The sequence below is a fragment of the Pinus tabuliformis genome, chromosome 5_2, assembly GCF_031772625.1.
Source record: "Pinus tabuliformis cultivar Carrire ecotype Pingquan chromosome 5_2, CPIR1, whole genome shotgun sequence".
Classification (NCBI taxonomy): domain Eukaryota; kingdom Viridiplantae; phylum Streptophyta; class Pinopsida; order Pinales; family Pinaceae; genus Pinus; species Pinus tabuliformis.
The window spans coordinates 685,419,395-685,491,483 of record NC_142306.1 but is presented as its reverse complement, the minus strand read 5'-3'; the positions used below and the strand labels follow the sequence as shown (position 1 = coordinate 685,491,483).

General features: G+C 38.2%; 1 protein-coding gene across 1 annotated transcript; it reads left to right on the top strand.

Moving 5' to 3' along the window:
• Nucleotides 1-22,677: 22,677 nt before the first annotated feature.
• On the top strand, nucleotides 22,678-60,213 carry LOC149160967 (uncharacterized). The gene is made up of 2 exons (XM_089436852.1): nucleotides 22,678-22,919; nucleotides 59,670-60,213. The coding sequence occupies exons 1-2, from the start codon at nucleotides 22,752-22,754 to the stop codon at nucleotides 59,958-59,960; spliced, it is 459 nt and encodes a 152-aa protein (XP_089292978.1). The 5' UTR covers nucleotides 22,678-22,751; the 3' UTR covers nucleotides 59,961-60,213.
• Nucleotides 60,214-72,089: the final 11,876 nt, after the last annotated feature.

Here is a 72,089-nt window from a genome sequence, read left to right as displayed (position 1 = left end):
AAAAAATATTTTTTTTCTATTTTGTTACAATTTTTTTTTTCAAAATTCTCCTTCATTTGATTGGTTAACAACTTTTACAAAATTTCTCAAAAATGGACGAGGAGACAAACTTTCACCTCTTCTTCAGATGCTCTGTTGCCCAGCACATCTGGTATGTCCTTGCAAATTATTTCTCATTTCAACACCTATGTTTCATCTCTGTGGATGCAGCATTTGCCTGGTGGGGACGCCAAAAATGCCTTCGCCCCATTCTCCCCATTACCATCTGGTCTTTATGGCGTTGGCGAAATCAGCTGATTTTTGAAGATTCCTCTCTCTCTGCAAATTTCGTCCTTCATTCTGTTTCTGCTCTGTTCTCACCGGACAGATGAACGCTCCCCATGGGGCCTGCTCTTTTTGACATTGTGGCACATTCTGCACATTCTGGTAAAGCCAATATGATCAATCTTTCCACAGATTTTAACGGAGGAGTTTTTCCAGATTTCGATCTGTTGTATGGATGCAGAATTGCAAGTTTATCCCCGCTGTTTTTGTCATATATGAGGCTCATTCAGATCTTCAGATCTGCTTGTTAGATCTTCGGGTCTGTAAAGACATTTTGTATGTATTCCTCATTACAATATAAAGATTTTCGTTCTAGAAAAAAACTTTTACAAAATTTCTCAATTTTCACAGATGAAGAGTACATGGTTCACATCACTAATGGGTGGTTTAATTTCAATAAGTATAGGGATCAGATTGGATTAGATTCTTAGTACGGATGCTCATATCTCATGCGCCATCTAGTAAATTGAATTTTCCCATAATCGCGAAAGTATATTAGTGTTAAAAAAATGTTTTGAATATAATTTGAATGTAAAAAATGGAAAACTAATGTTTTTTTGTAGGAAAACAAAAACCTAAGTTATTGATTTAATTCTATGAAACTGAAGCCATAAATGAAAAACGGGTATTGATTGCATTGAAAACTGAAGTTATAAATGCAAACTCAAAAATACTCAAAATATCAAATTGAATAAGAACTAAAGTATTAACTGATTTGAGGATTGCACTTATGCAAGGCAATATATTAATGCGATGGGCGATCCAAATTACATTTGGGCAAAATTTTTAGTTTTTATCACATTTAATATTTTTTATTATTCTTTGCCATGGTAGGATTATAGAAATGGTGGTTATTGGACATAGAATTTTTAATATTTTTTGGTATTATTTTACACAATTAAAAATTTAAGAAAATATTGTAAAATTTTAAATATATAAATAAGATTTAAAATTTTAATTAATTAAAAAACACAAAACAAATTATATATTGTTGAACATACTAGAATGAATATTAAAACATATATTTTATATAATTTCTCATGAAGTTGAATTCAAGACACTTTTAACAATAATTTAAAAAATTTCCTTTCTTTATTTTTGGGTCGCAACAGGCTGCCACAGGAACATTTTCTCTCCCGCAGTAAGCGCAACTTACCTTGTCTGACGATAAGTTCGCAGGGATAGCTAAGTCAATTCATACATAAAATTCATCATTATTATTATTTTAATCTCAGAGGAACTCAACAACTCGCCTTACATGTAGCTACCAGTAAACCTCTAGGGATCTATGGCTTGTCCTCTTCTCGGGTCACGACTAGAGGATTTGAACCTTGGATCTCTTAGTTTCCTCAGAACTCGCGTTACTTCAATCACCAATTAAAATACCTAAAACTAAATTCATTAATTTCTAATATGTGAGAAAAAAATTATATTTATATGTGGATTTAGTAATTCCAACAATTAGTGTGGTGTAATTTTAAACTATATTAATTGATGGGTTGTGTACCATACATCCAGAGCAATTTATTAATCTTTGATTTCGTGACAAAATGACAGTACTCTTTTCTGTGTGCAACACCAAATGGTTTATTGACTACTTCAATGTACCGATATGTATTGGGCATGAATTAATTCATCAAATATATTTACATTCATATAACGTAAAGACACAAATATATATCCATTCATAAAAACATTTATACATAACAACTCATTATATATGTGTGAGAGATAATGATGAAGATCAATGTCTATTAAGACCAATATATATACACTTTTAACACTTGTTAAAATATGTTCTATTTAATTGGTTTACGAGACCACTGTTATGAGGCATTGGGTACATTAGTCCATGTATGCAAGTAAAATTTTTAACATGTGCTTATAGCTCTAACGCCCTCATATATAATTTGTCGTGCAACTATGCTTAACGTACTTTGCTATATATATAAACTTAAGTCTAAATATTAATAATTGTAATGTAACATGAAACAAGCACATAAAAATTTTGACACGTGTTTATAGCTCTAATTTCCCTGTAAATAATTTGTGGTGGAACCATGCTTAACACACATTAATATATAAATAATTATATGCTAAAATTGAATCTTGTCATATCATATCAAAATGGTCACCATAAATATCCTATTAACTTTATTCAAATCCTTATTACATCACTAAAAAAATATTACCATATACTTTTACAAATTAATAATAAAAATAACACATTTAACAATAACATATATTTTAATTTAGCTATCTTTAAACTAAGCGACACGACTAGCTACTATGTAGCACTTGTTTATAAAATATATTGAAAAAAAATTCGGTTTTTTGAAGATCTAATGATCATCTTATTATGAGGTCTACCAAAAATACAATTGACTTATTATATAATTTTGTTTTGCCAAATATAAAGTTGTGTCAAATTTGACAACTTAGGATTAATAAATTAATAAATATATACAAGAATCTATTAGAATTATTTTACCATATAATTAAAGGTTTGGTTGATCTACTTTGTAAAGATGTTTTTTTTCAAAACTTGCATTAAAGGTGGGGTATCATAAAGTTAGAATTAATGAGCACGGTTATTGGAAGGTAACTTTGAATGGTTGGTAATGTTTTTTGGTCTAATTATTCACCAATAACATTTTAGAGAATAATGAATGTTAAGGTGCTTTAATTTATTTGATTAATTAAATTGTTGGTATCAGCACACACCGGTTGCAAAGGTCTACAATTGCGAATTGTTTATGAAACATCCTCCCTTAGCTGTTAGAGAAGATGGTTAGTCCACGAGACTATGTCGATCTACAACCGGAACGAAGGATATTCTCTCGGTTTGGGGTTTGGAGCCAACTCAGCACAACCTGGAGAAGGTTGAACTTCCAACTAAGAATCCAGCTGGCAAGATGGGGGTAACGAGTTTTGAATGGAATGCATGTGGTGGTTTTGGTTTTATGGAGGAGGAAAAACCCAGTTTTACTTCGATTCAATGCGAAGCTCCTGTTAATGGTGTTCAGGATGCATAGGGTCTTACAGCGGATCAAGAGAAATTGACTATGGGAATCCCGACAGAACTTTTGGTGAGTCCAAAAACCCTTTGAATCTTTCCTGAATCTCAATTTTTCACTAGCGACCTTGAAGATATTGTCAAAATTAATGGATTAAGAGAGCATGAGGGCCTTAAATATTGTTTCGTGTTGGAACAATTGCCCTGTGAGCTAGGCTCTTCCCAAAGACTCAACAAAACACAGGCTTGTAGAATTGTTGAGCATCAACGGGGGGTTGAGTTCCTCGAACCTCTTGATTTAGGTAGTAATGGTGCGACAGGAGAGGGTTTAGAGCCAGAGAGTGTTAGGTCCCTATAATACTAGTGATTCCCCCATTACTATTGTCATTGTATCCCTTATTGTTATTATTATGCCCCTATTGTCCCCATATTGTTATTAGTGTGCCCCATAGAAACCCACTATTATTATTGTTGTGCCCTTATGTTATTATTGTTAGGTCGACTTGATTATATTGTGACCCCTTAGACTCCTATATATAGAAGGGAGGTTTACTCATTTGTATCATCCAAGAATTGTTCATTTGTGTAATGTAAAGGAGGTTGCCCCATCGAAGAGGCTGAATTCTAAGGCGTTGATCTATCTTTTCTATCTTTTTGTGAGCTGGTTTCTTAACATTTGGTATTAGAGCTTTGGATTCTAGGGTTTCGCTACTCCAAACAAGTCATCGAGGCATTTTCGCTATAACTTATTTTCTGCAATGTTTCATAAGCTAAAAAAAAACCCATTTGAGCCAAAATCATTCTGAAATTCGGGTCTGAATTTCAGAGCTTGTCTCGCTTTATTTTTGGAGATATGATCTGAGGAAGTTAGGGATTTTGTAGACTCTCGAATTACATTCCAAACAAGTGACCTGGGGAAAATTATCATAACTTTTGTTCTGAGCATCAGATTGAAATTTCTTAAGAAGTTTCAAAAAGAGTACGGTCTGTAGTTTTCTGTATATCAGTTTCAGGCACTAAGGTCAAAACAGTGACACGTGGCACTTCGTACAAGTTCGCTCTACTGAACTAGTCTATAATCAGGACACCATGGGAGATTTGGCATAACTCTTCCTTGGAGAATCCAATCTTGATCAGAATTGTGGGTTTAGAAAGAGGACTCGAAGGGCTACCGTAGGACGCGATTTTAGATATTCGAGATCCGCAGTTACAGAGATACAACAGATTCAATATCGAGCTCTTACAAAGTGAAAAAAAGTGTGTACTTTTTTTCAAATTTTGCATAAGATTGGTTTGAAAAATTAGTTTGAAGGAATTCAAAGGGAATAGTGAAGAATTATTAGCATTAATTGATGCCCCGAAGAAAGAAAATGGAAACACCTAGTAAGAAACTGTTAGGCCCCTATACTACTAGTGTAACCCCTTATTATTATTAGTACAACCCACTTATTATATTGATGTACCCATATAGTGCCCATATTGTTACTATTGTGCCCCATAGAAGCCCACTATTGTTATTATTGTGCCCTTACATTATTATTGTTATGTCGGCTCTGATTATGTTATGAACCCTTAGACTCCTATATATAGAAAGGAGGTCTTTTCATTTGTATCATCGAAGAATTGTTCATTTATGTAATGTAAAGGAGGTTGCCCCCTCGAAGAGGCTGAATTCTAAGGCGTTGATCTATCTTTTCTATCTTGAGCTGATTTCATACCATTTGGTATCAAAGCTTTGGATTCTAGGGTTTCGCTGCTCCAAACAGGTCATCGTGACATTTTCGCTATAACTTTTTTCTGTGACGTTTCAGAAGTTGCAAAAGAAATCCATTTCAGAAGAAATCGCGCTAAACCTCGGGTCCGAATTTCAAAGCTTTTCGTGCTATATTTGCGGAGATATGATCTGAGGAAGTTGGTCTTTTTGCAGACTCCTGAATTACATTCCAAACAGGTGACCTAGGGAAAATAGTCATAACTTTCTCTCTGAGCATTGGATTGAAATTTCGTAAGAAGGTACAGAAAGAGGACGGACTGTAGTTTCTTGTATATCTCTTTCAGAGCTAAAGGTTGAAAAATTGACACGTGGCACTTCATACAATTTCGCTCTTCTGGAAAGGTCTATAATCAGGTCATCTTGGGAGATTGTGCATAACTCTTTTTTGGAGAATCCAATTTGGATCAGACTGGTGGCATTGGAAAGAGGACACAGAGGGCTACTACAGGTAGCAATTTCAGAACTTAAATATCCGCAAGTACAGAGTTACAATCATTTCAATATCGAGGTCCTAAAATCAAGAAAAAGCAAGATGAGGAAGTTTGATGGCAAGAATCCGGTAAATTGGATACTTCAGATGGAGCAATATTTTGATCTACATGGTGTACCACTGTTACAAAAGGTATGTATTACATCTTCATATTTAGAACCGGATCAATTTTTATGGTATAAAGGGCTTTGTTCTCGTAAACAACTTGTTACGTGGTCAATTCTCACGGAGGAAATGATAGCACATTATGAGGATACAAAGAGCAACACCTTCTTTAGAGCAACACCATAACAATTGGAAAGAGTAAAAGGGCTTTGTGACATATTTGAAAGTAAAATTATGGCAACAAGGAAGTCTACCCCTCACAACTTTAAAGATGGATGTGTTGTTTCTCCTAGCCTTCCACAACCTACAAGGGTTACACCACAACAATTGGAAGAAAAAAGAGAAAAATGGCTTTGTTACAATTGTGACAGCAAATGCACTAAAGGTCATAAGTGTGCTGAGAAGAAATTATTTTACATAGAGTATGAAGAGGAGGAAGAAAAGGATCAAGAAACATCAAAAGAAGAGGATATATGCCAGGACCCGACCCCAAAGAAAGAAGAAATGAATCAGAACATATCTTGTAAACTATTGGCAAGAATGACCACTCATCAAACTCTCAAGATAGGAGGACATATCAAGAAGAAAAAGGTGCAAGAAGTGAAATATCACATCAAGAAAGAAGAAATGAATCCAGCCATATCTTGTAATTCACTGGTCGGAATTACCACTTCTCAAACTATCAAGATAGAAGGACATATCAAGAAGAAAAATGTTCAAGAAGTGAAAGATCACATCGAGCGTCAAGAAATGAATCCGACCATATCTTGTAAAGGATTGGAAGAAATTACCACTCCTCAAACTCTAAAGATAGAAGGACATATCAAGAAGAAAATGGTTCAAGCAGTGAGAGATCACATCAAGCATCAACAACAAGTTCTCCAACTTTTAAAGGATAACGCCACTTCGGTGCAAAATCAAATGAAACAACAGGTAGATCAACATCATAGTGAAAAATGTTTTGATGTACGCGACTGGGTATTTTTATTGCTACATCTAAAGCAAGCTATTTATGAGAAGGAAATGTTGGCAATACTACATGCACTTAAAAAATGGCGACCTTACAGAATGGGAAGACTCTTCAAGGATGAGGATGTGGAAGCATTGTTTTGTGCTATTTCTATTATCCAACCAGATTGGATAAATGAAGCAAGGGATGAATGGAAGAAGGACAAAGAAGTATGGCCACTTATTCAAAAGTTGCAAAAGATCCCAATTCAAACAATATTTCCAGATATTGAAAAGGAAGGAAAAATCATATTGGAACCCGGAGCAGTCACAGAAACAAGAACCCGACATCTACGAAATCGATCAATTTCAAAGTATCTCATCAAGTGGAAGAACTTACCCGCTGAAGATTCCACATGGGAGGACAAGAATTTTATACAGAAGCATCAAGAACTACTCAAGCATTGAGGACAATGCTTTTTTAAGGAGAGGGGCATGTTAGGCCCCTATACTACTAGTGTAACCCCTCATTGTTATTAGTACAACCCACTTATTATATTGATGTACATATGTAGTGCCCATATTGTTACTATTGTGCCCCATAGAAGCCCACTATTGTTATTATTGTGCCCTTACATTATTATTGTTATGTCGGCTCTGATTATGTTATGAACCCTTAGACTCCTATATATAGAAAGGAGGTCTTTTCATTTGTATCATCGAAGAATTTTTCATTTATGTAATGTAAAGGAGGTTGCCCCCTCGAAGAGGCTGAATTCTAAGGCGTTGATCTATCTTTTCTATCTTTTCTTGAGCTGGTTTCATAACAGAAACCTGAAAGCTCTAGCATGACTCGTGAAGAAGAGGAAGAAATGCAACATGATATATCAAAATTACAACACCAAGTACAACAAATTTCACTCTCACAAAAGGTAACTGAAGCCAAGATGAATGGCGTGGAAGCTAATATGATGGCATGCAAGTTAAGATGGTTGGCATGGACGCTAAGATGAATGGAATGGATGCTAAGATGGAAGAATTGAAGATAAATTTGAATAAGTTGCTACAAGAAATGGTTATTAATGGTGAAAGGGTAGTAAAGGAAACTCATGATGAGAACAAAAGAAATGTTAATCATGATTTCATAGACTCTAATGTTCGATTGAAGACCCACCATGTTCCAAAAATCGATATAAGGAAGTTTGATGGCAGTGATCCAAGAACATGGATACTACAGATGGAGCAATTTTTCGATCTCCATAATGTGCAAAACACACAAAAGGTACGTATTGAAACTTTATATTTGGAACCAAATTAGTTTGTATGGTATCAATGGCTTTGCTCTCGTAAACAAATTGTCACTTGGGCAATTTTTACAGAAGAAATGATAGCACATTATAAGGATACAAAAAACAACACCTTTTTTAGCCAATTGATAAATCTCAAGCAAAAGGGTTCAATGATGGAGCACATTGAGGACCTTCAAAAATTGAACATAAGGGTAAAAGATATTCCAAAGGAGAATATGATTGATGTGTTCATAGGGACTTTAAATTAAAGGATAATATCCAACATGAGGTTCGCCTTTGGGAACCTGATTCATTGGAGAAGGCAATCAGGTTAGCAACAAAAATGGAAAGCAAAATTATGGCAACCATGAAGCCTACCACTCACAACTATAAAGATGGAAGTGTTGTTGCCCCTAGCCTTCCACAACTACAAGGTTGACACCACAACAATTGGAAGAAAAAAGAGCAAAAGGGCTTTGTTACAGTTGTGATAGCAAACACACTAAAGGTCATAAGTGTGCTGAGAAGAAATTATTCTACATAGATTGTGAAGAGGAGGAAGAAAAAGAACAAGAAATGTCAAAAGAAGGGGATATACTCTAGGAACAAACCCTAGATAAAGAAGAAATGAATCCGACCATATATTTTAATGCATTATCTGGAATTACCACTCCTCGAACTATCAAGATAGAAGGACATATCAAGAAGAAAAAGGTGATAGTGTTGATTGATTCGGGAAGTACCCATAATTTTATTCATTGTAAGATAGCCAAGGAATTGAATTGCTTCCTATATCCAACATAAGAGTGTCAAGTGATGGTTGCAATTGGAGGAACCATAAATTGCTCTGGAAAGTGCCATAATATCAAGCTATCCATGGGAGAATATGTATTGAATAGCCCAATGCTTTCCATTCCAATGGGTGGTGCTGATGTTGTACTAGGAGTCCAATGGCTACAATCCTTGGGTACAACACCTTTTAATTTTCCAGAACTTTTCATGAAATTTTGTGCGGAAGGAAAGGAAGTTGAATTAAGGGGTATTGCAGGGAAATCGAGAAAGATACTTAGCTCTAACGGTGTGACAAAGATTCTAAAGAAGGAACAACGAGGTGTAATTGCACAATTATGTTCGCTAGAGGTTCCCACATCGAAATCATCTATTTCTCCAGATCTCCAAAAAGTCTTGTACAATCATTCCAAGGTATTTGAGACTCCCAAAGGCCTCCCACCTATTCGTGATCATGATCATGCTATTTATTTGATTCCAGGAAGTGTTCCTCCAAACATCAAGCCGTACAGATATCCCTATGCCCAAAAGAGTGAAATTGAACATATGGTTGCAGAAATGCTAGAGGCTGGTATAATTCAACCTAGTCAAAGTTCTTTCTTTGCTCCAGTAGTATTGGTGCACAAAAAGGATGGATCATGGCGCATGTGTCCAGATTATAGGGAGCTCAACAAGGTCACTACTAAAGATAAATTTCCCATTCCTGTCATTGATGAATTATTGGATGAATTGCATGGATCAATTTACTTCACCAAATTGGATCTTCGTTCAGGATATGATAAAATCAGAATGAAGACTGAGGACATTCCGAAAAAAAACATTTAGAACTCATGAGGGTCATTATGAATTTTTGGTCATGCCTTTTGGCCTTACCAATGCACCTTCTACATTTCAAGGTTTGATGAATTCCATTTTCAAACCCTTCCTTAGAAAATTTGTGTTAGTATTTTTTGATGATATACTAATCTACAACAAGTCTTGGAAGGATCATGTTGAACATGTTGATAGGGTGCTCAAACTATTGAAGGAGAAACTATTATATGTAAAAAGCTCCAAATGTTTCTTTGTAATACAAGAGGTGGAATATCTAGGTCATATTGTATCTCATGAAGGTGTTAAGGTAGACCCTAGCAAAATTAAAGCCATTAAGGAATGGAAAATCCCCACATCCATAAAGCATCTGCGAGGATTTCTCGGGTTGACAGGGTATTATCGCAAGTTTGTTAAGAAGAATGGGAGAATAACATCACCTCTAACAACATTATTGAAGAAAGATGCATTTTCATGGACTCCATAAGCAACAAAGGCCTTCGAACATCTTAAAGAGGCAATGTGCCAAGCACCGGTCTTAGCTACGTCGGACTTCACAAAAACCTTTATTGTGGAATGTGATGCTTCAGGAAATGGAACTGGTGTTGTTTTAATGCAAGATGAAAGACCCATTGCTTTCAAAAGTCATCCAATCAAAGGAAAGTATTTACACAAAGCTATTTATGAGAAGGAAATGTTGGCAATACTACATGCACTTAAGAAATGGTGACCCTACCTAATGGGAAAACACTTAAAGGTAAAAATGGATCATGATAGTCTTAAATACTTTTTAGAACAAAGATTATCCTCTAAAGAGCAACAAAAATGGGTCACAAAGATGTTGGGTTTTGACTTTGAAATCATCTACAAAAAAGGGAAGCAAAATGTTGTGGCAGATGCACTCTCAAGAAAGGATGAGGATGTGGAAGCATTGTCGTGCGTCATTTCTATTATCCAACCAGATTGGATAAACGAAGTAAGGGATGAATGGAAGAATGACGAAGAAGTGTGGGCACTCATTCAAATGTTATAACAAGATCCCAGTACATCTGATACATTTCGCTGGAAAAATGATTCGTTATGGTACAAAGATAGCTTATACCCATGTAAGAATTCCCAACTCAAACAAAAGATTCTTATGGAATTGCACACTTCTCCCTTAGGAGGGCACTCAAGATTTTTAAAAACTTACCACAGGGTTAAGAAGGATTTTTTTTTAGATAGCCTTAAATCGGATATTGAAAAGTTTGTGGCGGAATGTTTGGTTTTCCAACAAAATAAAGTTGAAACAATTAAGACCCCAGGTCTATTACAACCTTTATCCATTCCAAACCAATGTTTGGAGGAGGTTTCAATGGATTTTATCATAGGTTTACCCAAGTCCGAAGGAAAGAGTGTCATCATGGTGGTAGTTGACAGACTTACCAAGTATGCACACTTTTGTGCATTATCGCATCCATTTAAAGCCAGTACAATTTCTAATGTGTTTATGGAAACAATTCAAAAGCTACATGGAAACCCAAAGATTATTGTAAGCGACAAAGATCCCATTTTCATTGGAAATTTTTGAACAGAATTATTTTCTTGTCTCGTACTCAGTGAGCTCTTAACTCATCTTATCATCCTCAATATGATGGGCAAACTGAGATAGTAAACAAATGTTTGGAAGGATATCTTCGTTGCTTTGTATCTGATAAACAGACACAATGGGTCAAATGGTTGCCTTTGGCTGAATCACCCCAGCAAAAATGACCCCATTTATGGCAATTTATGGATATCATCCACCATCCATCACTTCATATTTAAGAGAAAATTCTAAGGTTCAAGCAGTGGAACATCACATTGAGCATCAACAACAAGTTCTCCAACTCTTAAAGGATAACCTCACGTTGGTGCAGAATAGAATGAAACAATAGGCAGATCAACATTGCAGCAAAACAAGTTTTGATGTAGGTGACTGGGTATTCCTATGGCTACAACCATATAAACAAATGTCCCTCAAGCAAGTTAAGAAGGATAATAAATTATCACCAAAGTATTATGGTCCGTACAAGGTATTGCAAAAGATTGGTACTATGGAATACAAATTGGAGCTTCCTGCAGCTTCCCGAGTGCACCCAATTTTCCATGTTTCATGTTTAAAGAAGGTTATAGGTGACAAGCTCCTAGTCTAAACAATATTGCCAGAACTTGACAAGGAAGGAAAAATCATATTGGAACCGAAAATAGTCATAGAAAGAAGAACTCGACAGCTATGAAATTGATCAATTTCGAAGTATCTCATCAAGTGGAAGAACTTATCCGTTGAAGATTCCACATGGGAGGATGAGAATTTTATACAGAAGCATCCAGAACTACTCAAGCATTGAGGATAATGCTTTTCTGAAGTAGAGGGGCATGTTAGGTCGCTATAATACTTGTGATTCCCCCATTACTATTGTCATTGTATCCCTTATTGTTATTATTGTGCCCCTATTGTCCCCATATTGTTATTAGTGTGCCCCATAGGAACCCACTATTGTTATTGTTGTGCCCTTATGTTATTACTATTAGGTCGGCTTGATTATATTGTGACCCCTTAGACTCCTATATATAGAAGGGAGGTTTAGTCATTTGTATCATCCAAGAATTCTTCATTTGTGTAATGTAAAGGAGGTTTCCCCCTCGAAGAGGCTGAATTCTAAGGCACTGATCTATCTTTTCTATCTTTTTGTGAGTTGATTTCCTAATAGAGAACCAGGATTTGAAGGCAAGAATGACCCTCGTCGATTGTGAGGTTTTTGAGCAGGTTGGAGGTTGGGGACCTTCAAATGACTTTCATGGCCTTGAGCATGCAGAGGTCATGGGAATTGATCCCCAGGGGGAGGGAGTAGCATAAACCCATAACCTAGATGGGGAAGTGCAATCCATATTTTGACAAGAAATGATGTTTCGTCAAGCGATGTCCCAACATCCCCTCACACGGTTCCAATTGGGAATTGATCCCCAGGGGGAGGGAGATGCACAAACCCATAACCTTGATGCGGAAGTGCGGTCCATATACCTTGGGGCCTTTTTCTTTCAGAATGTGGCAGGATGTCGAGGATGGGCAAGCAAATCTCAGGCCAGCCCAGAATAAACAATCCTTAGGAGTAAAAAGAAAGAAGGGGTGGGTAATTGAGAAGAAAGCAATAGCTCCAAATTTGGTGCTTGGGGTTGATATACAAATCGATAGAGCTATGGAAGCATAAGAGTTAATTCTGGTGGGAAGAGCAAAAGGGAGACACTACTCGACGAAGTATATCATTGAATGGATAGGAAAGGCATGGTATTGGCCTCTATATTTATAAGTTGAAGTGATTTCCCTGGCAAGGGGTTGGTTTATGGTGCGGTTCGACAAAGGAGAGGCACTGGAATGGGTATTGGAGCGAAAGTAGTGTTTTGGGATGTCCCCAATATTGTTTAAGAAATGGACACCTCTATTCGACACACAAAAGGAAAGGCTAGAGGAAATCTCAGTTTGGGTTCGTCTCCCGACACTACCTCCACAATTACGGAATGAAGATGTGTTTAGAGCCATTGGAAATACCATGATAACATTCCTCAAAGCTGATATGTCCTTTCTAGAGACAAGGAACATGAATGTAACCCAGATTTTGGTTAGGTTAGACCCAAGAGAGGGCTAAGCAGAGAAAATTGGGCTTCAACTCTAGGGATATTCATACTTCCAGATTATTGACTATGAGCAGTTGCCTTTTCACTGCCACCGATGCCATAGTCAAGGACATTTGGCGCGAGATTGTCCATTGGGATATCACAGAAGGAGAAGACATAGAGGGGATACTTGATCCGAAGGCAGAGAAACACTGGGGTGGAGGAAAATATCCAAAAGGTGGTGACATGAGAACAACATAAGAGAGATCTAGAACCTATGGAGATCCAAGAGGATCAAGATCTTGAAGCGAACCAGATAGATCTGGAGGAAGCTCAACATCGAGAGACCCAATATGTGGTTGAGGACATCGAACCTGTTCCCCTCGCGGCAGGTATTCCTATTCATCCCCAATCATCTGTTGCTACTTCTCTGTCTTCATTATTAGATACTCTCTCGAGGCCTGGTCCCTCCAGGCCTCTCCCTTTGGATGTGTCTCAATGTAGTACTTTATCTCTAGTACTGGATAACGTTATTGCCTCAATTCTAGTTCTAAACTTGTCCTCCATCTCACCGGCCCACTTTGATGGAGCTTCGTTCCTGTCCATTTCATGGGATGCCCCACTATAACTTACGACCCAGAGACAAAAAGGATGTATCGCTAGAGGCCATAGGAGGGTTGGGGTGTCTGCGGGGGCCTAAATTGCCTCATAAAATGTAAGGTAGAAAAACTGATATATCTAAGGCCCAGCTGAAAGCCAAGTTGGACATCGCTGATGGGAAACAATTATCTCTAAAAGGGGCACTTAGAGCAACACAATCCCCTATGGTGGTTACTAAATGATTGTGTTGTCCTTCAATTGTAGAGGGTTTGCTAGCACCCACAAGAAACTAGCACTAAAGGATCTTTTTAAAAATATGGGTCCTGATGTAATTATGTTACAAGAAACACTTGGTTCTGGAGAATATGTGAAGTCATCTCTCTATAAACTGTTGCTAGGCTGGTCCTTTGTGACAGTTGATGCAAAGGGGAGATCTAGGGGTCTTGCTATGGGGTTCAAAGACATCAACATCAAACTACTAAACTCGTGGGGTGCGGAGTTAGTCTTGGGAGCGGAAGTCTATTCTTAGGAATTATGCTTGGAGCTTTCATTTATGAATATCTATGGGTTGTGTCAGGATAGGGTACCTTTCTGGAATACCTTGTTCGCTAAATCTTTTATGAACCACCCCAATTGGTGGTGGGGGGGGGATCTAAACTTTTCATTGGGCATGGCTGAATCTTGGGGGCCTCTGGCACAAGAAGATATGCTAACTGATTTCTTCCAAAACAATCTCATGAAGGGGAAGCTCTTAGATGTGAATTTGATCAAATCTAGCCCCACTTGGAGAAATAGGCGAACGGGAGAAGCAAGGGTGGCAAAGAGATTGGATAGGTTTTTGCTGAAGGAGGATCTGGTTAATCTCATTCCCTTTTTTAGGCAATGGGTTGGGATGGGTGGAGATTCGAATCACTTCCCCATCATACTGGAGCTAAAAGGGACCAGTAGGAAGGCTGGTTCACCTTTTAAATTTAATCCAGTCTGGCTTAAAGACCCTAGTTATAATAAACTTGTTAATGCAACTTGGAATCATTAGGCCACTGATCAAGGTGGCTCAATGGCTCAGATCTTTATGGGAAATCTAAAAAGAATGAAACATGCCACAATCAACTGGGCAAAGGAAAAGAGGTTAAGGGAAGAAGTTGATCTTAAAAGCATTAATGAAGCCCTTCAAAAATTGGAAAGTGTAGAGGAGGATGGATATGAGACAGAGGAGAAAAAGAGAGAATAAAATTACTGGAATCCTCTAAAAGAAAGATACTATTGGATTTTGAAGAACAATGGAGGCTTAAGAGTAGAGCCATTTGGCTTGTAGTAGGGGATGAAAACTCCAAGTTCTTCCAAAACTATGCAAAGGGTCGGAAAAATGCCAACACAATCTGGGAGATGAATAAGGTAGATGGAGGAACTGCAAAATCATTTGAGGAGCTGGAAACAATGGGAAGAGATCACTTCAAAGGATTGTTTAGAGCTCCGGAGGTAGCATCTATAGTATAAGTCATCCAGGTGGCGCAACTTTTCCCAAGATATGCAGAGGAAGAAGAAAATGATATGATCATGGCGCCTGTCACAAAAGGGGAAGTTGAAGGAGTCATAAAATCAATGCAGAAAGACAAAAGCCCGAGGCCAGATGGTTGGACGATGGAGTTTTATCTTCATTTTTTTGAGTCCATTGGGGATGAGCTCACAGGGGTGGTGGAAGAGTCGAGGAACAAGGGGTTTGTTTATGAGCCTTTAAACTCTACTTTTCTGGCTCTAATTCCAAAAATAAATGCTCCCTCAAGTTTTGAATATTTCAGGCCCATATCCCTATGCAACTACCTCTATAAAATTATTGCAAAGATCATAGCCTCCTGTCTGAAACCTATACTCTCAAGGAATATTTCTAAGGAACAATTTGGGTTTTTGGATGGTAGGAAGATCCATGAAGTGATAGGAGTGGCATAGGAAACTATGCATAACATTAAAAGGAGCAAAATGAAAGGTATGATAGTTAAAATAGATCTCTCAAAGATGTATGACGAATAAGTTGGTTATATCTTCGCCTCCTTCTTACTCATTTGGGGTTCAGAATTAGTTTCATCAACTAGGTAATGGCTTGTATATCAAATGTTTCATTTGTTGTTCTTATAAATGGCTCGACATCTTCTTTTTTCACAGTCAAAGGGGACTCAGACATGGGTGTCCTTTGTCCCCCGCTCCTCTTTTTATTAGCCGTCGAAGGCCTTAGTTAGTTGATCCTAGCTGCTAAGAGTAATGGTGAGGTCAAAGGGGTTGAAGTAGCTCAATATGTTTATCACACATCTTTTGTCTGTAGACGATTCCTCTTGTTTAACGATGGGTCTCAAGGGGATATACAACAACTGAAACTTGCTCTTGATTTATTTCTCAAAGCTACAAGAATGTGCATCAATGTAGAGAAATCTATAGTTGCACACGAGGGGTTTTCGATGGAAGAATTAAACCGTGTGCTTTATATTCTCCCCTTTGAAGCTAAACCTATGAAGGACAACTTCAAATATTTGGGTTTTCATCTAAAACCTGATACCTACAGAAAAAGTGATTGGAAATGGTTGTTGGACAAAGTGGAAAAGCGTATTAACCACTGGAGTTTCAAGTGGCTGTCTAGAGCAAGAAGATTGGTGTTAATCAAGTCGGTACTTACTGCCATTCCAGTGTATTGGATAGCTCTTACTTGGGTCCCAAAAGGTATTCTATCCTAGATCAAGAAGTTGTGTGGTCATTTTTTATGGGCAGGATCAAAGGAGGAGACAGTCCTTCCATGGATTGCTTGGGACAAGGTGGCTCTCCCTAAGGCATGGGGAGGATGGGGAATCAAGAACCTCCCTCTTTTTGCTTCTTCCCTGGAAGCAAAATCTGGGTGGCGCATTTTAACTAAGGAAAACCTATGGACTGCTGTGGTAAAGAGGAAATATATTGGTCTGGTTCCATTGGATGAATGGATGAGAAGGCCAGATAAGAAAACTTCAAATGCTTCTGCAATATGGAAGGTCACCTTAGAGTCATTTGGAATTATAGAAGAAGGACTTGCTTGGCATATTGGGAATGGAGAAAATCTCAGGATTGGGATAGACCTATGGGTGGGATGTGGCAAAGACTATGCCCTACCTCGAGAACTAGTGGACTATCTCAATAACCATGGTTACACTTACTTGAATCAGATCGTGGCGGTTGAATCCTCATCACACTGGCATCAAGGATGGAAATCGGCCAAGGATATCCATCTCGAGGCAATGTGGAGAGCTTCTTGGTAGAACTATACCAGTGAGCTACAATGCACGAATGTGCAGATAAGGGACCATCATGATGTTCTCAGGTGGGTGCGAGCACCAACATGCTTATATTCACCTAAGTTCGATTACAATTATTAAATGGACAGGAGAGGTCAAGGGGTCCAGGCATGGTGGTGGAAGCCTTTGTGGAAATTAAAATGCCCAGCTAAGACAAGGTTGTTCTTCTGGTGCCTCCTAAAAAACAAAGTGCCCACCTGGGATAATCTCCAGAAAAGGAACAAGAACGGGCTTGGTTGGTGTATTCTATGTAAAAATGCAGAGGAATCAGTGAGCCACCTGTTCCTACAATGCCCATTTAGTGTCAAAATTTGGGAGGCCACTCTGAATCTTCTGGGGTTAGACAAAGATGGAATGGCTCAGATATATTGGAAGCATGGAAAAAATGGTGGAACATAGCCCATGACGTACATCTGAAAAATTTACCACCAATTATTTCATGGGGAATTTGGATAGCAAGGAATAAAGGAATTTTTCAGGACCGCACTCCAGCTCCTTCACCAATTGCAGTAGAATGCGCAACAATTTTTGCCTTAATACCTGAGACTCCACCCAAACAGTCTACTCGGACCATAAGAGAAGAAATTATCAGACCCAACATTCCTTGGGCATATTTCGATGGAGCATCTGATGCTCAGAATAGGTGTGGGGCAGGTTTGGTTATTCACATAAATGAACACAAATGCTTCAAAGCTTCAGTGGGCCTTAGACAAGGAACAAATAATTTTGCAGAACTCCAATCATTGAAAATCTTAATGTGTTGGCTTCGAGAAATGGGGATTCTTACTATTCAAATCTTTGGTGACTCTTTAAATGTTGTTAACTGGTTTAATGAAGTGCAAAGATGTCAAAACTATATTTTGATTCCACTCATAGAAGAAATTTTACATTTAAAATTGGGTTTTGATTCTATATCTGTTTGCCACATATACAGGGAGCAGAACACAGAAGCAGACCTCCTTTCTAAGGAGGGTCTACAAAATATTGTGGATGCATGGTGCATAACAGAAGAAGAAGAGGGGAGGGTCTATGTGTTGGACCAACAACCTTACATCATAGATCCTTCTTTTTGGTTAAGTTTTGTCTGGCATATGCTTATACTTTTCCCTTTATCTGTTGGTTCTTCATATTAGTCTTCGGCATACTTATGTTTTTATACTGATCACAATGGAACAATTTTTAATTTTTTTTTTCATGTATACGGTGGTTCTATAAACCTGGTAGCTTTGATGTATGTGTCGTTTTATCCTTAATGGGGAGGTCCAACTATGATATTTTGTTGTATCTTGATAAACTGACCATGATTAGCATATTTTTTCTGTTAGCTAGTTCTCAGTTCTGTTAAGTGTTATTCTGCTTTGTAAGTGGGATCATGTTTTAAAGAATGCTTTTGGCATCTACTATTGTAACTATTTATTTTCTTAATAAAAAGTTCGATTTTTTCCTTGGAAAAAATAAATTATTTGATTAATTTTGAAATTTGTATACCTTAACAACATGTTTGTTCATAATAAAATATGAATTGAGATTCACACAAAGTAAAACTTATAGTAGTCGAACTAAGGAAGCATTGCTTTAAAAAAATATGAAGTAGAGATCAACAACAATGAATGTAGAAAAGTATTTAGTCTACATAATCAACAAAGGTCGATTGACCATTGAACATAGAATATTTTAGTTATAGTGAATGAGAGTTAAGTTATTTGGGGATGATTACTTATTTTGAAAAACTAATATATAACACAATATTCTAAGTTAACTTCAACATTTTACAAAAGGTAGTGAAAAATTTGGATGGAACCACAAATAATGACAACCCCTAAATGAGACCAAGAAGAAAAATTCCAGTGCACTTATATTAGTCATGTTTCTTACATTGAATTGTCTTTCAAAATTTAAATTCATGCCTCAAATTAATTAATAGAGCAATGTAGGAAAGATAGAAAGAACTAGTGACAACACTCATTAAGAAAGGAGAAAATACCACACACAAACCATAATAGTAGCGCCTTAAGATGCAACCAAAGTTACAAGGGATTAACACTAAAATCCGTTAACATATTATCAATAATTCAACTTATTGATATCAAATTGACCTAGTTATAGAGTACAAGATGGAATTCGACCTAGACTCTACTTGTTCATATGGGAATTTAGCCCAATGCATCATGATAAGCAATGGATAGATCATAAGTTTTTGTTTATATTGGAATTGGGCCTAGTGCATCATGATAAGCAATGAATAGAACATAAATTTAAAGCCAATTATAAATTTAGGATACATTTATAAAAGAAAGGTTTGTGTCTAAGAGATTGAAGTTGATACCTATTTGATATGGACAAATTCAAACAAGGAATATAAGGATAAAATGTTTTTGGGTTGGATTTTTCACCATACTTTAGCATACATCTCTTTCAATGGTCAACAAAGAGGACAATGGTAGGTGGTTATAAATAACATATTAGATACTAAATTATATTAGTCTTTGCTAAAACCTGATATATTATAAATTGAAGAGAAGAAAACTTAAATAGTTTTTGAAAAATATAATGGTTAGAGTTATGAATATAACATCAAGCTGCACAACAAATAATCGAGAGTAGATCGAAGAACATATATGTCAAAGGTATGAATACAACTATACATTTAATATTCACTATATTGGACATAACATGATACATCACATAAGATGACTATGCTTGATGATCAAAATGAGATTGAGGCATCTCACATATTTCAGTGTTAAGAGTGGGAGATAAACCTAAGTTGACTCTATCATATATACTAAGAAACCTAACCCTAACACCTTATTGGCACTAATGTAACCCTATGACACTTCATAATAGATAGTAGATGGTCATGATTGTCACCCAATCAAGATTATCACCATTACACAAGCATTCCTCAGGGAGACAAAGAAAGAAAGGAAGGTGAGATAATAGTATAATCTTTGATCCCATAAGGTGGCTACTAAAGGTGTTAATAAGTAATCACTCAATATTTGGCCAAGTAAATGTAACATCCCAACCGCCCTCCCCCACTTAATATTTGCAGCAAAAACACATGTGCAAAGTGGGAAAATAAGCATTCAATAATTTTTTGTTGGGGTGGAATCATCATGGCTAATGATGGCTTACTAATGTGTAGATAAGATCTCCACTAAAGGGCCTTATTCTCCTTTTAATTAAGGTTTTTTACATATTTATCTTATCAAGATTTAAGCATTTATTAGAAGCACCCCTAATAACTTTCTTGGTAATTTTATACTCACTGTAATATTGAGGGTTGGTTGTTTCAATTTTCTTTTTACTTGACACCTCGATAGTGATCTTGTTAATGGAAGTAGAAATGGTCATCATAAAATTTTGATAGAGGTATTGAATATAGTCCTTATAAGATAACTAATTATTCCTAGAGAAAATTAAATAAATAATGATTTATTCAATTATTATCATGGAGTTTTTTAATTATAATCCGAAATAATTTAATAAAAATGGTTTACTAAATTATTTCCCACGGTGAAAGTGATTTTACTATGGTAAAATTAATCTCACATGCTATTTCGATCCACCTAGTTAGAAATGGCTAGGTGATCATTTTTTGGTGATAACAATAACATATTTAACTCATTATTAAATTCCTTTAAGAAAATATCAACCTTGCTCTTGTCAAAATGTAGGGGCCTTTGATTATCGAAAATATCTTCAACGAGGCTTTTGTGCATGACAAAGTTGAGAGTTAGGGTTAAAGGTCTGTGATCAAAGTTGTGCTCATGCTTGTTTAAAATGCCAAAATTAACTATTTGGCTGTAAATAGGGTTATCAGAAATCACAAAGTCCATGACACTATTGTGTAGCCCATGAGAATAAGTCCCCAAGGTGAAGTTCAACCACTTCATTACACCATTGCAAATTATTAGGTCTCAAGACTACAAAGCTTGACTAGCTCAGTACCAAACAAATTATTGGTCAAGTCTTACAAGTTTCTTTGTATATGTTAACTAGAATAAGGTCCTCCTCTAGCAATAAAACACTGGGGTTAAATCATTGCTTAGAAAAATAACTTGGTTAGTAGCAGTTCTACATTAAAGTCTTCTACCAAGAGGATATTACCTTCATTTCTTAGATTATAAATATCTTATTTTAGGGAATTATAGGGATGATCTTTATCTAGATTGCTTTTCTTATATAAAGTGAATTGATAGGCGTGTAATAACAAATTGTTATATAAATCTTCTTGACATCAATGTTTGAGATCTCAATATAAATGTATTGATTAATATGATCTATCTTATTAAGCCAAATGTGAAGCGAACTATTCTATTTTATGTAACAACTTACGCCTCCAATTCCTTTGTGATAGGCCTCTGTCAACCACAAGGCAAATCCTTCTATGCTAGGGATCTTAGACTCTTCATGTCCCATGTTCAACTAGAAAAATAATATAAATTGCACTTGTGATCCAACTTAATAGAGGACCTTTACACCATGGGAACTCACGATAGTTCTAGGAGAAGATCCTGAGTGTCTCGACTTCCAATTTATTATTATCATTTTGGTCCCTATTCCTAATAATAACTTTTCAATTTCTAATTATACCCATTTTTCTTCTTTCGTAGCTTCTTTTATCTTTTGAACTTCCTTCCTTAATTCAGCTTAGTCTAATAGAATAAGGTCTTCATTTATAAATACTCTTGAACTTTTTAAGCTTAGGGATTTACTGAATATGCTATATTTATGGTCATTAGAGCTTACCTTGACATATCAACCTATCATTATGTTTGTGTCTAGTAACATTGACAATATTAAACCTTACATTTTAATAAAATTGAAAAGTAAGACTTGGAATCGTAACAAATAATAATCATCAGTAAGAAGAAGTTAGGCTATTACAAACACTTTAATAAATCTTAATTTGGATGATCAAAGTATTTAACATCTTGAATTTACAAAACAAAATGAATATTCTTAAAATTAATAATAATATTCATGAATTCCATTTGGGAAATACCTCATGTCAAAGTTCATCATCTCAACCTACAAGAATTAAACTTAGATGAGAACGATATTAATTATTCTTACCAACCACCCAACATAATTACAACTTATTATTGTTAATTTAAATTAAAAAATTATTTATTTAAAAATTTGTTTATAACTTATTATTATTTTAAATTAAGAACCAGAATATAAATACACATTATAGTTTTATGTATGGGATAAAATTATGGAATTGTCTTTAATGCGATTTTTTTGGTTGAGGTGAAATCTTGATTTGCATTATTTAAATTATTTTTTTCAAGAAAAACCCTAGGGCACTTCGATTGTACAAGGGTTACCCATCAAACTTGTGATTTCAGTAAATTCCGACTAGATTAACACCCGAAAAACCCCTAGGGCACTTTGATTGTATAGAATTACCCATCAAACTTGTGATTTCAATAAATTCCAGCCAGATTTTAAAAAAAAATCCAACAAAATTTTAAAGAAATTAAACCAAAAAAATACCAAAAAAAAGTTCACCAAATACAACTGGTCAAAATATATCGAAAACACCGATATAAACCTTGAACAAAAATAAATAAAACTCTTCAAGTTTGTCAATGTCTTGGGACATCGTTTGAACAGGACGCAAGGAAAGGAAGGAAGTGGCGAAGTAAAAATGTTTGCCACAGCAGTGAGGTATTTTGCAAAGAAACCGAAGCCGAAGATGAAGTCGGCTGATACAAGACTCCCGCCCGAGCAAGCCATAACGATCAGCACTGCTGTTTTCGATGTGATCAAAGCTCACGGCCCTCTTACCGTTGCAGGCACCTGGGATCGTTTGAAGGTATGTTCTTTTTCAACTTCCCACAACAATCCTTTTGCATTTTAACTCAGGAGGGATTCGAACTCTTGACCGTTGATATACATGCCCTAGCTTTGACTCAAACCCACTTGGCACGGTTCATTGCAGAGCCATTGGAACGCCTGAACTGTCATATCCAAAACGGCAGGAATTTGGATTAGGATTAGGATTGCAACTGGATCATGGCAGCCATTGACTATAGTGGTGGGCTTTTTACCCAATCAGATAAACCGGTGATCCGTATTGGTTTTGGAGAGTTTTCGGGTTAGACACCCAGAGAGGACGGATCAACCCTGCCCTGCATATTCACCAACCCCTAATGGAGTGTTAACGTTTGGCCTTCTGTTTAATGTCTTTAGTGTGATTAGATTGGAACTGGAAATAAAATTAAATTGTCATTATTTTTTTTTTTGTTTTTATCCGAGGGGGCGAAGCTCAGGGTGAAAATGTGAGTCCATGGTTGTTAGTTAGTCATCCATGTTTTCATTGTGGCGTGGGAGGTATACCGGTCACTATGCATCTACTATATACCCATGTCATCTTAAAGCAAAGGGCATTACGAAGGCATTTGATTACAGCACCATTATGTCGAAGTTTGGTGTTGTCAACAAAATTGTTTATTGACTTTGACTGTTTTCTGGTCAAATTTATATTGTTGACAGAAAAATGTAAAAAAATGGTGACATCAAGAAGAATGACCTTTTTTTTGGTTTACTATGATGTCCATCACTTGTGCCTTTCAAATCATATTTCATCTGAGTAGCATGGGTACGTGCAAATAGGGTCTGATTCTTCGTACCAATATCCGTACCAACTCTCACATTGGATATGTATCTGTACCCTATCGTACCCTGCTGCATCTCGCAACACCTTTCCATACCCTATTGTACCCTGGGTGAATTTGCAGACATTCCCTGTTGTTCCCTGGGCCAATTTGGGGATGTACCCCGATTTTATGCACGTTGACTCTTGTTCTAGCATGAATTTTTTTGTTTTTTAAATAATTAAAAGCCCTAATAAGGTTTCATTTAGGGTGGGCTTAACAGGAAACCCTAAAACAACTAAGTGTTCCCTCCTTTATTTCATGCTCACTTTTACTTTTTCAATTTGGCTATGTGACCTTGAAAGCGAACAGAGGTGAAGAAGAGAGGAAGTAGGGTATTGTTTGTTGTTTTTATTACTGGAAACTGGTGTCCATGCCAGTGGTTCAACTTTCATCATTATTGGCATTCTTCTCTCCTCAGTTTCCATATGTTAGTTTCATTAAGTTTGAAGTTTCAGATTTTTCTGCTTGCCCATCTCTGATAAGGGAAGGAATGCTAATGTTCAATGTTGAATTATGAATGGCAATTGATGAATGGTGGACACTTGAATGATTTCAATCTATAAATGAATCTGAATCATTGCTCATTTACATTAATGTCGGTGCTTTTTTCTTCCATATATCATTGAATATATAAGATTTGATATAATTGTATTCCTCACGTACTCTTATACCCTGTTTTGCAAAGTGGTCTACCTATACTTACACCCTTTCCCATGTGCCTGTTCCCCAACGACTTAGTTTTCCATGTAATGCAGCGATCTGTCAAAATATCCAATCAGACAAAATGGTCTCTATTGGAATACTATAAAATAATATAGAATAGATAAGATAATCTTATTAATGTCTAACAAAAGGTTGCAAAAGTAGGTCAAAGGGACTAAGATTGTACATGATATACATCTAACATCAATACAAAGTGGGAGTGGCAGGGCATCTCCAAGAACATTGCTAAAAGTAGAAAGCAGAAAGATAATAAGATCTAAGAGTAGGCTAGAGACTAGCTTCTAAATATATAGCTAAATAAAGCTAACAAAAGCAAAAAACTGAAAGCGAGAGCAAAAGATATGGTGCTGGTACAATAGAAGTGTTGGAAACTAGCAGGCTTTGAAAATCTTTGTGGATGTTGTGGCTTGTTGTAGCTTGGTAGATGTCATGACTTGCTAGAGCTGGCAGCCATGGACGAGTGATGAGGTTGAGGGTCAAGCTTGCCATTGAAGTTGTCAAGCACTATGAAAGGGCTGATGCATTGACAAGTCATATCCTTTGGGGAGTGGCTTGAAGCCATCTTTGGTTCGAGACCCTTGGAAGGTATAGTCTAGGTGGTTTGCTTGTAATGTTTGTAGATGTCCTCTCTAATAGTTTGCTTAGATGATAGGAGGTTTTGTGGTGCATATAGTGGGTACCTAAAAGGGGGTATACACTATAGATCGATGGTCATAGAGTGAAGAAGCCAATAAGCCTATGAGAATCAATTACATGAATGCCAAGGGTATTGGTTGAGACAATGGCCTTATAAGAGCAAATTACGAGATATGGATATTGTTGCCGCACAATCTAGCAAGCCTTGGAGAGGGGCACCCTACAAGGCTAACACTCGACCAAGACACAAACAATGGGGTCCAAACCCTGTGCGCTTTATGGATTTTCACCAATGGGAGGAGTCTCAATATGTGAGAAGGTCACCTAATGGATATTTTAAGGTTAGGGTACAAGGTGACACAATAAGGCTTCCCACAAGAAAGACACAATTTAGATTCAAGGCTCTAATTGGAGGCAATTCACTTTCTTGATAGAAGCCTATTTGATGAGGCACAAGACCTAGGGTTTGATTGATGAGTTGAGTATTGGGGTAACCAAAGGTTAAGGCTTGGAGAAAAGGTTTCCACCAATGTATATTAACGAGTCCAAGGCTCATGAAACTTTCAAGAAACCCCTAAGTTGAAGGTTCAAGGAAGATAAAACTAGGGTTTTCCTCTTAGGGCAAACAACTAGGGCAAGAGACTTTATGGATGAAATTGTGCCCACGAAAAGGATAGATTTTTGGCAAATGATATCCTCTTGATGTTTGGGCTCCTCAACCCCAAGAATTCTACTTGCCTAGGGACTCGCACCAAGCCTTAGTTTACTACCTTATAGCCTTAAAGGGACCAAAATTTAAAGGAGAAAGAATGATGTATAAGAAAGGTAAATGATCACCAATCAATTGGACAAATCCCTTATCCCTTGGGAGTATGGAGACAATAATCTTTCAAATAAGCCAAATAGCTTCTAAGAAGACCGAAATTCTGATGCCCTATCTACCAAAATTCCAACAATTACCTATCAATGGAAGGACAACATTTCATGGGAGAGCTACCAAGAGTTCACCACTAAGGACATTCATTCACATGCTATGTATGAGTAATTCATGCAATAGATCATCTAGATTAGTATTTCATAGATATTCAACAAGTTAAGGCACAATTGCAATCACTAGAATCAACAAAATTCCATACATTAGACATGTAAGACATAGATATTCAAAATTTAGGTACACTTACAAGGTAATATACAAAGAATCCATTCCAATCATCCAAAGAATAACTCCAAATATCAAAATGCATCAAAGATCTAAATATCTCCATCATGAGGTCGAAATGCATGAGTAGGCCGAAATATCCAAGTATGATGTGTGATGAGATACAACAATGAAAGCCTCCTTTATTTATATGAGGTGGCCGATTTCCTATTTAGCCTAGAAACCCCTCTACAACAATAAAATAATGTGCTAGGTCACAAGCCGACCTAAAATCCTTTGAAGCACAAATTAATTGTCCACATGTGTGAGCTGAAATAAGCAAAAATGTTGACGTCATGCAAACATAGGCCCTTTAGGGCTGACGTTGAGGGAAATGGGTGTCATAATGTGTGTAGAAGCCCTCTAAAATCAACCTCTAGGATAGCTCCCTAGATCTTTTTAATTATCCATCTGCGGACCCCAATTTTGGCTTTATGGCACAAAATTGGTCTCATGGGTCTCCAAGTGGCCAAAATGCCTATCTTTGCTCCAACATTGAGGGCTCTCATGGTGTTGCTAGCCCTTCCATGTTTCAATGTGTGAGACCATCCTTATTTGGGCCTTGGATTGATTGCCATCCATCTGATCAGTGCTAAGTTGGCTAGTGGCATGTTGGTCCAGGTGCATCATCCCATAAAAGTCAACAATGTGGGGCCAAGTGCTGGAACGCTGTGGGTGTTGGAGGTGCCCAAGGATGTCAGTGATGCTCTGCAATTGTTTAGAGTCCCATGGCTCTCAACGTATTAGCTGTGGGTGTCAGTATGTCCCTTTGGAGAACCTGGACCCCACATAAGTTGCCCAAACCTATAAATGGAACCACCTGTTAATTACACACAATATCCATTGTTGCAACTTTCACTATTAGGTACATTTAATCAAGGGGAGGTGACATGTCCTTGGTCCACCCTTCAATTGATAGGTGCCATGTGAATAATGATGCAACAAAGGGGAGAAGACTTCATGGCCAAATGCCATGGTCAAAGGGACCAACTTGATCGAGAGGTATTCTCTTATGCCAAGATAGGCCTCCTAAGTCGACATAGAAAAATTATGAAATATATTATTAAAATTCTATTTTTTGGGCTTCATGTAGGCTCAAAAGAGACAAGTCGGCCCCACCATGAAAGTGTGTGTCCCTTGGTCTAAATTTACCCATTCGATTTGTATATATCTACATGATGTGACACTTCATTTGACAACTCACTCGTGATCATCTTTCTTCTATAGAAGACACACGTGAGAGCAGGCAGCGGACGAATTGACTGAAGTTTGGACTTGGTTTTGGCACAGATTCTAGACCATTTAGAATTGTAAACATTGCTGAAGAATTATTTCTCCTAGAAGAAGATTTGTTGGGTTTTCTCCCAAGTTTGGGTTTCCCAGGGAAAATTTGTTGTCTCTATTGTCCATGACTGTCCCTTTATGATCTTACTGTTTTTGTTGCTTTCACTGTTGAAATTTTTTGTGTATAATTGCTCAATGATACCAATGGCATAAAATAAACTGTTTGAAGGTAATTAGGTAGTAATTATCAGATCAAAAGATTGGTTTATACTTCGCACTTTGTAGAAAATTTAACATGGTATCAATGCTTTGTTGAGAGAGCAACCACTAAAGTCAAGAGTGAAGGATTACATCTTGTAGAGAACATTTGCCTTAAATAAGCCACAACCTAGAGAGATAACTGAGCAAGGAGATAGATGTTCAAGAGAAGTGAGTTTGGAAGCCAATCTGTTTAGTGGATGTCGAGTTCTGTCTAAGAGAAGTTGAGTTTTATCCATAGGAAGAGAGGTTACACTCTGTTCTTGGAGGGCTGCAGTAGAGGGGCCATAGGGCTACAATAGAGGGGTTGGAGGGCCACAATAGAGGGGCCGTAGGGCCTCGGGATATGTGCCCAGTCTGGTTGAGAGGCCTTAGGATCAAGATAGATCTGACTGAGATCAATTCTAGCAGGTCGAGGGCCTCAGAGTCTAGACTTCAAAAATAAGCTAACTGAGGGTCTTTTGTGGGGGATCGAGTGCCCTAATAGCCAGCGGAAAGGGTGTTGTAGTTGTAAGATAGACTAGCTGAGTTGATTGGTTGGACACAGTGTTTTAAAAATCGGCCGAGCCGACTGAGCTAGACCCCCGGCCAGTTCGGCTCGACAAAAAAATTGGTCTGGTAGCCGGTTCTGTAACAAACCGGTTGGCTCGACCAAGCCGGAGATAAACCGATCGGTTTGGCCAACCATGGCCAACCATGCCCAACAAACGGACCCCTAACTTGATTCTAATTTGGTTTTAGGTTATTTTGAAGTCCATTTACCTCTCCCAAGCCTATAAAAGCTACCCAACCCCCTCACATTTCCTCACAACTATCTCATTGCATTTGTGTGAGAATTTGTGAGGAGTTTGTGAAGAGTTGTGGAGTTTGTTTTTGGAGCTGCAGTGAGGAGTCTTGGGCAATCATTGGAGCAGTAGTGAGGAGCTTCATGGGCAGCCATTGGAGCAGCATTGAGGAGTTGGCTTGTTGGAGCAGCATTGAGGAGGCGGTTTGTGCTTAGAGGTATTTCTTTTTTCACTTATAAAGTCTATTTTTGCTTGTTTTTTGTGCAAATCTGGAAATTGAAAAGAGTATTTTTTGTAAAAGAAATAAACATTGAAGCAATGCTTTTTTGTTTGTTTTCATTTTCAGATTTTTTCCTTTCGTTTCCAAGTTCAAATATCAGAAAATGGCTCCTAGAGTGAAAGATGCTGCTCAGGCATATGCTGAAATGATTGATAATCAAATGCATTGCAAATTTTGTCATAGAAAAATTAAGGGGGTGGAGGGGGCATTCATAGGCTGAAACAACTCTTGGCTGGTATTAGAGGTCAAATTACTCTATGTGAAGCACCATCAACACAAATTAGGGAGATTAGGAAGGAGTTGCTAGATAACTGTGAGAAGTTTGAGCAAGAAAAAGTTATGCAAAAAGATATAGAGGCTAAAATTGAGAAGAAGAGGAGTATACAACAAATGATGGCTGCCAACCCCAATTTTGATTATGAGGGTTCTTCGTTTGTCCCTTGCACTGATGCATCTAACCCCTTTCGCTATGTTCCTCCCTCTTTGGAGTCTATTCAAGAAAAGGGTAAGGGTAAAATGAAAAAGAAGGGTGATATCAAAAGTTGTTTCACACCCGCTTCTCCATCAGATGCACATGGTCCTCAAGCTAATAAAAGTCATATGCAACCCACTTTAGATTCAAAGGCCCTACTATGCATGAGTTAAGGGGATCTCTTTTGCAAAAAGAAGTTTCCTCCATTGGTGAATATTTGAAAGATTTCAAAAGCTCATTGGCAAAAACAGGATGTACCATCATGTCAGATGGATGGATTGATCAAAGGAACTGTACCATCATAAACTTTCTTATATTTTGCTCACAAGTAACCATGTTTCTAAAATCAGCTGATGCATCTAATAGGGTAAAAGATGCACACTTGTTGTTTCAGCTTTTGGATGAGGTTGTTGAAGGATGTAGTAAATGTTGTTCAAATCATCACAGATAATGCCTCTAACTATGTTCTTGCTGATAAAATGTTAAGGAAAAACACAAAACCATGTTTTGGACCCCATGTGCTGCACATTGCATAGACCTCATGCTTGAGGATATTGGCAAAATAGATTGGGTCAAGAACACTGTAGAGCATGCCAAAAGCATAACAAAATATATCTACAATCATTCATGGATTTTGAGCTTGATGAGGAGACACATAGGGGGCAGGGATATTATTAGGCCTGCCATCACTAGATTTACAACTCATATTTTGAAATTGCAATCTATGCTTTCCCAACATAGAAACTTGCAAAGGGTGTTTTCCAGTGATGAATGGAATGAATGCCAATGGTCTCGCAAATAGGATGGCAAAGATGTGAAAAAGAAAGTAAATGAAGAAATATTTTGGAAAAAGGTAGCAGAGATTGTGAAGGTTGCTGAGCCATTGTTTAAAGTGTTGCGGTTGGTGGATGGGAAAAGATTGGCTATGGGCTTCATTTATGAGACTATGGATCAAACAAAGGAGCAAATAAAGGCAATATACAAGGATAGAGTGGTTAAGTATGGGCCCATTTGGGCAATCATTGATGAAAGATGGAACAATCAACTCCATCGCCCTATGCATGCAACTGGTTTTTTTATGAACCCAAGTATATAAAGCTCTGGAGGCAGAAGCTTTGATTGGGGAGGTTAGAGATGGATTGATTGACTGCATTGACTGCATGGTCCCTAAGGAGAGTGATCAGTTGGAGATACATTGACAAATCACTTGTTTCAGCAGAGCCACAAGTACCTTTGGCAAGAACCTAGCAAGGATTGCAAGGGAAGCAAATGAGCCAGGTAAACAAACAATTTCAATTTTCAAATTCTTATTTTGTTAAATTGTTTATAATTTGAAAGTTGGATATAATTTGTTGAGCTAACTCATTACACAACTATGTTTTTTGCAACAAAATGGTGGGAGGCATTTGGTAGCCATTGTCCTCAATTGCAGAAGTTTGCAATCCGTATTTTGAGTCAAACTTGCAGTGCCACTGGGTGTAAATGCAATTGGTCTGACTTTGAGAGGATTCACACGAAGAAGAGAAATTGTTTGGAACAAAAACGATTAAATGATCTAGTTTATGTCCAATACAACCTCCGGCTCAGACACAAACAATTGCTAAACAAAAGACTTGATACAGATCCCATTGTGTTGGAAGATATTGTTCCAACATTAGATTGGGTAGTGGAGAGTCATCCAACAGAGTTTGATTCTGACGAGGATATTGGTGTTGATTTGGATTTACAGACAAAGGCATTAGCTGAAGTTGCTGCTGAACATAATGTTCAGTTGAGTGCAGATCCACTTGTACCAGGCCCAGCCCCAAGTCGTCCAGTTGCATGCACTTCCTCTACTCAGCCATGATAGAAGCGCATATCTTGTCTATCTCGGCATGCAGCTGCTGCGCCTGCTAGTGCTACTACTTCTACAGTTGCAGTTGGAGATGAGGAGGAGGAGCCATGGGTTTCCTTGTCTGACTCTGATTTAGAGTTTGAGCCATATGATGTTGGATTCTCTAGTAGTAGCTAGTAGTACTGGTGACTAGTGATGTTTTACATTTTACTTTTGTTGTAGAGGCCATTTAGAACCTCCTTGGTTATGTGTTTTTGTTTTGATCTATATATCATGTATGTATTGGGCAGTGCACTGGGTGCCATTTTGATATAATGGATATATTCATGAGCCTACTTTGATCATATGTTGTCGTCTCTCTATATTTTAATGCTTTGTGTTTGGAAACATGAATGAAAATCTTTAAAATTATGTTTTTTCATAAAATATTTTTACAATGACCGAGTCATTGAAATCAAATCGGCCAAGTCGATACCGAGTCGGAGTCAGAGTCGAAGCTGACCCATGGCTGGTTTCGAACTCGAGTCGAAGTTTTAAAACATTGCTCACAAGGTGCCATGTGGAGCGATGACGTCATATCAGAGGTCGGCGTATCGGAGGTTGAGGATGTCAACACTTTGTAACACTTGACGCTTGAAAAAGTTTTGATAAGGGGGCTTCGATATTGGGCTAGCACACGGTCGCAAAGACTTAAAGAACCTCGGGCACTAAGTACTTAACAAAGGAAAAATAGCCCCCGACAAGATAAAAAACGCTTTAGCACCTCAAGGCTATCAGAGGTCGGCGTATTGGAGGTTGAGGATGTCGACACTTTGTAACACTTGACGCTTGAAAAAGTTCTGATAAGGGGGCTTCGATATTGGGCTAGCACACGGTCGCAAAGACTTAAAGAACCTCGGGCACTAAGTACTTAACAAAGGAAAAATAGCCCCCGACAAGATAAAAAACACTTTAGCACCTCAAGGCTAAGCGGCAGGTCACGACCCTCGGTCCTATGGAGAGAAATGTGAGAAGGTAGGTCACGACCCTCAGTCCTATGGAGAGAAATGTGAGAAGGCAGGTCATGACCCTCGGTCTTAGGGAGAGAAATGCGAGAAGAGCTAAGCAGAAGGAGCTCATCATATTGGAGGTCAACAATCAGAAGATTAGAATACTGCACCACTATGGAGATTGCGATGTGGAATTTCTTTGATAAGGCAGTACAAAGAGTTAAAGGCGTATGGGTTGACCGCTGTATGATTGAATGTGGTAACAAGGAAGTTGGTCTCAGAAGTAATGGCGATGGTAAAAAATCGCTAAGTCAAGGCAGCAAGGACCATGATCCGCAGGAAAGAGTGTTGGGTCTGCCTTGAGGTAATACAAGCCATCTCTGTGCTCCAATGCACGTCTTCAATGAGTAAATGGAGGTATTAGACTTAGGAAGCAGTGTGTAGGCCACTTGAGAATTAATTTCTCAGCATGGAGTTCCACATAGTTAGGCAACGAAAGACTGCCAGGTCGATCTTTGCGTCTGCGCTGTGACAAGAAACCGACAGTTGATCTTCCCAACTCCAGAAAGCAGGAAATTCAAGCAGTTAAAGCTAAAATGAGAGGTGAACTGACCGAGTAATAGAGGAGGAACATCATGGCAAAGGCGTGACTTGATTAGAGGCGATCACAAGAATGGGCATGGAGATATTTTGCTATGGTCATCATTTAGTTTTCCCATTTTTTGTTATTTTGTACTTTGTTGCATTTTAAAGAAGCAATCAAATCTGTTGTAATCATTTTGGGCAGCAAAGCCATCACACGCTGAGACAGCTAGTCGATCAGACAGCTGGAGCTCGGTTGAGATATTTTGTAACTGTTGTTCAAAGCTCCCCTCTCCTTATAAATAGAGGGAAGAAACACTTAAAGAAGGTTCAAATTTTTTGGAAAGAACTCTTGGAAAGGGCCTTTTCCTGTTTTCATGAAGGCAGTGTTATGAATCTTGATGTATGCACATTTCTCAGAAGATTAATATGAGATTTTTGGTGATTCCAACTTATTGGATTGTAGTATGTTCATCTCCCTTTGTGTTTTCATATATGTTAAATATTCTTCTCAGATTTCATGTCACGTAGCTACTAGACATATTTCTCATTAGATGCAGATTCATTTAGATCAAGTTATTGATGGAAAATGCCTGTATTGATGTGGAAATAAAGTCTTTAAAAAGCGCTCCATGTATCTTAGCATTCCATAAGCATTTCCTTACTCCCATTTCTCTCTAAATCCAGATATACAGAATTCTTAAAGTTAAGCTCTATATGATGGATTCCTCCTCTGCTGTCTTCTACCATTACATTTGTCTTAACAACTGCTTTGCTGCAAGTTGTCAATTTGGTTTGGCCACCACTGACCGAGGATTATTTCCTGTGTATTCCTGCGTGTACGCTAGTTCATACATTGTATCTTTATGAATGGTTATGAATCAATCCTATTTGAATTACTTGTGAAAAACTATGGTGCTACAAGTCCTTAAGACAAATTTGACAACACTAATTAGGATGTCCCAGGCATTGTTCTCCTATCAACCTAGAGGCTGTCTCTAGGAGTGACAACAGGGTGAGTGGTTCACCTTCCCTTATGTGGTGCGTCGTGTACAGGGTGAGTGGTTCACCTTCCCCTATGAGACCCTATGGTGACATGTGTGTAGGGTGAGTGGTTCATTGCCCCCCTACTAGACACATGCGTGTAGGGTGAGTGGTTCACCTTCCCCTACGATTGACATATGCATAGGATGAGTGGTTCACCTTCTCCTATGGCATATAAGCAGGGTGAGTGGTTCACCTTCTCCTTCTGATGCCCCAACATACATCCTACCCATGGAGTCCAGGACTCATGGGAAGTACCTCTCATCTGTCCAATGAGTTGGGAAACGTGGATAGGGACCATAACACTACTGATGGACGCATTGTGTACTACTGTACTCCCTATGTCTAGGATGCATGGTGTTCAACAACTTGATCTAGGATCATTTGATCTTCTACCTTTGGACTGACTTTTTTCAGTGGAGAGTGGTAAGGTCTTGTGACTCACTCTCGATCGATTCTTCTTCATTATTACTTCATGGTTCAGTAGAGCAGAGATGAGATGACAGAGATGGTACATGATGACAGGATGGCATGATGACGATAGATGGATTGGCAGGTGGAATTCTCCCTAGTTGAGAGGGAGTGTTAAAATTGGCAACTAGGGCCAAATTCCACCTTGGGACAACTCATTTGATGGAGATGATGATTGCATTGGATTCCTCTTTTTGAGAGGTCCAAGATTGATATAAAGATCATCTCATTCGGACAAGCAGAAGTGTGATTTTGAATTTATGCCCACACATGTGCAAATTGATTAGGTCGACTTCATCATTATGTAGGCTCAAGAAGCCCAATGGATGTGTCTCTTCACCCACAACGAAGTGTATAAATACAAGAGACCTCACACCTCATTTGGACATCCATCACTCACACATTCTTCTCTCTCTCTTCATCAGATTGGTTCGTACAGCTTGGGCAACCTCTCTCTCTTACACACGTGCGGCTAGGAGGACAGAATTTCTGGGCAGAAATTACAAGCCGAATTTCACACTTCATGAATAGGTTTGACTAGTGTTGACCAAGGCGCATTTCACTGAGTTTGGCTTCGATTTTTGGGTCAAAGGTTCAATTTTTCTAGGCCGCATTGCAGGGCACAAAAACCGAGGATTTCTGGGCTAGTTGACCTTCGTTGATGTCAGGGTTGACTGCTGTTTGACTGTAGAAAATTACAACAATCTTCTCTCTTCTTTGACCGAGTTTGATCGAGTTGTTTTGGGCTGAATTTATCCTCTTGATGAAGCCGAGTTTGACCAAGGAAGACCGAGCTGCTTTGAGGAAGATTTGTTGCTGTTTTGACCAGCGTTGACTTTTTGGTTAGGGCTAAAGTTTGACTGCAAAAATTTACAGCGCTGTGTTGACTGTATTGGGCAAGTCAATTTGACTTTTGTACTTTCTATCTGCTGAACTTTTGATTTAATAATAAGAAGAATTGATCAAAGGGTTTTCCCCACATTGGAGTTTTTCCTTGGCATCCACCAAATCTGGTGTCCTCTTGTCTTGGCTTTTCTTATGCAGTTTATTTTATGTTCTATTTGCCTTTATTGTTAATGTGATTATTGTGATTGCTATTGGAAATTGGAAATTGTTATTGGGCAACTAAAGAAACATTGAAGTAAATTGTGCTAAGCATAGAACATACCATGGTTAACTAAAATTAACATCTATACTTCTAGATTGACCTATTTTCCTTCTCCTAGAACTTCCTTTTACCTCGAATGGATATCATATTTTTCTGCCTCCTACCCACATCATCCTCCATATAATTGTGTCAATATTCGCTTTGGGATTTGTTGCATGGGTAATCATATAGGCAAGCATATTTATATTCATATGATGATATGTTGGTTGCACTAGCTTTATGATTACACTTAGTCTTAGCCTTGTGCCACATGCATGTCAGGGTAGGATGCATTGCATGTTGATTTTGTCATTAGAATTAACATCATATGATATTTTCATGATATATTAGTTGCATTTAGATAAATTTGAATTTTACTTTCTTGTTAATTTTATGGCTTAATACTAAGCATGGGCGATCATAAGACACCACAAAAACATGCTGCCCTGTGTGCTTGGTCTTTGATATGTGCAAGTAATAGGTTTGTGGTACCAAGAGATTGTTGGTGTTCTCATGACCAACCGTTTGAGTAGCTTTGCACAACACTCTGAGAGCTCATGTCCTAGTTGAAGCCAGATGTTACCCACCACTTGTGGGTAGTATGCATAGGAGAAACTTTTTCTCCTAGATGGACCTCAGCCGATAGCCAGCAGCCCCTTGTAGCCACCAGATAGCTTGATTTGCCATTTTCTCCGCTACCTGAGCCAGCCATGTGGGCCCTCACCCACTTGTTATGATTGTATGTTTGAAGGTGGGTCTCCTTTGAAGAGTGGGCTAGGTTTGTACTCTTGTCTCCTTTGCCTGATTCGGTGGTTAGCCTTGTATCCTAGTCCCGTGGGATCTCCTTTACTGGCCACTAGCTTTAGGGCTGACACTTCATGGGAAATCTCGATTTTGGTTGAGTGCTCCTGCTTCCTGACACCATATACATCACTCCCTTCCACTTATTTTAACCCCATTCATCACTTTTCCCATCCGGGTCCACATAGGGTTAGCCTCCCCCTCCCCTTGTCCACACTTTGGGTTGGGCTTGGAATGATGCCTGAACGTTGATGCAACTAAAAAGAAAAGAAAAAGCATAATTTGGCCACTCTCAACAGGAAATGTACCACAAAGTCGGGACATTCAACTTTAGCACGTGGGCAAAAGCCAAACATGAGCTCTACCCCTATTCATGGCCATCACCCTGGTTCCTATGGGCCCTAGATGAGCGCCCTCCACATTAAGGAACCCATGATTGTCCCAATCCTTAGTGGGCAATGAAATGCCCCACCTTAAAAAGGGGTACCTACTGCTGTATCCTACACATCATGCTCTCATCCCTTGGAGCCTCTAGCAGTTATGAAGAAAAATCAATCAAAGGCAAAAGGCATGTGAAGAAGGGTGGAAAAACAAGGGCCGGGGTAACTCATGTACCATGATTTGCTCCCTCATACACTCATATACCTAGGTGTGGGCTTCCCTTATTATAGCTACCCTTGCCACAATGGCATGTGGCTTGGAGTATTCCCCTGAATCCCACTCCGTTCCATCACTATATCATTTGCCACCTACCACTTGATGGATGTACAATGGACATGTCACCCCCTTTAAAGGTTGAAAACACTTGATAAGATCCTTGATTAACCCCTTGTTGAGCTTGGAGACACTTGTACATGCCAAAGCCCACTATGGAAGGGCATGCCACCATGAAGTGCCCCATTGGTTCCGTAACTTGTAAGCTCTTTTAGGGCGAGGGGATGCATTGGATCTTATGCAGGATTGCAGGTGGGTCTCCATTTGGGGCTTGGTCTCCCTATATGGAGTCCTAGCCCTCCAAAGGGCCACATTAGCACTTGTAGGGTGAGCGTTGAGAGACATAGGCCTCCACCATAGTAAAGAGTACTTCATGGATCCCTAGCACTGCTCATTTGATTGCTTGTGTTCCATCTTTTGGATGAGGATGATGCACTTGGTTCACCATGCCTAACCGGCTCCACACTTGCACCATACACCTGGCAGATGTTCCAGGGTCCAGATGAGGATGTGTCTTGTTGCAGGAGACAAAGGGAAGGCTGATGTCATCATCCTAGCCCTTGCAGATGGTTTACAACCATTTTTCGATCCACTTGGAGACCCATGAGGATCCCCTCCTAGGACCCTTGCTACTTTGAGCGGTAACATGACCAAATATGATATCTTGGTTTAGTAGGAAGTAGACTTAATGTTTGCAATCTGCCATCTGTGTAAATGTATTGGAGCTCCACTGCTTCTCTCTGCACCATGTCTCGGATGAAGTGACTTGATCAAGGAATCCTACAAAAAGCTTTTGAAGTCACATTGCTTCGCGACTTGCGACATAGGCTGCAATATACTCTAATCTTGTTGTACTGAGTGTATGACATTCATAGATGACTATTCCAGGAAGACTTGGATCTACTTCCTGATGATCAAGGGTGAGGTCTTTGGTTGGTTTTAAGAGTTCAAAGCTCTTGTGGAAAACCAAACCGGAAAGAAGATTAAGTTCTTGAGATCTGATAATGGGGCATGTATACCTCCAATGAATTTCAAGTTTTTTGTAGGGAGGAAGGGATAAAGAAGAAACTCACAGTGCCTTACAACCCTCAACAGAATGGGGTTGTTAAGAGGAAGAATAGGACCATAGTGGGAGCAACGAAGGCAATGATCTATGATCAAGACTTGCCTATGTTTTTGTGGGTGGAGGCCTGTGATACAACTGTTTATTTGTAGAACAAGAGTCCTCACAAAGTATTGGAGGACAAGACTCTTGATCGGATGTTTACATGAGTGTGACCAAAGGTGAGTCATCTGTGCATCTTCAATAGTCCAATTTATGCCCACATCCCTACAGAGAAGAGGACTAAGCTGGAGCTTGTTAGCACTTCGTAATTCCTCCAGGCTTAGGAGAGGAACCCAAAGGTAACCACAAACCACTTAGAAGCTGGAATCTAGCCATTCCAGCTTCAGTGACTTAAATCTTAGTCTATGTATGGTGCTCATAGGGATATAGATTTTAACAATTTGATGGCAGGGGAGAAGAAAGATCCTTTAGGCATGGAGTCATGTTAAGGTGATAGTTTTCCAGTGTGGAGCTAAAGAAATGAGGAATCTTCTACAGGGGCAAGGTAGGTAGTCCTTTTGGAGTTTTCAATTTAATTCGTTGTAGAAGGGTGAGTAAAAGAATGATGGAAATGACATATAGAGCATCAAACTATGGGATGAATTCTAAATGCCATTTAAGAAGAAAACATAAATAGTTTAGCAAACTATATCAGAGCACTTTTAAAGCGAATTCTGAGATAAATATTTGTTTAGCTAAACAAGAAGACACACATTCAAAGCATGATTGATAACAAAATATAACTTACAATACAAAGAAGCACATCTACATAAAAATTGACATAGGGATCCCTGTAAAATCAGACCTCTGTCTTTTCATTCACTTAAAAACTATGTTGCCAGGAAACGTGGGTGCGGGGATGGGGACGACATTTTTGGAAACAGGGTGCGTGGGTTCGTCGGGTAATATAATAATATTAAATTTTAATAATTATATTTTATAAATTATAAATTTATAATTAATAATATATATGAAATTTGAATTTGTATATTTTTTTCAACTTTAAACAAGAAAATTTTAATGATAATCATTTAAACATGCACATCATTGAACATTCAACATTGACATTGAAATTTCAAAATTTATCACCAAAAAACTATTCATTGTTTACATATTAACATGAATCATGATATTGATTTCAAGACAGCTTCTCTCCTTTATTGAAATTGCTCATTCTGGCTGGAGCTTGAGCTTGTAACTTTGCTTTGAATGTTTAGTCTCTCCCATATAAAAACACAATTTTTTCATAGGAGATTCTTCTCAACCTGATAGTGGTCTAGAATTTTCTTGATGTCTGATCATCCACCTGCCCCATGCATGGTGTGCTCTGTGGTAAAGCAATCCCAAAAACAGTGGTAGCCTTACCCTTCCACAAAACACGCTTATCAGTCTTTGTTTCCCAATAAAATGCATAGTAGCCATCTGATGGCTTGAGGGATAGTTTGTCTTTGAGTGCGAAGCTCTGCTTGAATATTAATTATCTAAACATAAAACATCTTCGCAGTTTTTAGAGATTACTTGGTGTACAAGTCTATAGAGACCATATATGATTTAGGCATATTTTCCTAGTTCAATCTTAACATGATGTTATCAGAATGCTGTGAGAAATTGGCAGATTTTGATACTTAATTTAGCCATTGTCCAAAATAGCCCTTCGCCATTTAACAACATCAGCTGATTACAGCTTATGGCTGGTCTCAATCCTACTTTCTATTTGACCGAAAATGTCTGAACCTGTATGTGTGCATTTACAATTTATAATTTGATGGTTATTTGGCTCGGGAATGAATGTTTCATTCCAAATTGATTTACAAGAATCTGCAGGCTCAAATTACAGAGTAAGAGGTCTCTTTTCCAGTTCTGGTTTCAATGCCATATATTCTATGTTCTCGACATAAGTGACATATTTAGCTTTGAAATTGAGTTGTTACAATTGAATGTCCATCTGTATAGAGAAGGGAATTATTTATTACATGTTTTACCAGCTCAATGTTACGTGTCGATGGAAAACATTGCAATTAAACTTGCTAATATGCTCCAAGGAGCCTTACAAATTAGATGGTGGCTATGTTCCGTTCCACAAAGCTCATCGTCGGAACAGAGAACACGGGTCTACAGGCCTGGGTTTTTGGTTTTAAGTAATCACGAACACCTATGGCATTAGGGATATTGCAGTAGTGACTGCTCGTGGGCAATTGTGATCCACTTACAATGAAAGTGTAATGTAGCTTAATGTAGTTGAGCCCCTGTGGGTGTTCACTGTTCAAATGTGTAATATAAATTATAATGCACCTATATTTTTCACACGCGGGTCTTGTGAAACTTTTTCATGGAATAATAAAATTGAAAACGAAAACTTGTAAATACCACTGCTGTTGAAGCTGCTCTGTCCATTGCCGCTGAAGCTGCCCACTGCTGCTGAAGCTGCCCACTGCCCATTGCTGCTGAAGCTACCCACTGCCGCCGGAAATGGTAAACGGGGACGGCTCAAGCCTCAACCAAATGGAAAAAACTTAAAAGTTAAATGAAATCAGTAATCAGTGATCACGGTGTTTGTTCTTCTGGTATGTCGCGGTGCTCTGCCGCCAAGAATAATCACGTATCACGGTATCAGTCTATTAGATATTTGCTTGTGTAAAGAGTTAAAGTCTTAAAGATTTAGGGTTTTTAAAGTTTTTTACCTTTGTTATAAGTTATTTTTAAAATTTCAATAAAAAAAATTTATTTGAAAATTAAATTTTTAATATAGTTTTTTTTATGAAGAACCCAAAGAACCCAAAGAACCCAACCCAAAGAACCCGAAGAACCCGAAGAACCCAAGCACCTGAAGAACCCAAGAACCCAAGAACCCGTTAAAGGAAAAGAACCCAATTTTTTTTTTGAAGAACCCGGTTCTTCATGGAAGAACCCAGCTCTTCTGGGTTCGTCTGGGAAGAACCCGTACCCGAATCCGGTACTTGGGTGCGGGAACCCGGGACGGGTTCGAGAACCCCACCCCCAGGTGCGGGTACCCGTGCAACACAGCTTAAAAATATATCAAAAATATGCAGTACACAATGTCTCTTCATCTAAAACCTTGACCAACCCTTTGCTTCATCACAATTACGACATGAATAGATCAAAACAAATTAGTTCCCACCTCTAGGAACCAAATTTCCTAAAGGGATTTTTGTTTCTACCTAATGCAACGAATATAGAACTGTTTTTTTTCTTCTGAAAATTAGGAATTGTTTGACCATGCCTTTTTCAAGCAAATTTACATTAGATACAAAGTCTAAATTGAGCTTTAAAGTCTTTAGATGCCTCAACACATTAACCATGAGTTGGAAAGTAAATTACATGAGGTTTTGACATAGATTCATCTGTCAAAAGGCTGACTGTGTGGAAGCGCAGCGCCGACGATGCGCAACCTCCTAGTTCAGTGGAAACGTAGCAGTGAAGCGCAACGAATTGATGGTTGATATAGTTTTGGTCATTCCCTAGATTGCTCTACGATTGTTGCACGTGTGAAATGGCGTGGACATCGTCAACTTCCCCTTTAGAAACCTCCTTTCATTATGCAGAGCCTCCATCTCTCAAAATTCCACCCACAACCAAAAGCACAACGCCTATAAAGAAGCGCAACGCAACCTGTTCTTCATGGTTTTGATTAGTGCTGAGGTCTCTGAACAAAATACACATCTTGTTGATGATGTTGAGATGATGCTGACAATGTTGCAAACCCCTTTCAAGTCCCTATTCACCCAAAATAATGACAAAACTCCACCCTTACATCGAAACCCTAATGTCTTGTCAAAAAGTACAGAATTGCTTTGTGAGCTGCTTTTTTTGAAAAGTTACTTGAGAACTCTGACTAACTGTGCTTCTAGAAGGACTTCAGGCTAAATACGACCTCTTGATCTCTTTATCCAACCCCATTCAGCTAGCACACTTGGGCAAAAAAAAAAAAAACCAAAACTGCTTTGTTTTTACCAGTTGAAATATTCAAACTTTGGCTGCTTCAGCCAACAAATCTAGCTTACCTCTTTCCTTCTCTTGATTTTCATGTAACTCTTGCTTGGCAACCCTTAGCTCTTTCCTCAAGGTGAGGTTTTGTCTGCATATGTTTTTGCGTTGCCCGTGCAAAGGAAGAGTCCTTTACAACATATACTTGGCATTTTCCATTGCTGGCTCATACGTGTTCAAAAGATCATAAATCTTTTTCCCGACCCTTTCATCCTGCTCCTTAAGTTCAACAATTTCACTATGGGCTTTCTTCAACTACCTCCTCAACCTGTTAAAAGCACGCTGCCCCTCATCTATCTCTGTTTTCTTCTCTTCTTATTTACTGACTTTTCTTCCTATATTTGCATTTTTATAGCTGAAGATCTAGTGACTCTATCTGATGGAGCTTCTACCTCTTGAATGTCCTCTCTCACTATTTTCTCCTTGCCTTTTGACTTTGTGACAGATGGAGTTGCTTTTGTTGCTGGTGTTAGAAGAGCAGAAAGGCAGAAAGATTTTTTTATATATATAATTACATTGTGATTCTTTTATCTTTATGTTCATCTTTTATCTTTTAGTTTATCAAGCAATTACCAAAACAATAGCACAAGGACAATAGATGTAGGTGGACAGCCAGGGCAAAACCACTATCTAGGGGAAAACCCAGTCAACACTTCTTCCTTCAATAGTTTCTCGAGATAGTCCAAGACTCTTGACCTAGACAAAGACTTCCTCCACACCAAGTCGACCCTCAATTCTTCTTGCAGATGATAACTCTTCAAAAGCAACTTCGACCTAGCAGCATCAACATGCAGTGGCAGCTTCGACCCAGTGGCAGTAGCAGCGACAACATCGACTAGACAAAGAAAACTTTTATCTCCCTAGATACTCCTCAGAAGTGAGAGAGAGATGGCCAAAAACACTGATCTTGGTGTCTTCTATCTTCCTCCAAAATATCGCTCTCCTTTCCAACCTCCTTCCAACGCTTTTCCAACTTTGCACTTCCTAGCTTCCAGCTTTTGGATATCGAACTATGTGTGAGAGAGTGATTTTTTCCAAATGGATTCTAACTACCTTGTATATATAACTTTCCCGTGAGGTCGAATTACCCTTCTTGAGGTTGACTTGGCGTGGAGGAGACTAAATTCATTTTTGACTCAAAAATAATTCTTTTTACATGATTCGAAAGCTCAAGAAGGGTCTCTTTTAATGGACAATGACTCTAATGACCATAATAAATCGTAGAAGTCCTCGATGGGGACTTTGACCTAAAACAAGATGATCCAAGCATGAAACCCATGCTTTAATAAGTCATAATAATAATAAAAATATTTTCTTCATTACATTGTGACTCAAATACATTTATGAAGGCCGAGCCTAGTTACATATTTCAACACTCGCTCTTAACTAGGGAGGTATTCATAAGTACAAGTACAAGGAAGATCTCAAAACACATGAACCATGAAGAATTTAGGCAATCGCAATGCCATGGACTAGATTCTTGACCAGGGAAATCTATCCAAGGTCCTTTTAACAATTTAGGCATCGCAATGCCATGGACTAGATTCTTGACCAGGGAAAATCTATCCAAGTGGGACTAAGATGGACTAAACCTTTTAGCCTCTCTAGGTACCATCAAGTTTACTTGCTAACCATCAACCCAGTGATCTAGGTGCATATCCAAGGTCAGAGCTCCATGACCAATGCCACCCTCCATACTTCGGGAACTATCCTCCCTACTTTGGGAACTAGACATCAACACAAAGTGCCGACGATATGCCCTCCCAGGCAATGTGTCTTACACACCTCAACACACCCGATTATTCCAATCGGTAACAAATCCTCCTCGACTAAACAGATCGTTAACAAATCTCTCTCGTGTAACCTACATGCTATCAAACTTAAGAGAGATTTACCTGTACAAACACAACCCCAATCAGTAATGAACTTTCAAATGTACATAAGTAAACACAAACCTCTGGGGTCTTCCAGACAACTAGATGTTGCTTCTCAATTTGTCATAGTACGACTTCCAAACGAATCTTTGACCAGAGATTCCTCAATCATACATCTTCCTTTCCTACTTATGCAACAACATATTCTACAAACAGATCTTGCTTTTCTTATCTCAGAAGCTCCTCAAAATGCATTCTCCAATTTTCTTCTTTCAAGGTGTCCATCATGACTATAATATGCCCTCCCTCTTAACTAGGGAGGAAGCTCCTCAAAATGCTTTCTCCAATTTTCTTCTTTCAAGGTGTCCGTCATGACTATAATATGCCCTCCCTCTTAACTAGGGACTTGTTTCCATGAAGACAAGAGTGATGTGTCCTCTCACTCAGGGCCTTCACTAAGACTTGCGACTGTTAGTCCTGGTCTAGCGCATGACACATGAAGTAGAGAACCATATCCATCACTCCCTTTTAACCAGGGAGGATCTAATCATTCTTATACAAGGAATATACCCAAGCTCCCTCTTAACCTAGGGAGATCAACTTCTTTTCTACGACATCGGAGAATCTTTCATGGCTTCCATCCTTCTCATCAGAGTTATCATGACTATTTATAACTTTCTTCATCATGCTTATCATATCAACTTTACTTTTCGAGCATTTTCACCATCTTGAAGATTATGTACCTGCACAACTTAGATAACAAGTACAACCACATCTATAGAAGCATGAAATTAACCATATCAGAGTCATATAATGGAAGCATTCAACTTTAGACATCAAATACCCAAACTTATTTACAAACAAGATGCCCATACCTTTTATTGCTAGGGTCTTGTGTCATAAACCCTAGACTATATCATCAAGACTTTGAGCATTTCATAACAAGCTTCATTACATCTAGGGTTTCAATGTTTTCTTCCAAAGGTATGACATACCCTACTACAAACCCTACAAGCAGTTTAAACAAATATAGTTCTACAATGCATCTAACAACTTTAGATTTCATATGTTAGACTTCCTACTAGGATTTTGTGCAAAAACCCTAGATTTTATACATGAGTTTTAACAATCAAAACCAATCACAACTCAATTTAAAGTAACAACTAGCTTCCACTAGGGTTTGTTGTAAACCCTAGATTCTACTAATTCTCAACAATCATAACTAAAATTCAGATTTCAACAATCTTACACAAATCTCAAATTATGACATTGTTATCATATATTAGGGATTTGAACTTCTACTAAGGTTTAGCTACAAAACCCTAGAATTCACAAATACTATCATCCTAGAGAATTGAACTTCGACTAGGGCTTAGTTCCAAACCCTAGGTCTCATGACCATCAATAATTGGGTCAACTCATACATCTAGGATTCCATCATCATGCACAAGCATAACATAACACGTGTTAGTCAAACCCAAAGACACAAATATCAATAAAAGTAAGACATATAACAACCTTGATCAGACTAGGGTTTTGATGGGATAAACACACATATACCTAGGGTTTCATTTCTAGGACATTATCTAAAATAAGGATCTTGTTTATACACCCCACCAAACCCTAATGATCTAGAGTTACAAAACATAGCGAACCCTAAATTATCAATACTTCAAAAGGTTCGAGATTTCAGACATTACCATTCAACCCTAACAAGTTAGGGTTTTCATAACCATACCAAAACCCCATACATGACATTATCAAAGCATCGAGCATTTTCTCTAGACTTCATTAATAACCCTAAGTAGGCTAGGGTTCCACACATTTTCATTAATACACCCTTAAGTTAGGGTTTTCACAAAGAACCTTTCTAGGTTTCCATAAGAGTAATCAAAGATATAAGGAGGGTAGATTTATCTAATGATGAATCAGCCAATCAAGAATCTTTAAGATTCAAGAAAGCTAGACACAATGATGTTAGTAATAGTTTATCAAGAACGAATATTAAGAGAGCAAAAACTTATAGTTCAAAACATACCTATTTGTTTCTTAACAAACCTTGTAACACCAATGCTTTGTTTTGTAAGGCCTTCTTTCATAATCCTTGAGTATTTAATAGGCTTTTCCTAAACAAGGAAAATATGAATAGAAATGTGATTAGTATTTAAATTTAAACAAACTTAGATATGTAAGGGAGACCAAATATAAAAGATAATATAAGCAGTAAGATACTTATCTTTGGGAAGTGGTGATTAAGAGAGCAAAAACTTATAGATCAAAACATACCTATTTGTTTCTTAACAAACCTTGTAATTCCAATGCTTTGTTTTGTAAGGTCTTCTTTCATAATCCTTGAGTATTTAATAGGCTTTTCCTAAACAAGGAAAATATGAATAGAAATGTGATTAGTATTTAAATTTAAACAAACTTCGATAAGTAAGGGAGACCAAATATAAAAGATAATACAAGGAGTAAGATACTTATCTTTGGGAAGTGGTGATTAAGAGAGCAAAAACTTATAGTTCAAAACATACCTATTTGTTTCTTAACAAACCTTGTAATTCCAATGCTTTGTTTTGTAAGGCCTTCTTTCATAATCCTTGAGTATTTAATAGGCTTTTCCTAAACAAGGAAAATATGAATAGAAATGTGATTAGTATTTAAATTTAAACAAACTTAGATAAGTAAGGGAGACCAAATATAAAAGATAATACAAGGAGTAAGGTACTTATCTTTGGGAAGTGGTGAGGGCTCCTTCTTAATCCAAACTTGAGGGATATTTAAGGGATAAAGTCCCTAACAAATAGGTCTTTGATTTTAGGTCATTCCATCTTGTTCTTCTTTGGTGAAACTTCTTCAACAAAGTTTGCTTGATCCTTGTTCCTCCTTTTATTCCTTGGATTCTCAGGACAATCCCTTTTATAGTGACCCATCTTGTGACAACTGTAGCATTGGCCCTTTGGACTTCTTGAAGGATCCTTTCTTTTTGTGATGAGCGGAACAATAATTTGAGATTTTCTCTTCTTCACTCTCCTTGTTGATTACTAAAGATATTTTGACTCCTTCTTGACTGCATGCATTCCATCCACTATTAGGCTCATGGCCAAAATATTTGTTTCTCTAAACTTTGCTTTCTTTGCTTCACTTGATTCATCTGTTGGCTTCTTTACTTTTCCTTTGACTAGATCTATCCTCTTTTTCCATGATCTGTAATTTGATTTTCCTTGTAATTTGTTCTCTCCCTTTATGGAGTTAGACATTGTCCTTGAAGGTAGTAAACTTCTTTCCTTGTAAGGTCTCCTTATATGATTACTTACTCAACTTCTTGAGATTCCTTAGTCTTTTTTCAATAAATCTTCAATCTGCCTTTTTCTTTCTTCTTCACCTTAGCTTTGATACAATGTTAGAAAATCAGAAAGGCAAAAATATTTTCTTATATAGATAATTACTTGTGATTCTTTCATCTTTATGTCCTTCTTTTATCTTGTAGTTCATCAAGCAATTACCAAAACAATAGCAAAAAGACAACAGATGTAGGTGGATAGCTAGGGCAAAACCCCTATCTAGGGAAAAACCCAGTCAATAATTGTTCTTTCAATAGTTTCTCGAGATAGTCCAAGCCTCTTGACTAGACAAAGACTTCCTCCACACCATGTCAACCCTTAATCCTTCTTGCAGATGATAACTCTTGAAAAGCAACTTCGACCTAGTAGCATCAACATGCAGTAGCAGCAACAACAATAACTTTGATTAGACAAAGAAAACTTTGATCTCCCTAGATACTCCTTAGAAGTGAGAGAGAGATGGCCCAAAATATCGATCTTGGTGTCTTCTATCTTCCTCCAAAATCTCGCACTCCTTTCTAGCCTCCTTCCAGCTCTTTTCCAACTCGCACTTCCCAGCGTCCAACTTCTAGATATTGAACTATGTGTGAGAGAGTGAATTTTTCCAAATGAATTCGAACTGCCTTGTATATATAGCCTTCTAGTGAGGTCGAATTACCCTTCTTGAGGTTGACTTTATCTTCTTGAGGTTGACTTGGTGTGGAGGATACTAAATTCATTTTTGACTCAAAAATAATTCTTTTTACATGATTCGAAAGCCCAAGAAGGGTCTCTTTTAATGGACAATGACTCTAATGACTCAGAATAAATCCTAGAAGTCCTCAATGGAGACTTTGACCTAAAAGAAGATGACCCAAGCATGAAACCCATGTTTTAATAAGTCATAATAATAATAATAATAATAAAAATATTTTCTTCATTACACTGTGTTAAATTTGGCAACTAGGGCCAAACTCCACCTTGGACAGCTCATATGATGCAACTGATATTTTTATTGGATTCCTCTTTCCGAGAGGTGTAGGATTGATCTAAAGATCATCTCATTCTGACGTGTACAAATGGAACTATGAATTTATTTCGTTTATGGACAAATTGTCAAGGTCGGACAACAATCTAATGTAGGCTCAGAAGCCCAAAAGACATGTCTATTCATCCTCAACGTTGCATATAAATAGGAGCATCTACCTCATTTGGACACTCATCTCTCACACATCCCTCTCTCTCATCTGATTGGGTGTACGGAATTCTGGGCAGCCTCTCTCTACACACGTGCGAAGGACAACACTGCATTTTTTGTTTTGAGCGTTGAACAAATTGCAGGAGGGTTTGACCAACGTTGATTGAGCTGTAGTTGACCAAGTTTGACTGCATTTTTTCTTGGGGAATATTCTATTTGGGCATGCCGCATTTTTGGGCAGAAAAATCGATTCAAACAGAGTTGTTTGACTAGTGTTGACCGCAGGTTTGACCTCTGCGTTGACCAAGTTTGACTGTCATTTTCAGGACTGTTTTGGGCTGATTCATATCACTGTTAGAGGCCAAGTTGACTGGGTTTGACTGAGCTGATTTGACGGAGAAATTTTGCCCCATTGACCATCATTGACTTTCTGGTTAGGGCTTCCTGTGATTGCAGTTTGCCTGGACAGATTTGACTTTGATTGGGGAAGTGAATTTTGTATATTGTACTCTCTCTCTCTCTCTGCTGAACTTTTGAAGAATAATAAGAAGAATTGATCAAAGAGTTTCCCCACATTGGGGTTTTTCCCTGGTATGCCCCACATCTTGTGTTCTCTTGTCTTGGCTTGTCTTCTATTGTTTTTATTTATGTTCTATCTACGTTTACTGTCATGTTAATGTGATTGCTAATCTGGAAATTGATATTGGGCTAATAAGAAAAATTGAAGTAAATTGCTCTTAAGCATAGAACATACCATTGTTATCTAAAATTAACACATTGTGACTCAAATACATTTATGAAGATCGAGCCTAGTTACATATTTCAGTAGCTGGTTCAGTTTCACTAGTCTTAGGTGTCCTTTCTAAAAAATTCTTTTTCAATTCTCTGTTGTCATGCTGTAATTGGGCAATAAACATGTGTGCCTTTTTCAGCTGCTCTTGTAGTTATGCAATCTCCTTGTTTTTATCATCAGGAACATCATTCTTTGGTATGGTTTCTAAAGCTTCAAATCACTGCTCAAGTGTTTGTTCTAAGGGCAACTTCTTTGCAGTGGCTCTAGTCACTGGCTTCTTGGAGACCTCCACTACTTCAGGAGAAAATTGCAACTTTTTACCTTTCTTCTCTTTTGATGGATCTACAACAACTAATGGTATTTTCACAGAACTTCCAGTTGGTGATTGTATGTCTCTTGCAACAAATGATGGTGTGTCCTTATTGCAAGAGCTAGTTGGTAGATCAACTCTGGAAGAGGACGAGGAGAACTTTCCCCTAGCAAGCAAAGGTAGTAAGGCCAAGGGAAAGAGGGGCTAAGGAGAGGCTGAGTCCAGTCAGAAGGGCGAGAAGAAGAAGAATAATGTGAGCAAGATCAAGTGCTTCTGTTGCCATGAGTTCGGACACTATGCCACTAAGTGTCCTAATCAGAAGGATTCTAGTAAGGATCATGTAGCTGCATCAGCTGAAGTAGATGTGTTTTTTGCTCAGTTTGAGAAAGATTTCTCATTGATAGCTTGCATGGCAAGCTCAACAGAAAACAATGTATGTTATATTGATTTAGGAGCATGCTTCCACATCACTGGGAACAAGGAGTATTTCAACCACTTGAAGGAGAAGGACATGCAATTTCATATCGAGCTAGGAGATGATGGCAAGTGCTCAACTAGGGGAGTTGGTATTGTCCATTTTGAGAGGGAGTCAGGTAGCTCTCTCCAGCTCAGTGATGTCCTCTATGTTCCAGGCCTAAAGCAAAACCTTGTTTTAGTAGCTACCTGTAAAGTTTTGTAGATGTTCTATGCTAAGAGCAATTTCACTTTTCTCACAGCAATCATACAAGTAGATAAGCAAAATGCAGATAGAACATATAAGCAGATCTTACAGAAGACAAATCAGAAACAAGAAAAATGTATGTGTTTGTTTCGGCGGTCAACAGGATGCTTCAACCAGCAAAGTCTCCTTTGGTCAGCCAGCCCAGCATGTGTCACAACAACCCTCCAACCAGTTTTCAGCTTGTTTGGACCAAGCGTTGACCAAAGTCAACGCTGGTCAAACTTCTGCGAAACCCTAGCAGCAGAAAAATCCTCTTCGTCCTTCCCACGTGTGGCTGAAATTCGTCCTCCAGGTAGCTCGTACTTGTAGGATGAGAGAGGAAGATGTGAGTTGTGTTGTGTTCCAATTCTCTCCAACTTTTCCTGTATATATATCCATCAATGAGGGTGTGTGACACATCTGTTGGGCATGTGAGCCTACATTACAAAAACTGGCTGACCTTGCACATATAATTTATTAAGAATAATAAATTCAAAATATAAGTTCTGCTCATCGGATTAAGACTATTTTTATATGGATTTTACACCTCTCAGAAAGAGGAATCCAACAAAAATATTAGCCTCTTAATCTGAGCATCAGAACATGGAGTTTGGACCTAGTTGTCCAAATTTAACACTCCCTCTCAACTAGGGAGAACTCCATCTATTAGTGCAATTAACATCGTGAGTCATCCCGCCGAAACTTGCTTTGCTGGCTTCTTTATTTCAAAACAGAAGTGGGTCAGTCACAAAGACATCATTCCCCGACTGACATAATCAGTCCAGAGGTCCCAGACCTCACAAATCTTGATCCCAGATCAAGTGGTTGGACCATGCCATCCTAGATAGAGAGTACGGCAATCTCTGATGCGTCCATCAGTGTTTGCTAATAGTCTCTAGCTTTTCCACACCTCATTGGCCAAATGAGAGGTACTTCCCATGAGCCCTGAACTCAATGGGTAGGATGCATACGGGGCACAAATTAAATGAGTGGCGAACCAGCTCAATAATCACAAGGGTGGGGCAGAAGCATTATGAGTGCTTATAGCTCTGAGAAGCTATCCCCAAAGCCCCCCAGAGCTCCCAGAGCTCATCGTCCAACAGGACCCACATCGTAGGGTCTTTCCACGACACCAAGACTCTCACGGAAGGTTAGGAACTTGACCTTCCCCAGGGGCTTAGTGAGAATATCCGCGACCTGCTCATCAGTTCCTATATGATCGAGCCTTACGGCGCCTCGCTGTACCATATCCCGGATAAAGTGGTACCTGATATCAATATGCTTGGATCGGTCGTGGAACACAGGATTCTCAGTCATACGAATCCCACTCTGATTATTACAGAGTATTACAGTGGTATCTAGCACATGTTGGAACAGCTCACTAAAGAGCTTCCTCAACCAAACTGCTTCACAACAGGCCATACTAGCAGCAATGTATTCGGCCTCCGCGGTGCTCAAAGCCACCGACTTCTGCTTCCTGCTCATCCATGAGATCGAAGCAGAACCAAGATTGAAACAGCATCCAGATGTGCTCTTACGATCCACCACACTGCCAGCCCAATCGGCATCAGTATATCCCCGGAGTATCACACTCCCGGCAGTGTATCTCAGCCCATGGTTTATCGTGCCCCGAAGATATCTCAAAAGATTCTTGGCACCAACCCAGTGAAAATGATGAGGCTCAACCATCTGTTGACTCAAAGTATTCACTGCAAAACATATGTCCGGACGGGTGTTCACTAAGAACATCAAAGCTCCTATGAGTTGACGATACTCAGTAGGATTGGCCAAGATAGGCCCTGCAGCGCTGCCACTCAACTTCTTAAAGTTGAGTTCCATTGGTGTCGACACGGACTTACAGTCCACCATCCCAAATCTTTCCAGAAGCTTCACAATATACTTTCCTTGAGAAAGGAAAATCTCTCCAGGTCTCTGCCAGACCTCCAGGCCTAGGAAATAGTGCATCAGTCCTAGGTCTTTCATCTCGAACTCAGCAGCAAGCTCCCTCTTACATTGATGAATGAGAGGGTCATCACCTGTCAGGAAGAGGTCGTCCACATACAGCACTAGAATGAGAGGCTTTCCTTCCTCAACCTTAAAGTAAAGGTTTGGATCAGCATTGCTTCGAGTGAAGCCCAGCTTCATCAAGTAACTATCCATCCTCTCATACCAAGCTCTGGGTGCTTGCTTTAACCCATAGAGGGCTTTCTTCAACCTGCAGACATAAGTGTCTCGATCTTGAACTTCAAATCCCAGAGGTTGTTCTACACACACCTCTTCCTTTATTGCACCATGCAGAAAAGCGGTCTTGACATCCATCTGATGAAGACTCCATCCTTGCGTAGCAGCAAGGGCTATGATGGATCGGATGGCGGTATATCGAGCCACAGGTGCAAATATATCGTCATAGTCAATTCCTTCCTTTTGAGAGAAGCCACGGGCAACAAATCTTGCCTTAAACTTTTCAGCACTCCCATCAGATCCATGTTTAATCTTGTAGAGCCATTTAGCGGTGACAACAGATTTGTCCTTCGGTCTCGGGACCACATCCCAGACATCATTCTTCATAATAGCCTCATATTCTTCATGCATAGCTTCCTTCCAGACTTGATGCTTGATGGCTTCCTCAAAAGATCCAGGTTCAGATTGTATAATAGTACTCATGGCAGCTAGATACCCTTGGTATCTACACGGCTTCTTGCTTTCTCGGAATGTTCCCCTTGGGGCAGCATGACCCTCAGCATCTTCGAGGGTGTCCCTGAGCCATGATGGCCTCTTTCCTAGAGAAGGGGAAGGATCAATAGGGTCCATTGGCCCTTCAACATCAGGCATAGTCTCATCCTGGGGTTCTTCCAGATTTCCAGGTCTTTCTTCATGGTTTTCTTCAGATCTAGGAAGATCTACTACTTTCTTCAGGGAAGCATCTTCGTCAAAAGTGACATCATGGCTTATCTCTACTTCCATTTGACCAGGTACATAGACTCTAAATGCCTCAGAAGTCTCACTGTAGCCCACAAACATTCCTTTCTTCCCAGTAGCATCCAGCTTACTTCTCTTTTCTTTCGGCACATGAAAATAGACAGGACATCCAAAAATTCTAAAATGTGAGACATCAGGTTTCTTACCAGAGAAAACCTCTTCGGGAGTTTTGGAGTCCAAAGCGGAATGAGGGCATCGGTTTTGAATGTACACAGCAGTATTTGCAGCTTCTCCCCACAGAAACTTTGGAAGACCCTGGTCACATAGCATGGCACGGGCAGCTTCCACAATAGTCCTATTCTTGCGTTCAGCAACGCCATTCTGCTCAGGAGTATAGGCAGTGGTAGTCTCCCTCTTAATGCCAGCTTCTCTGCAAAAGTCTTTGAACTCATTTGATCTTATCATGCTGCCCTCCATGTTCATGATCTTATAATGTTGCCCATACTAATATGCATCATGATCATGTTGTCCTATGCTTACATCATTCTGCTGTCCAATGCTCATATCATCATGCTGCCTTTACTATCCTTCTGTATATCAGCCGTAGCTGCTTGCTATGGCTTGCAGCCTAGCAAAGCAGCTAGGCTATCCTCCACGCAGTCCCATTATTTGCTTATCACTGTCTATATGACCAGCGTTCTTCATAACCATGCTGAACTGCAGTTATGACTGAAGTAGATTATATATATATGTTTGCTCTCATAATATATATGACCATCCCATACATCATGAAGCGTATATACATATGATTGTGTCTAGGTGACTGTGTTCCATACAGCGTATGATCACTGCGTTCCATACATCATTGCGTCCCATGACTACTGCGTCCATACATCATATGACCTGTATGGTATATCACCATGACTGCCCAGCGTATCATGACTGTCCAGCATTTCAATATATCGATATGAGACCTGCGAGGTATATCTCTGCATGGACAACATATATATATATTGCGTATAGTTTCCAGATCTACGCTGCCAGATCACACACAGCTTCATCGTTTCTGTCCTGTGTATGATATTTTTCAAGACAGCATATTTATTGCTGTGTACATCACTGTAATATTTGATGCGTATGACTGTGTGTTAGAATATCACTTAACTGTTTCCATACATCAAGAATATGACGGGCTATATGGCTGCGTTGTATATATATATATATCTGTGTTCCATATATATGACGGTCTAGCGTCCCATAATATGACTGCGTCCAGACTGTCTGCTGTTCCAGCGTTCCATACGGTCTAGCGTGAAGCGGATATATATATCTGCGTCCCATGATATGACTGCGTCCAGACTGTCTGCTGTTCCAGCGTTCCATACCGTCTAGCGTGAAGCGGATATATATATGACTGCGTCCAGACTGTCTGCTGTTCCAGCGTTCCATACGGTCTAGCGTGAAGCGGATATATATATATATCTGCGTCCCATAATATGACTGCGTCCAGACTGTCTGCTGTTCCAGCGTTCCATACGGTCTAGCGTATTTGTACAGCAGATTAAGGCACTCACTTCACATACCTGTGATTGCGTTCTCATTTATATATCGCATTGACATACATGAGTTACGTGGCGTATTAACCTGCGTGGCATATTATCCTGCGTTCCATTATATGTTACATTGACTTACATATGATTCTGTGTGGCATATTAATCTGCGTAACTTACATATGATACTGCCTGGCATATTAACCTGCGAATGGGTGCTTCAGCGTATCTATGCGTATCGGATAACTGCTCCATTAACTGTGGTGCCCCCTTTGACTGTGTTCATTACAGCGTGTAAGGGTTTAGGGACAGCGGTGTCAGCGTACCATAAATAGTAGTTGTCGTTCCAAAATATATGACTGTTTTCATACAGCATATGTATATACATCTGACTGCCCAGCGTATAACCACTATTTGTTGCGTACCATGAATCCACATGTGTTCATCCCTTAACAGCGTCTAAGTGATTAGTTGACTGCGGCTAGGGCTTATTAGGCCAGCGTATATTATTCTATTACGTTGACTGCGTATCAATGTCCAGCGTTACGTTGACTGTGTAGAGAGCGTATATATCATGAACCATAAACAGCGTAATATGTCTAGCATATAAACACCGTTTCATTTCCACACTTAACTGTGCGTATAGTTGCTGGATTAGGGCATCGTACTTGTAGCTAGGGCATCATACTCTTCAGTATCTCTTCTCCAAAAACCCAATCCAGCTTGTCATTCTCCCTGAATTCAAGCTTAGAGGAATCCATTTCCTTCGATGATGATTGCTATAGATAGAGTTTGTCTTCACCTCAGCTCTGATACCATGTAAAGTTTTGTAGATGTTCTATGCTAAGAGCAATTTCACTTTTCTCACAGCAATCATACAAGTAGATAAGCAAAATGCAGATAGAACATATAAGCAGATCTTACAGAAGACAAATCAGAAACAAGAAAAATGTATGTGTTTGTTTCGGCGGTCAACAGGATGCTTCAACCAGCAAAGTCTCCTTTGGTCAGCCAGCCCAGCATGTGTCACAACAACCCTCCAACCAGTTTTCAGCTTGTTTGGACCAAGCGTTGACCAAAGTCAACGCTGGTCAAACTTCTGCGAAACCCTAGCAGCAGAAAAATCCTCTTCGTCCTTCCCACGTGTGGCTGAAATTCGTCCTCTAGGTAGCTCGTACTTGTAGGATGAGAGAGGAAGATGTGAGTTGTGTTGTGTTGTGTTCCAATTCTCTCCAACTTTTCCTGTATATATATCCATCAATGAGGGTGTGTGACACATCTGTTGGGCATGTGAGCCTACATTACAAAAACTGGCTGACCTTGCACATATAATTTATTAAGAATAATAAATTCAAAATATAAGTTCTGCTCATCGGATTAAGACTATTTTTATATGGATTTTACACCTCTCAGAAAGAGGAATCCAACAAAAATATTAGCCTCTTAATCTGAGCATCAGAACATGGAGTTTGGACCTAGTTGTCCAAATTTAACACTACCCTTGAGGACAGGGGTTATGATGTCATCTTCAGCATAGGTAAGGCTTACCTCAAGCATTTAGCTTCTGGATGTAAGAAGTAGATATGTGTGAGGAAGAGGAATCTGTACCTGCTACAGGTTGAGACAAACACAATCTTGAGAAGCAAGGTAGGAAGTGCGCAGAATAGAGACATGAGGGTTGAGGAGATTTGAGCTCTAAGGGAGTCCTTAGAGCGAGATCAGGTTAGAGCTCCCAAGAAGGAGCCTCAACTAGTATCATAGTTTGAGTCTTGACTAGTTGGCAAGTGGGTCAACCAGTAGGATGATGAGGAGAAGAGACTAGGGTGAGTGGAGGCAACCACTCAGTGAGAGACTCCTAGTACAGGGAGAGTTCCAGCCAAGTGGGCAGACAAGTTGCTTAAGTGGGATCAGGAGAGAGTTGGACCTCCTAGTACCACATTCAGGTAGAGTAAGCAACCATAGAGATACATGACACTTATGACTGAGGTGATAAACTTGGATCATAGGAGCATGGTTGGAAGGTATTTAGATCAGATTCCGCAGTAGGAAGCAGGGAAGTCTTCTAGTTTAGAGGGAGCGACTACAACAACGGATAACATTGTGTTGTTGAAGACAGATCCAGGTAGATGAGGTTATTCCAGAAGTACCTTCCTCGCTAAGAGGGAGTGTTGAAAATGTAGTGAGCAAGGTCTTCTGGCTTGTGCCTTAGCCAATGAAGACCTCGAAGTGTCCTATCAGTATGAGTACGAGTTCATGAGTTAGGATGAGTTATTTCTATTGGAATAATCATCAACTTAGCATGCGTAGAGTTGGGGCTTCAATTAAGTGAAGTCATCATCACTTTCACTACAAAACGAGGTGGCAGTTACAAGTTCAGTTAGAACAAGTTAGTCTTCAGTCTTGATTGAAGGAAGGACGAGTTAAGAATTCCAGTGTTGATTGGAGAGAGAAAGAATGTCACTCTCAAATTCTCAATTAACTCGTCAATCAGAAATCAAGTTCTAAATTTGAACTGGGTCAATCAGAAAGAATGTCCTTGCATGTTCGAATTGGGCCTATAAAGAGGAGGACGAAGGCATAAGAAATTACAAGTTTTGTGCACAAAGGTTTGTGTGACAAGACAACTCACGAGTTTGTGGGAGGAGCCTTGATTGTGGAGAGCACAAAGATTGTGTCCTAAGAAATAGGAAGCACAAGTGTGCTAGAATCTAGGAGGTTGGTTGTGCGTAGAGAATAGGAGTTGGGTCCTAAAGAAGAGGAGGCAGAAAGCGATCTAGAAAATAGGACCTAAGGTGTGCTAGGATTAGGGAATCTGTGCAAAGGAATAAGGCTGCCAAGTGTGTGGGGAAGGAGGAGCAGGATCGAGCAAGAGATCAGTGAATTTGCAGAACAAGTCAAGGAGGCAGTAGAGGATTGGTTGCGAGCTAGAGGGCCAAGATCAAGCAGGGATCAAGGCAGGCTGAGATCAACTATATCGGCTGAGATTTGCGAGAGAAGCAGAACGCTTTCTCAAGGAGCAGAACGCTTTCTCAAGAGGAGACAGATTGCTTTGTAATAGATTCAGTTGCTCCAAGAAAATCAATAAATACCACATCAAGCAAGCAGGTTTTCTCTGTTGGATTTCCTGAGAAAAATAAGTGTGTCAATTTGTGTGATGTGTTTTTATTCTGCTGCTTTTGAATTGTTAAGAAACTCTGTATCTTGGTGAAAGTTAACTAGGTTTCAGTTTTCAGTTATTCATCTAAGTAACTGCAGAGTTTCATGGAAATTTAACAAAGAAAGACATCTCGAAAAAACACGTGACAAAGATAGACTAGGGCACTCATCTTTTTCCAAAAATAGATGTGAATCCAAAAATAACAAAGTGCTTTGAATTCTTTGAAACTTAAGACTCTGGAGCCACTCCTGGGAGTTTTGGAATGCTTTGTTCTAGCTTTCAAGCTCCTAAATACAAGGAACCTATTGACTGTTTGCTGAAATGTGCTTGTGAGCATTGTTTTGTCTGCCATTTTTTATGTCCACACGTGACACAGTAGGGGAGCATCCAGGAGTTCCCTACACTAGGAACACGTAGGGAGCACCCCTTGGGGTGGCATGGGTCAGGGATGTGAGCTCCTTGAACACTCCTGACATCCCCATCGCTGCTCTTGGGAGTTTTGAAATGTTTCCATTAAGTGCTGAAGCTCTCAAAAAGCTCTTTATGTTCCTGGAGCTGCTCCCAGCTGTTTCAGAACATTTTTGCAGCTCCAAAGCTCCCAGAAATGAGTTCCTTCACACTCCTGGAGTGGTTCCTGTGAAATTATTTAGTCCAGAGACATTTATCAGTGCTGTTGCAAGGGTTGTCTTTCAACTCTTATAGTTGAAGCACTAGTTTGTCTTACCTGTCCATTGTTCGTGTTTTATGTAGTGTAGTGGCTTGCCTATCTTGTGTGAGGAAGTCATCACAGAGGATGCTAAACTCCGAATTGTAATAAATGATTAAATCAATTCTGTTCTTAATGTAATATAATAAGCATTCATTAACAGGGTCTTGGTTTGATGGTTAAGTGAGGGTGATGATATTTTCGCCATCATGGTTCAACTTTTCAAGTTCCCCAGAGACATGTTTCGCTTGTCGTGGGTGGTCTTGACCTTGCAAATAGGCCATTCAAAATCAGTTGGAGCCAGATGCAAGTCCTGGGCAACTATGGTGGAATAGTTACCTCCCATCCATGGCTTCTAAGTATTCTTACTTGAATGTTGTAAGCCAGCTAAACTTCACTGTAATAACTCCAGATTGGGGAAGGGCACACTTGCCACTTAATCATAAGAGGGAGCTGTTAAATAGGAGAAATTATAAGAAGCATTTCCTTCCAAACTCCCACTGCTCCCAGACACCCCGCCATAAATGGAGAAGAAAAGGAGGTATGTGCTTGTGTTGCAACAACCGGTAGCTAAATTAAGCTTTTCACATTTGGTATTCTACAACATGGAAACAGCCCAACAGATTGGCTCGGTGTTTAGAACTTTAGTCTGGTTAACCCATTAACACATCTCTTTTCAAAATGAGAATTACATCTTTTAGTCACAGGATGAAGCCATGCCTTCAAATTTTATGGAATTTTCAAATTGTTGTTGCCTATTTTATTAGGTTTATACTTTTATTTAACGAAATGTGCTTCTGTGAAGCAGCTCAATGAAATATGTGTCTATCTATGCATTCAATACAGAGTGTGAGTTTGAGAATTTGGTTTGATTTCTGGTAATACTATAGAATATGTCCATGTTTCATATATTCATTAAAGAGTGTGAATTTGAGAATTTGGTTTGATTGCTTAATACTTGATGATGCTACTGAATATGCCCATGTCTCAAATATCTGAATCTAGTGTAGTGAAGTTTTAGTGCTATTAAATCCCTTGATTTACTCAGGAAGCAGGAATAAAGGGATTGGACAGCAAAACGCACTTGAAGATACTGTTACGATGGATGAAAGAGAGACAGAGAGTGAAACTGATCTGCAATCACGTGGGACACAATAAGCAATTTCTGTATGTGACTTGGTTCACGAAGCCAGGAAGTATTATTAGTGAGCTGAGTAAACAGGCTGCAAAAGCAAAAACTAACAAGCCTGGAAGTATAATTGGTGAGCCGAGTAAACAGGCTGGCAAAGCAAAGCGTAGCTTTCCTGTCTTGAAAGAGCCAGAAGCTCATGCCAGCTGAGTTTATTTCTACGGCAATATCCTTTTTTGCATTGTACAGATTAATTAGTAGTGTCAGGGTAGATGCAAGAACTGCGGGGTCTTGGAAAATATTTTTGCTATCTATTGAAACAAAGTTATTTGATTTGAGCACACATAGATCTGCATGAGCCTATGCAGTTATTGAAGTTTTGGTTATTTCAGGTGCCAAAAATTGGTTAAGAATTGTTATTTGCAATAGGCTTCCCACAACCAAGAATATTGGTTTATTTCTACGCATTACTTTTTGTCTATTAATTTCATGGGTTGAGCTCGAAGTGTTTTTCTGAAGCTGCAGAGTGATAATACTAGGATTAATATGTGGAAGTATTATTCTGAAGCTGTAGAGTGATAATACTAGGATTAATATGTGCAAGAAAATTATTTGAAGTATTAACGAAATGCTCTGTATCAAAGCAACAGGGATGGAAGATTGATATAATAAAGTGAAGATGGTTAACACTGAGTTGTATTACCTCCACTTCATCTTTGAGGTTGTGTAACAATACAGTGCTTTGGATAAGTAGAAACTAGTAAGGAAAGAAAACTGAGTTTGTTATATTGACAAAGGAAAAACCATTACTAAGAGAAGACCAATTTAGGTTGCATATACATGATAATTGATCAAGGAAGATCTTGAATGAAGGAAAGGTTAAAATAGCGATAAAATGAGCAAGAAAATAATGATATCGGAATGCTAGCTAATCCATAGATTCAATTTGGAACGGGGTTTTCAAGAGGTGCATCGAACACTTTTACAGTGGCTACATTGAAGACATCAAATCAGTTGAAAGTTAGTGGTTAGGTAGATTTCCATCAACAGCTAATATTGCCATTCCGCTGATCCACAGTAGCCATATGTTTCAAGTTTTGTGGAGGTTTCAATTATTATTGTACTTCTGTGTTGCTATTTACTTTTGTTCGTATTAAATTGCTGGTTTCCACTCGAGATGTATTGTATTGCAATTTATATTGAATGGTGTTCTAGCTATCATGCAATTTAGCAATGTGAGCACATTTTAAACTTTTTTTCCTATATTATATATTATGGATTGTCTAGACACATTGATATTGTTCTTTTGAAATGATGCATAAGTGTAGTTGTTCTTCCTAAAAGTCTAATAACTGGTATGTGAAATTTATGTTGCATGTTGAACATATGTGATAGAAGTTGATTCAGGGAAGAATATTCAAGTACTAAATGTTAGATACTTCAGTTTTTGTGTATTTTGCATCCTTATCATAAAGTAATTTAAATAATTGACACAATTTAATGTAGCAAACCTTGTATTAAGCGGCTTGGTTGTTTGCATTATTGGTTGGATAAATATGGTTATACATTAAATAAGTTTAAAAACAAGTCTTTAACAAAGCAAACATTGTGAAGTGCATTAGGAAGAATTGCTCATTGGGAAAACAAGCGTTTAAATCCATATATGGTATTCCGCGACCTTCTACATCTTGTATAATTGTAATAAATCCATTATCATATGTTTTTTGTATAGAGACATAATGGGAATGTGGTTCTTAAAATAATTTTTGTAGGTTGTAAAAAGAACTTCCTTTATTTCTCTAGTCCATATTACTGTAAATCAATTTCTTGGAATTGATGGTTTTTTATATGCCATATTTTTTGTTTGACTTTTGAATAATTTCTTGGAATTGATGGTTTTTTTATAAAGCCATATTTTTAATTTGATTTTATAATTAGGTGTTATAGAAAATTGCTGTGATTATTTAATTTTGGTAAGGTTATGCATTCTCTATCAGATTTCCAAAAAGGAAGTACATAGTTGTTTTCCAGTGGTCACTGATCTGCCACTTGGGAAACCAAAAAATAGAAAAGGGTTATTTTTTATTATTATTATATATTGCAAAAACTATCAATGTATCATTTAAACTAAAAAGATCAATACATTGCCAAAGATCAATAGCTAAAATCAAAACATTGCTACTGCAAAAAATTGTAACGGAGTAGCTGGATTGCCTGATCATGTCAACATGAGGGTGAGTTCACTTGGAGTGGTGGGGGAGAGTCACTTTCGTCTTTATAGGGAGAGAAAACAATGTTTGCTTGTGTCTTGGCTATGACAAAAACTTTTCTGTCTAGCTTCTCAAAATTTTCCATCATTTTTGCCATGCAAAATAGAATCTCTTGTTGATTGTATGGCTATTCAATAAGAACTCTTCCCATAAGAGTTTTGACATGCCAATAAAGGTTGAAAACCTTCCTGTAAGCAGTGTGGCGAGATTGAGTTGAAGTACTGATTCCCAGAATCCATTCCCTTGTTTCCTTTTCCACATGTTGGTTAGGGATAAATCTAGGATCACGCTTCACGTCCTCTCCAACCTTTGCAATTGTTCGTCAAACCACTTCGAGAATCACTTTTGAATAATGAGCCATAGCTTGATGAGCTGGATATTAAGCTCGAGTTTGTGAAGTGGACAGAGGATGGGCTTCGTAACTCATAGAGGGGAGGATGGTCTTCGTAACTCATAGAGGGGGAAACTATGCCCCTTCTTCCTTCTTAGCATCCTGCAAAGATTCTATGCTCAACCATAGGAGGGAGGAAAGAACGAACTATATTGGTGAAGAAAAGAACCAAAAGGTAGGTTAGGGGAGCGATACATGAGAACAATGGAAGAAGCCACAACTAACCTCTAAACCAGAGGGAGATGCTGGGATAGCGTCCTATGGCTTGAAAGAATTCTTAGACTTAGAAACCCAACAAAGGTTCGGGAGTGGGGAAGGGGGGCGACAAGACTTCAAAAGATGAGGGGAAAAAGGAGAAGAACAGGGGAATCAAACCATAAGCTATCAATGGACTAAGGGATTGGAGGAGAGCCAACAAACTACAAAAGAGAGTGTGAGGCTTGAAACTAGAACTAATAAATTTGAAAAGTGGGAACCCACTAAAATTAGAGTTATCGTAAAACTAGAGTGCTGAGTCTCTTGAAGTCGAGGCCTAGAACCAATTGTGTTGAATCTACAAATCTCCACCTTTAACTCACAAATTTGAATTAAGCTTGAGAATAAGGGCATTACTTTCGAAGAGAACACTCTACATTGGCCAACCAAAGCATGACGACCTCCAATACCATAATAAATGAAAATTCCAATTACAGTGCCATGAAAAATAGAAAGGGAAATTCTTGAGTAGACCACAAAAAACTATACAACTTACAAACAATCTTCCATGTCGTAGCTTCCATCGGACTATATACCAATTTAAACTATTCTCCCGAATCCTTGGTTTCATCCATTATTCTTGGTCATGATTCCTTTGATTTGCCCTCAAATCCAGTGTAATTATCCCAGGGACATGATTCGAGGCAATCTTCATGGTTTTTGTTCTTCTAGAGCTACCTTCATACCACTATCAATAATGAAATGATTTACACACACCTTCGCCTCATGTTCAGTCATCTAGATGCATTGGACATTGCATATGATAGTCCATCTAGTGTACAAACCCCCATCATTAACCTGGCTCTCACATCAAAGCATGGGCTAGCATCCCACTTCTAAGCGCCCACCATGTGGGAAATTGCCATCATTGTTAGTCCCTTGAGATTTTAACTTTTGTTTTGTGTTTGCATATTTCATTTCCCATACAAGTCTAGCAATAACCACCTTAAGGTGTGTGTTAACATTTCATTTTTGTAGGTATTTTTCCACCTTAAATAGTTGAAGTTTGCTTTGAAGATGGAAATTTGTATTTTTTTTGTTTGTTTGTTTTTATTATTATTTATTATAGTCATTTGGACCTTTCTATGTTAATAATATTTTCCTTCTTAATCTTGCCCTAGATTCCTTCTTATTATTGGAAAAACTTGTAATTCTCAAATTCCCAAGTTTTGACTATTGAGGATACTCCTTTTGTTATCATTGAACTTATATTGGATTGTTTTTTAATAGTTTACTTTAACACATTTTTCAACCTCTAATAGAGATTTACATATCTTGTTGACATTACATCGTATAACCACACTTTCATTCTCTGAAAGTTTGAATAGTGATAAAATAAATTGTGGCAAAATCAAATTTATTGATGTCATTTGGTACATTGTTTAAGGTCCGCCCTTTCTAGCCTCAATTTTGTTGGGTAGTGGTAGTCAAAACTATATTAATAATTTTTAAACTCTAGAGCTTGTGACTCATATTCTTGTACTAAACTTATGTTATTATTGAACAACATGGTTCTAAGTAATAACTTAAACATTTTATTTGTAACATCTTAATTTTTTTTGAAGGTCTTTATTAAAAGATTTAGAAGCATATAAATGATTTTTACCTCATAAATTGGTGAACATTGCTTTTACTATGCTATTGTGTATTCTTACTTTTCCTCACCTTACATAGAAACACACACACACCCCAACACACCTCAAGGAAAAATTCACGATTTCTTTCTTTCTAATAGAGATGATGAAATTGCATTTAATGAGCACATGGAGACACATTAAAGAAACCTTTGGAAATAAGAGTTTCTAGGAGCCTAAAAAAGTTAAAACAAAAGCTTTGTAAGATTTCTTAAGATAGACCCACGGAAACTTATAATCCAAAAAAAACAAAGGAAAATTATCTACCCCTTAACAAATTGCAATCTAGAAATCGCAAATAATTTTCTTAATAAACCATCTTTGTATGTCTTAGACCCTTATAGACTTATAGTCCATGAGTATGATAAAGGGAAAAATTAAAGCAACTTATTAGAAATTTTTCCAACAAATATATCTTTTAAATACTACATATCAAAACAAAACATGAATAGCTTGATGAGATCTAGGTGGATTAGATGGTTGAGAAATATTTTTGGTCCTGGAGGATGTTCCCATCCTCTTTGTGCTTTGCTAGCTCTAAGGTTGTATTTGGATAGTGAATTCCTTGCTTGGAAAGGTTGGTTGTCAATGTGTAATGCTCTCTATAAACATGACATAAAGTTATTTAGCTAAAATTGCTAGGTAGTAACATTACATGTTCTAGAATAGTTGGAGATATAAATTGTGCAATTCCATAGTTCCTTTAGCTCATTCAATAGTAAGCGTCAAATCACCAAGCACCTAAAGAAAATCAATAACTTTCTCCATCGTTATCGCAAGCATAACAACACAAGTTATTAGTTCAACTTAGTTATTTGAGACCCTACTTGATCCTATAAAAGAAACACCATTAACCTCTAACATAAGCAAAGTATCACCAATGCCACATCTCCAAAGGATTTCCTTGTCTCGCTTCATGAAAAAATCCTAGGGATAGTTTTTGCCAGCCTCCAATGACCCTATTTGTATCATTGCTTTACCTTTTGGACTCGGCATAATATCATCATAAATATATTTAATTTGAAAAAAATTCAAAAGGAAATTTTTCTTTAGAAATGGATGGCATTTTTGGTGATCTAAACACCCCAATAAGCTATAGAAGAAAGTGCCGTATGATAAGCAACTTATGAATCTTCAATCCATTTTTGCATTTGTTCAATTAGAGATGAACCTTCCCATGTACCCCTTCCTCTAGTAAAAACCAATATCTCCTTTCACACTTATCCAGTAAAAAGATAGTCCATCAAGATATATCATATAGATTCTTCACCATGTATGTGTAAAACATAGTAGGTTGTCCCTTGTTAGGACCTTTACAACGAGCTTCTTTCAAGAACTCCAGTTCCTTAGAAACTACGTTCTAACTCACTTTCAATTGCTTATTTATTATGAAACTAGAACTTAACTTCTGACCAATTTTAAACAATGACTCCACCCATATTTTAGTGTATATTCATGAGTGGAGACGTCGGCATCGATTGGTTAAGACCGATGTTCCCAATCAATTATTGGTTGAATTGTTCACAAGATCTTTGTTAGCCCCCATAACTGAAGATGTTGCTAAGGGTGGAGTCGTTACTGAAGAGAAAGTAATTTCTCGTACCCAATATCTTGACTTGATATATACACAGTCTGGCACGCTCTACGATAAAATAACCAAAGCTCCGAGACGTCAAAACATTGTTCCACCCACCTCTACCAAAGAATCACATGCCACTGATGGCGTGATTGGTTCTACTAGTTAACAATTAGTGAGTAAACTATCTGGTTCATCTCCTGTTGTGACTGATAAAAAACCGTCTTCCTCTAATCCTGCGATTACTTCCGAGATCAATGTCATTCAATCCATGAAGGGAAAATATCAACGAGTGGGTAGTAAGAAGAAAGGAGAGAGAAATAAGAAGAGAGATAATTCTCAGCAGGAAATACAAAACAATCAGTCTTTTAAGGAAAAATGTAAACCTCGTTACCCATGCCTAATTTGTAATGAGGAACATTTTACTAGAGACTGTTCGCATCATGCAAAATTTAACCAATTCCTAAAGTCATCCTCTGACACACTTTCCGTGTTGGCAGATCCTTTTTCGAATCAAGAGACACACATGGTTGCGCGTGATTCAACTTCCCCTTCCCAAGTATTGATGCTCTCTTTTGCCAAATAGAAGAGTGATGTTTTGGTGGCCACAAGGAATAAGGATTATGGGAATCCACCTCATCAGAATAGTAAGGCTATTGATCAACCCACCAACTCAACTCAATCTCCTTTGGATTCTCCTCCTACCGTAACACCTTCTGAATTGACTATTAAACCTCCTAAGGGAGTTATCCATAAATCAATATTTAACCCTCGTGCAAGAGCGACTCAAAATTATAACATGGTCGAGGACCTAACACAAGCTTCGTCTGCTATGTCGACTTTTGAGGTGTTACAAAACTGTTTTGCTCAAAATAAGGCTTTACTTGCAGCAATTGGAGGAATTGATCCTTCGAATTCCAACCTTCTTGTCTTTAACCATGAGAACCATACCCCGAAATTGCCACTCCGACTGGCATTTATGATCCAGGTTCTCGTTCGAGGCAAAAATATTCACCGAACAATTGTAGATGAAGGTGCCTTGACTTGTATCATGTCAGTTGCATGTTAGAACGCTGTTGGTTCTTCATAGTAGAGTCAGTCACCGACTATTCTCAAGGATTTTGATGGCAAAGGCTTCAAGCCTCTTGGGATTTTAAAGTCACTATAAGTGGAACTAGTTGGTAAAGCAGTCTTGATAGAAATTGAATTTATAGACGAACCCTTCGATTACATTAATTTACTGGGATGAACATGGGTTTAGGCCATGGCTTCCTTTGTTTCGACCTATTTCCGAAATGATTGCTTTCCCTCACCAGGGGGGCATCATAGCCATATAACAACTCCAATTCTTTGCCAATAATTATCAAACCACCAGAAGCTTTCCACTTGTGGCTGAAGCCCTCTAGTCTTATCAGCATGTTGGAGTAGGATTTCTTAAGGATTCTTCCCTAATGGGAACCTTTTCCTTTCCTCCTCCTCTTCCTTTTCCCCTTCCTCCTCCTCTTCCTTTTCCCCTTCCTCCTCTAGATATTCCAAAGCCATTTTCCTCTAGTAATATGATTTCTTATTTACTTTAACATCTGAACCATGGAGAGTGCCTAATGCCTCTAATATTGATGAATTCGGCAACTGCATACCACTCAGTCCCATTGAGCTCAAATATGAAGTGATATATTCGACCTGTTCGACAGATTCTCATTTTATTTCTTTGATAAATTGGGTTGATCATTCCCAAGATTTTGGTACCTCATCTGACCCTTTCACTGGTTTATTCCCTATTGATGAAATCATCATTGAGATTATGATTTTAGATGCGGCACCTTGGGAGGATAATCATCATTGTTCCTTGTTACCTGCAAATCTTGAGAATAATCTTGATGACACTAATTCACCCATTGTTACTGCAATTTTCAAGGATTTTGTTTTCATTTATGACGTAGATCTGAGAAGAACCTATCAAATATCGAAGAGACCATTCCTTTTGATATATCGATTAAACTTGGCGTTGTTGAAAATGTTCATATTGGTGCGTCTTGTTCTCCTGAAGAGATTAAGACCTATAAAGCTCCTTTTCAAGAATTTTAGGATGTCTTTACTTGGACGTATGAAGAAATGCCGGGTATCGATCCAAATATCGTGGTTCATGAAATCAAAACCTATCCAAATTCTAACCTTGTTTGATAACGTTTATGTCTAGTACATCCTAAAAAGGCTTCCGCGATCAAAGCAAAGGTTGAAAAACTTTTGCGCGCTGGTTTTATTTATCTGATTCCTCTCACCGATTGGGTTTCAAACATCTTACCTGTCATGAAAAAGCACAATACAATTATATTATGTGTTGAATATCGAGACATAAGCCGTGCTTATCCTAAGGAAAATGATTTGAACCCGTTTATCGATCAAATTGTTGATGATTGGGCTGAAAGTGAAGTTTTTTCATTTATGGATGGTTCTTCTGGCTACAATTAGATCAATATACTCCCTTCAGATCAACATAAAACTAATTTTATATGTCCCTTGGGTACATTCTCTTATCATAAGCTCCCATTCGATCTAAAGAATGCAAGTGCAATGTTTAACCCTATTTGGATGACTTACCTGCTCATTTTAAGCGGTGTGAAGATCACTCGATGCATCTTAGGGTGATTTTATTACGTTTCCATCATTATAATATCAGATTAAATCCACATAAGTGCGTTTTCTATGTCTAATATGGTAGGCTTGTGTAATTTGTTGTCTCGAAACGAGGAATCTATATTGATCCACTTAAAGCCTAGGAAATTCTCGATTTGACTACACCTTCCTCGCTCGTTCAGATACAACAACTTCAAGGGAAGCACAATTTTCTACGAGAATTTGCTCCCAATTATGTAGATCTCATGAAAAGATTTACTCGTTTGTTTAAAAAATAAGTTCCCTTCCATTGAAACGATGCAACCCAAAAATACTTTGATGCTCTAAAAGATGTCTTGGTTCGAGCACGTTGAGGTATCCACTTGATTATCAACGCAATTATTTCTTATACCTTGCCGCTTCTATGACCACCATCGCCATGCTGTTCGTCCAAGGAGATGACTTGGGGGATGAAAATCCTATCTATTATTTGAGTTGGAATTTGAATGATACCGAGATAAAATATACTTACGTTGAAAAGTTAGCTTTGGCAGCTGTTAGGTTCTCTAAAGGTTTCACCACTACATTCTGCTTCGAAAGACTATGCTTGTTTCTGAATGCAACCCCACGAATTACATTATATCATGATAGTTGCTGGGGAGAAAGTACTCCACATGGATTTTTATTCTCCAGGAATTCAATTTGGAGTTAGTTACGTCCAAATCCAAGAAATCCCTAGTCTTTGCAGAACTTATGTGCGACCTTCCCTCATCTAAGATTGAGATAACCTATGATGATTCTATTCTTAATGAGTCATTGTTCTTGATAGATTCATCTGACCCATGGTATGAAGATATTCTGATTTATCTCCAGACCCAGAATTTTCAGCCTAATACCTCTTGCTCTGACCAGTGACATATTCGATACCAAGCCAAAAATTATACCATCCTTGGTGACACTTTATATCGCCGTGGTGTCGATACAATTTTTAGATGGTGCCTTAGTCACGAGGAGGCCGAGAAAGCTTTGAATGAATGCCAAACTAGAGCATGCGACAAACATATGTCTGGCTATGCCACAACACAAAATATTTTGCGAGCTGATTATTTTTGGCCCACAATGTTTCTGGATTGCATTCTCGTAGTCTAGAAATGCCTTGCTTTCCGGATCTATAATCGCAAAACCCGTGCTCCACCCTCTCCCCTACATTTCGTTATCTATGTTGGACCATTTTCCAAATGGGGCATTGAATTTATGACCTGTAACCCTCGTTCGGCTGGGGGCATGGCTACATTATTGTGGTTGTGGATTTTTTTACTAAGTGGGACGAAGTGATGCCTATATACACTAAAAACAGTGGAACAACTTCTCTTTTCCTTTTCAATCACTCCATTGCTAGGTTTTGTGTACCACAAACCATTGCCACAAATCATGGAAAGCATTTATGTAACTACATGATGAATGAAATGATTGCCAAGTTGGGCCTTCAACATTATCGATCAATTCTCTATTACCTGCAGGCAAACAGGCAAATAGAAGATATTAACAAATTTTTGAAAATGATGTTGCAAAGCATGATATGGATTCACAAAAGAATCGGCACATAATTCTCTTTTCTTCCTTGTGTACGATCTAGAAGCGCTTTTCCCTATAGAGTGTGAAATTCCTTCTCTGAAACTTGTTGTTGAGCTCCTTCTTGTGACTTCTACAAAAGAAGAGTGTCTCTTACATCTAGCTCGTTTAGATAAAACCTGGTGCAATGGAGAACAAGGCCCATAAGAAACAATGGAGAACAAGGCCCATAAGAAACACATTAAAGCGCAATATGACAAGAATGTTAAACCGCGTGCCTTCTCAGAAGGTGATTTGGTTTAATTATATGATCAAGAAGTCGATAATCTTGGACTAGGAAAGATTAAACCAATGTGGTTAGGCCCTTATATAGTTAAACATGTTCTTGCGAAAGGGGATTACAAGCTTATTGATTTTGATGGGATTCCTTTTGCGCAATCGAGAAATGGGTTGTACCTAAAGAAATACTATTCTTAGGTCATCTTTGCATGGTCACTTTGTACATATTGTCTATAAGTGTGTTGAGAGTGTTTGTAGTGTGTTTCCTTCAGAGTTTCCTACCGACTTTGTTAATCTTGCTTTACAATTGGTTTGCAGATCTCAACGCTCCCTCAACCATATGTTGATTATGCTGATGGCGCTAGTCATAGTAATCAAAATCTTTCCTCCGCAACATGGGATATTTATGCTCCTAATGGCGAGTTAGTGAGTTTACAATGGATTTGTATCAGTTGCTCAACCAATAACATTGTTGAATATAGCGTAGTGATCAAACTTCTATCTGATGCTATTTCTCATGGCATTCACCATTTAGTAGTTAGATTTGACTGGCAACTCGTAGTATTACACTTGAATAACTTTTATTCAGTATGAAGTCAAACTATGTTATGAATGTTTTTAAGGGTTCGTCTTCTGGAAAGACATTTTGATTACATCCAATATCAACACATTCCTAGAAGTCTAAATACATTAGTCAATCATGTTTTAGACAAACATTTGCAACATGTTAGCACTCTGTATTTGTGAAGACTATGAAAGAAATACAAAGGTAACCACAAAAACAGTTTAGAAGCTGGGATCTAGCCCTTCAATCTTCAGAGATGGATCTCTCTTTCAGATTTAAATTTGTTTTTGTTGAGATATAAGAGTAGTTATGAAAGTTAAAGGGTTTGGTTTGGTCGTTTGGTTGAGAATGTAATAGTACACCATTGGTTAATGGAGTCAATATAATTCGAATGGATTTATTTTAACATTTACAAAAAGGTCTAATAGGGCAAGGTAGGCAGATTTATTGGATCTTATATGTTTAATGAGATGAAAAAAGAAGAAATTATTAAGTATCCATTAAGCAGAGAGAAATTACAAATTCTATTGCTTAACTTTAGTAGAAAACATTTATATTGTTTTAAGCCAGAACATGATGCTATTAAAACAAATCTTGAACTTAATTTTCTTTAAAACAATAGAGAAAATAAACACATATGAAAAACAAAGAAAATATAATAAAAAAATATTAGATCACTTCACCAAAAAAATCTGACACAAGAATCCTAAAAAAGATTTTGTATTACTGAAATGTGTCCACTGGAACTTGGTGGAACAACTTTACATCAATGGTCCTCTCTTTTACATAAACATCAACCTATACTCTTCGAATTATGAAGTACCTATAGGAAAATAATTACAAAATACCTTGATGTCAAAAGATCAAGATAAAATCCCAAAATTTCTAAAACATATTACATAAATAGTACAAAAATTTAGGAATTCAAAACTGCTAGAGCTGCTGGCACTATTGTCGAGGATGGCTATTGATGATTGGTCCCAAAAAGATGATTCCTTGCTGTCTGAGATGAAAAATGTTTCACTCAAATAACTCACACAAGTTATCCCATTGATCTTCACTGGGGATATAAAGTTTTATTAGCTTTTTATATGTTTCATCAACTTTAGTATATTTCTCAAAGGTAGGTTTGTTGATGAAAATATGTTTAATCTCATGTTTGATGATGAGATCAAAATCTAAAG

Bases quoted from the DNA above. Each gene is read 5' to 3' on its own strand.
- LOC149160967 (XM_089436852.1), top strand. From the start codon at position 22,752: ATGTTTGCCACAGCAGTGAGGTATTTTGCAAAGAAACCGAAGCCGAAG. The intron at 22,920-59,669 runs GTATGTTCTTTT...TGATTTACTCAG, and splicing joins GCACCTGGGATCGTTTGAAG to GAAGCAGGAATAAAGGGATT.